This window comes from Tachysurus fulvidraco, chromosome 1 (assembly GCF_022655615.1).
Source record: "Tachysurus fulvidraco isolate hzauxx_2018 chromosome 1, HZAU_PFXX_2.0, whole genome shotgun sequence".
Lineage (NCBI taxonomy): Eukaryota > Metazoa > Chordata > Actinopteri > Siluriformes > Bagridae > Tachysurus > Tachysurus fulvidraco.
In genome coordinates this window covers 38,504,600-38,556,363 of record NC_062518.1, presented here as the reverse complement: position 1 = coordinate 38,556,363, position 51,764 = coordinate 38,504,600, and the positions used below count along the sequence as shown (strand labels likewise).

The 51,764-nt window shown below is 38.0% G+C and overlaps 5 protein-coding genes across 7 annotated transcripts in view; 2 read left to right on the top strand and 3 right to left on the bottom strand.

The window, feature by feature from the left end:
* The first annotated feature begins 3,886 nt into the window (after window positions 1-3,886).
* LOC113663170 (E3 ubiquitin-protein ligase TRIM39-like) lies at window positions 3,887-11,818 on the top strand. Its single transcript, XM_027178367.2, has 8 exons — window positions 3,887-4,010; window positions 6,599-7,179; window positions 7,417-7,512; window positions 7,626-7,859; window positions 7,947-8,097; window positions 8,214-8,234; window positions 8,666-8,761; window positions 8,895-11,818. The coding sequence occupies exons 2-8, from the start codon at window positions 6,601-6,603 to the stop codon at window positions 9,485-9,487; spliced, it is 1,770 nt and encodes a 589-aa protein (XP_027034168.2). The 5' UTR covers window positions 3,887-4,010; window positions 6,599-6,600; the 3' UTR covers window positions 9,488-11,818.
* LOC113663221 (leishmanolysin-like peptidase 2) lies at window positions 11,802-17,236 on the bottom strand. Its single transcript, XM_047812388.1, has 14 exons — window positions 17,086-17,236; window positions 16,487-16,580; window positions 15,871-15,922; window positions 15,638-15,787; window positions 14,762-14,887; window positions 14,585-14,669; window positions 14,313-14,455; window positions 13,958-14,141; window positions 13,273-13,339; window positions 12,922-13,018; window positions 12,710-12,817; window positions 12,431-12,559; window positions 12,208-12,335; window positions 11,802-12,118 (listed from the first exon to the last, which is right to left on the bottom strand). The coding sequence occupies exons 1-14, from the start codon at window positions 17,234-17,236 to the stop codon at window positions 11,935-11,937; spliced, it is 1,698 nt and encodes a 565-aa protein (XP_047668344.1). The 3' UTR covers window positions 11,802-11,934.
* A 1,328-nt stretch (window positions 17,237-18,564) lies between these two features.
* On the bottom strand, window positions 18,565-27,782 carry lrp10 (low density lipoprotein receptor-related protein 10). 2 transcript variants are annotated; one of them, XM_027178342.2, is made up of 10 exons: window positions 27,625-27,782; window positions 26,964-27,163; window positions 25,481-25,513; window positions 24,962-25,097; window positions 24,094-24,281; window positions 23,539-23,999; window positions 22,545-22,972; window positions 21,124-21,318; window positions 20,833-20,962; window positions 18,565-20,699 (listed from the first exon to the last, which is right to left on the bottom strand). In XM_027178342.2, exons 2-10 carry the CDS (start codon window positions 27,010-27,012, stop codon window positions 20,070-20,072), a joined length of 2,250 nt encoding a protein of 749 aa, XP_027034143.2. In that variant the 5' UTR covers window positions 27,013-27,163; window positions 27,625-27,782; the 3' UTR covers window positions 18,565-20,069. The 2 variants fall into 2 exon arrangements, with proteins under 2 accessions (XP_027034143.2, XP_027034144.2); XM_027178343.2 differs by lacking the exon at window positions 27,625-27,782 and adding an exon at window positions 27,244-27,386.
* A 1,404-nt stretch (window positions 27,783-29,186) lies between these two features.
* mmp14a (matrix metallopeptidase 14a (membrane-inserted)) lies at window positions 29,187-41,196 on the top strand. Of its 2 annotated transcripts, XM_027178369.2 has the most exons (10): window positions 29,187-29,638; window positions 35,022-35,170; window positions 36,503-36,625; window positions 36,816-37,123; window positions 37,222-37,383; window positions 37,767-37,906; window positions 38,089-38,227; window positions 38,312-38,462; window positions 38,664-38,779; window positions 39,378-41,196. In XM_027178369.2, the coding sequence occupies exons 1-10, from the start codon at window positions 29,561-29,563 to the stop codon at window positions 39,704-39,706; spliced, it is 1,695 nt and encodes a 564-aa protein (XP_027034170.1). In that variant the 5' UTR covers window positions 29,187-29,560; the 3' UTR covers window positions 39,707-41,196. The 2 variants fall into 2 exon arrangements, with proteins under 2 accessions (XP_027034170.1, XP_047672005.1); XM_047816049.1 differs by lacking the exons at window positions 29,187-29,638; window positions 35,022-35,170 and adding an exon at window positions 35,586-35,781.
* A 6,702-nt stretch (window positions 41,197-47,898) lies between these two features.
* The window catches only part of mrpl52 (mitochondrial ribosomal protein L52), a 4,954-nt gene continuing 1,088 nt past the window's right edge, over window positions 47,899-51,764 (bottom strand). The window contains exons 2-5 of the mRNA XM_027178429.2: window positions 50,703-50,772; window positions 50,511-50,578; window positions 50,163-50,227; window positions 47,899-48,079 (exon numbers count right to left, since the gene is read on the bottom strand). Coding sequence (XP_027034230.1) covers window positions 47,912-48,079; window positions 50,163-50,227; window positions 50,511-50,578; window positions 50,703-50,772 — 371 coding nt within the window. The 3' untranslated portion in view covers window positions 47,899-47,911. The remainder of the gene's footprint in view (window positions 48,080-50,162; window positions 50,228-50,510; window positions 50,579-50,702; window positions 50,773-51,764) is intronic.

Here is a 51,764-nt window from a genome sequence, read left to right as displayed (position 1 = left end):
CCTCCGGATACTATCCTGAACTTCCTCATTCCACCACCAAGTATCCTTATCTTCTTTCCTCCTTCCAGATGACACACCCAGCACCTTTCTCCCTGTCTCCCTGATCACCTCTGCCGTAGTCCCTGCTAAAAAAAAGTTTTTTAAAATGTTTATTAGACAATGACATTTGCCATCACACTGTAATTTACTCACGTGCACAAATAACGTTACACAATATAACCTTTACAACACACATTTTTGATCTTAGCTTCTGCTCTCTCTTTTAGTCAGTAACAAGTAGCATGTGGTGGCGATGACCATGTTTTTTAAGAGATGCTACCCGGAGTCGTTTGCCTTTAGACAACTCCTGCTCTATGTCTTCTTTATTCTCTGAAAAATTATAGAAACAAAATGAGAAACAAAACTATGTATCCCTCATTTTTTTATATTGTGCAGTGAACGAGTTACGATAAAACAGCTACTGCTTAAGTTACATACCTTTAAGCATTAGTATTTGTGCCCTGAAGAAGTCTTGCTTCCATCATAGCTACCCAGTAAAACCCATATCATAGTTAAAGTTCTTAATTTTGCTAGTTGAAACAACTGCTGTGCAGCCGTCATCCAGGTACCTCATGTATGCGAACTTTCTGATTCCCAGTGGTCAGCAGATTTGTTGTGTAGAAGCGGAAGCTTTTTATTTACCCCAAAACAAAATCCTAATCACGGTGGCAAAAACAAGATGATCTAGAACACGTGCACTTATACTAATTTCGATAAAAAGGTATATAATGTAGTCGAAAACATTGCGAAAAATATTTTTGGAAAGTGCAGGAACTACAGTACCTTTACCTTCGTGAACCAGAGGTGGCAAAAGTACACACATCCTTTACTCAAGTAGAAGTACAGATACTTATTTTTTAAAAGACTCCAAGTTGAAGTAGTGACTACACTCTATTACTCAAGTTAAAGTAAAGAAGTATGGGCTCTGACATGTACATGCCCATGTAAAGTCACCGTTAATACTACCTGTTTAATGTCATGCTGGTAACTGAACGTCATGTTTTATATTATATATATATATATATATATATATATATATATATATATATATATATATATATATATATATATATACACACACAAAAGTTGGGTCAGGTGACTATGTATGATGTATAACAAGTATATCACCAAGGCCATATCCCAAACGGTAGGCCTTGGTGAACTGTGATGTTTTACAAAAGACAAAATTAATGTTAATTAAATTAAGCACTTCGTGTTTTTTTGGGTTGACACAATCCTTTTTGACGCCGATTATTTCAAACATCCCATAGGTGTTCAGGTATGTTCTCGTTGTTAGTTATTTTAACATCGGTGACTCCCTCTGAATTAACATTAGCCATTCCTTTTGTAGGCGTGCTGCTCATTGTTAGCTCCGCTATCCTTGGTCTATGTCTGATAGCCAGTAAATAATACAGTACACCAGTCACATGGGGAAAAAGCCGCACAATGATAGGATGATAGGCTGGAAACAGCGATCAATAAGAAGAAATAATACTAAAAGTAACGAGTCTGTTTTGAAAATGTAAGAAGTAAAAAGTACAGATATTTGTGTAAAAATGTAATGAGTAAAAGTAAAAAGTTGTCCGAAAAATAAATAGTGGAGTAAAGTACTGATACCAGAAAAATTTACTTAAGTACAGTAACGAAGTATTTTTACTCCGTTACTTCCCACCTCTGTCGTGAACATATTTGCTTTAAAGGTTGCTATGGGATGCTGGGTAATATCTCTTCACATTACCGCTTTACTAAAAAAACAAACAAACAACTTAACTACTTATTAATTGAGACAAATGGATTATATATATATATCATTCTGTATGATTTATATGCTGCTTCCCTCATGGAGTCCGGGAAGTCACCATTGTTGGTATTACTATATTTAATTTGTGGAGACACTTTAATCCCTAACGAACAATTTTTAAATGTTTTTATTCTTTGTTATTCAAAGCTTTTTGAGCTTTTTTATTTCAGTTCTTTATTCAAAAGAGGGAGCAAAAGAAATAACACACTTATAATGAAATATATTCCAATATATTGTGTTTTAATCTTACATTAATGTGTTACATAGAAACATACACAAGCAAAAATAAAGGTTATTCCCATAAAGCTCATTCCAGAAAGCTTCACTTCGCCATCACTGTTTCAGCATCAGTTTTCTCATTGAGATTCTTGTTCTTTTCAGCAAAACTCCATCTAGCACCGACAGTTCATCTTTAAAATGCCGGAAAGTATTTTCCATTATTTCATCTCCGGGCTTGTGAATCATGTCCATTACTTTCTTTAACTGTTCATTTTTCAGTGTTTCTTTGGCTATTTTAACCCATTTTGTTGTTGACACTGGCATATGTGCTTTGATAGGGTCCGCCTGAATTTGCACATATTTCACTGTAGTGCTTACAATGTTATTCAAACTAGCTCAAACTAGCTCATTACTCTACTCAAGGTATCTTCAACAATTAAGTGTTTACCTGGTTTATACTCAAACGTCAGATCGTACTTTGCAATCTTAGCATCAATCTTGGTAAGCGTGGCGGAACTTCTCCCAGTGATTTCTTTGATATCTCTATGAGAGGCTTATGGTCTGTCTCTAGAATCACTGATATACTCGTGGAAACTCTCACAGCTGAACACTGCACACAGTGTTTCTGTTCCAGCAGCTCCTATAGCTGCTGATGGCTTGGATAAAACGTGCTTTATGCACACCGAAAGACCTTTGTAGTAGATTTTAACTTGACTACTTTAACTTGAACATAATGCAAGCATATATTTACAATCCTTGAAGAAAGAAAGTTGATATCCAGTGTGTTGCTCTTATAGTTTCTGTGTGGTTAAAAAACTGTACGTGTTCCCCTTCCACCAAGCCTACTTCCTCTACCTGTAAGAAACACCTGTTTTTAACCCCCTCTGTGCACACACTGCCCCAACCTGGTGACCAAAATGCATTTACAACATTGGCTCCTACAGTTTCCTTCTCTGTTTGGGCATAGTTTCTTTCTGCTGATGTCATCTTCTTTCCGCTGGGTACCCCTCCATGTCATGTCGCTGTCATGTAAAACAGCTCCTAAACCCACTTGTGATGCACCTGTAGAGACCTTTAGAGGCTTTTCCTGGTCATAAAATTTCAAAACAGGTTTTCTTGTTAAACTGATAACCATGACCACTCTTTTGCCTGCTCGTCGTTCCACTGCCACACGGTGTCTGTTTCTAACAAGCTTCTCAGTGACTTTGCATCATTTTCTTCTTCGACATTACTCTGTCTTTAGCACATCGAACTGTATACACTTCTGCTGTCACTTTTTCCTCGCTTAAAGTCTTTAACTGAGCCCTCGCACTTTCTGAGGCCTGGCAAATTTGTATTGCCCTTTCTACAGTGAGATCTGTCTCTTTTATCTTGTACTCCAATTACTATTTGACCATGTTTATCATGGAGTAACACAATGTTCCTTATCTGTTCGATGGATTCTGACTTTTTTGGAGCTTGTTTCTGAAGACAAACCTTTCATACGTCTCATTTTTCCTCGGTGTACAATATTGCTCACATTTCTCGATCACTGCATCATACTTGTGTTTTTCTTCTTCCGTGAAGACAAACATGTTATACACATCCAGTGTGCCACATGCAGCCACTGTTAGCAGCAATGCTATATTTCTTCTTTCGGTTCCATCCAACCCAATGGCGAGTGCAAAAGTTGTAAAAAAAAAAAAATGTAATCATTTATCCTGGTACCATGTATTGATGAGACTTACACAACGAGTATCACTTTCGGAACCCCTTTTATTAACTGCTGTATTGGTAGCATTATACTGCCCTCTAGTGACCATCATATACAATATTCACATCTCGGTACAGAAACAAAAGTGAAACTGATCTAATTTGTAAACAGCTCTGTTTGGTTTCTTTGCCTAAACGTTTATTTCAGTGCAGAAATGAATGCTGCATTTTAGGACCGCAAGCAAACAAATACACTGAGGTAAGTGATGGAAAAGGGAGAATTACAAAAGTATGTTACTTTTTGTACTGTTTAATAGATGAAATATTTCAACACATATGTCAAGTAAGCTAGGTTACAAGGCACAGCCGGTTTAGGGCCAGTTATCTTAGACACAAATCACAAATTGAGAAAAGTAGATACAATTTCAGTAAAAGTCAGTATTGACCTAGAGCCTGTAAGTGTATTGAACTGACAGTCGCATAGGTAAAAAAAATATTTTGTGCCATGGGGACAGGGCTGTTTGTGTGAACTGATCATTGTACATTGGCTGTAAGCTGCCCACCCACTCAAAGTTAGCAATCATACAGGTATTTTCTGTTATATTTTGCTATGTTGATGTAATTATACTGAAGTACTTGTCCCTTAGTGACACATGTTTTCGGACTGCGTAGGAAACCCTTCCACTCTCCCACTAAAAGATGTGTCCTAGTTTGTACGGGTTATTGTTGAAAACACAAGATCAACGAGTTGGTCTTACCTTGAACGCAGGTGTCCTTTGAAGTCCCCTCGGTCTTCTAACAAAGGATTCTCTTCGAGTTCTTCTACCTAATCTATTGTTTGAATCTTTAAATGAAGGAGGCAGACTTAGACCTTCTTGTCTTTTAAGGATCCTCACAATGGGAGGCCTTATTTTTATTAAAAGTAGTGTAATACAGATAGATGTGTGTAATATATGTAAAATAAAAAGAAAATTACAAATAAAATCTCCTTTAAATAATCAAACAGTATTAGAATAAGTAATGGTTATTAAGATGCAAAGATTATAATAAACCAAGACACACTCTCCAAGTGTAAGCTTGTGTTTGTTTTATGGTGCACTCAGAGTATCACATGGACTGAGCTTGTTTGCATTAGAATGCACACACAATGTAATTCAAGACAAGCTTTTATACAGACAGAATGTATAAAAGCTTGTCTTGAATTACATTGTGTGTGCATTCTAATGTCTTTTTGTGTGTGCATTCTAATGAAAACCCCCTTGGGCTTTCTCGACAGCCAACATCAAATCTCGTCCCTCAAACATTTCTCGTCGGCGACTCTGAGTGCTACTCATGTTTTTTCCCCATCTTCAAGGTTAACACATCTATATACTGTATGGTTGTATGGTTGCAGTTAACTCCCTGAAACTGCCAAGCTGTGATTATATATGACTGAAACTTTCTTTCGCCATCAAATTCAACAGCAACCTTTGAAACACTTTGCGTGCAGATTACTCCGCCTGAATGCACAGTGGGCTTTTAAGCTTTCACTACAAGAAAAAATAAGCATCTAAGTTTACTTTAAAAATAAGCAATATTAATCTTATCGATTCTATTATAGGAGAATACATGAACATAAGAAAAAGAAAAGGAATTCAGTGTTCTCCTGAATCTCTGAAAATAAAACTTCTGAAAAAATAATCTTCTTTTCTTTTCGAATCTTCTTCCAGCTGTCTAGGTACAGCGTCTGATCCCACAGTGTCTTCTTCTAGTCACTCATATTCAAATCTTTCAACTCTTCAACCTTTTGTATATTTACATCAATTTTCCTTTGTTTATTCACTTTACATTTCTCTTTTCTTTCCTTATTTTTCCTTCTCTTTGTATTATCTATGTCCCTCTGTCTACTGACGGATAAGTTAATAATTGGTTGTGGTGTATCTTTACATTTATTTAGGTTTATTGGCTGGGAAGCAGTATTACAGCATAGGAAAATTCCTGTAACTCCATCCTGTACCTGCCAGGGTCTCACAACAAAATAAAATGTCTAAAATAAAAAAAAATCTAACTTTGATTGGGACAGCAAGACTTAAATTGCCCTCTGCTATCACCTGCCCTGCTTCAAGGTCAGGTTTATTCTTGAAAATTTGGAGACAGTTATCTGCATAATAGTTACATAGAGAAAATTTAGTCATGTGGAGTAATTCTACATATTTCAAAAATTTGTGTAAGATGTGGTAACTTGTATAAGTTGTATAATAATTTAAGTTGTTTAAGTTGTATAAGTTGTTTGACACAATAAAACAGTGAAAACTATCGACGACTATCAATTTGTTATTTTCCTATAATTAAGTGTTTATTCTCGGTTACAGTATGTTTGATTGTGTATCATTTGGCAGGTTAATGGTGAAGGAACAGAAGAATTGTTTTTCTTTTGAGCAGGCTTTTTTCATAGCCAAAGTACCCTTTAAATGTTAAATAAAGTTCATGAAACCCTCCAAACATACGTATTCCAACTATTCAAATGTTTTACCTGTGACTTAATACTTTGGAAAATTTAAACTACTCTAATAGAACAAGTCAGATTGGTAATAAATGTGGCACTAATTTGGTACTAAATTAACTTTTTTCCCTTGTATCGAATGGGTTTAATGTAAAACAGGATAATATAAAAACTCAGTAACAAATACAGTCCTTTTGATAATAATAATAATAATAATAATAATAATAATAATAATAATAATAATAATAATAATAATAATAATTGAGGTAGAAGTAAAGAATATCAAATTGGCAAAGCTTCATACATGATAAAGATTACACAAATATAGACTGTCTAATGTTCTTTCTGTTTTTCTATCTTTCCAGTCATGGCTTCCTACAGCAGTCTCCTGTCTGAAGATCAGTTGCTGTGTTCGATCTGTCTGGATGTGTTCACTGATCCAGTCACCACTCCATGTGGACACAACTTCTGCAAAAATTGTCTTGCAGGATATTGGGATAGCAGTGACCACTATCAGTGTCCACTGTGTAACAAGGCTTTTAAGATGAGACCAGATATGTCCATTAACACTTTGATATCAGTAACAGCTGCTCAGTTTAAACAATCAGTTAAAATAAATACTGCAGATAAAAATGCCTGTACATCAAGTAAGATGTTATGTGATGCCTGCACTGGTGTCAAACTGAGTTCTGTGAAGTCATGCCTTAATTGTGGGGCATCCTACTGTAAGGCTCACCTACAGCCTCATAGGACTATACAAAATCTGAAGAAACACAAACTAATAAACCCTGTGGAGAACCTGGAGGACTACATATGCCAGAAACATGAGAGAGCTCTGGAGCTGTTCTGTAGAGATGATCAGACGTGTGTGTGTCAGTTCTGTACTGAGACAGACCACAAGAATCACAACACTGTTCCTATAGAGGAGGCAAATGATGAATTGAAGGTGATATTTTTAATGCTCAGTTACTGTATTACTATGTAAGATATTGTCATGGGGGGGAAGACACCCTTCTTTCCTGACTATATAATGGAACCTGATATGTTTCTTTGTTGTCACTTGAGCGATTTTGTTTGGAAAGGACTACACACTTGTTATTTAGTCCCTGATAAACAAGAAAATTATAGGACTATTCATTTGGGCTGAACACTAAAATGCCTATACAATTATTTCTGTTTACAGGCTTGCTTGATGAAAACACAAACGGAAGTACAACAAATGATCCAGAATAGGTTAGAGAAGACTGAAGAGATTGAGCGTTCGCTGCTGCTCAGCAAAGTGGGTTTTCAAAACCTTTTTTTTTGTTTGTTTGTTTTTATGCCTAACTTATTATTTTACTGAGAAAGCTGCTGCTAGAGAGAATAGCTATTCAACATGATCTCTTTCAGTAGAAAAGCACAGAGGAAGAGATTTCACAAGGTACTGAAGTCTTCACTGCTCTGATTCGCTCCATTGAGAGAAGTCAGGCTGAGCTGCTGGAGGTGATGGAGGAGAAGCAGAAAGCAGCAGAGAGGCAGGCTGAAGGACTCATTAAAGAGCTGAAGCAGGAAATCAGTGTGCTAAAGAGGAGAGACACTGAGCTGGAGCAGCTCTCACACACTGAGGAGCATCTCCACCTCCTACAGGTTCCTCTCTCTGCTCACTGACAATGCAGAACATCACAGAACAACAATCACCATGCTGAGGGATTTCTCCTCTCTCCTGTTCTGTAGATTTACTCCTCCATGTGCAGCCCTCCACACACCAAGAACTGGACTGGGATCAGTATTAACACTGATCTGAGTAGGAAGACCCTGAGAAAATCTCTGTCCGATCTTCGCAAAGAGCTCAACAATGAAATGGATAAAAAAAAGGAAAAATTAGGTAAGTTAATACTTCTGGCCCTTTTCCTCTAATCTCTCTTATCATCAGATCATTTCCATCCACAGAACTGTAACTCATTCTGTCTATTTTGTTTTTTGGGTAAACATTCTGGGTAGACCGGGAAAAAAAAGACTGTGGTGAGTGAATATCCCAGAAGATCAGCAGCATCTGGTACCAAACAGCTAACTCACAAAGTCACAGAGTTTACATTTTCTCTTTATTCTGATGTTTAATTTAAACATTAACCTACGCTCATGATCTGTTTTTACATGATGGATTGCACTGCTGTCACATAATTGGCTGATTAGATCCAGAAACGATCAGATGTGTTGATGTTCTTAATAAAGTCGATCTTTTAAATAAAAAAAAAAGTTTTAGTCTTTATTTAAAAAAATATTCCTGCTTTAGATTTAAAAATGAATACATATACATGTATATGACTACATTCTTTTGTGAAGTCAGCTAATTATATTACCTGATGTGATGTACTGCATTATATTGAAAAGTAGCTTAAGGTATCAGTTTATTAATGTTCTGATGTTAACTGAGACTTTTGTGATAATTGCAGATTTACACAGGATATGGCTGTTTCTTTACGTACTGCTACTGCTAGTGCCTTTCCTCATACCAGCGACTAAAGCATTCTGGATTCGGGTTTATGCAGGTATTTAATTACATGGAGAGATTTATGTACATACTGTATGAGCTAAACTATTAGAAGTACACTGTGGATCATTTTCATGCCTTATGTAAGTCTGTAACATATTTGTATCAGTATCTGTGTTTATAATTTACAGTGGATGTAACACTGGATCCTGATACAGCATATCCGTATCTCATCTTGTCTGAAGACGGAAAACAAGTGAGGATCGGACAACGCTCGTGGAAATTTGTCCCATACAGCCAAAAAAGATTTATGTACGATCCACATGTTTTAGCAAAACAGGGTTTTAACTCTGGGAGATTTTATTATGAGGTGCAGGTCAGGGGGAAAACTGAGTGGGATTTAGGAGTAGCCAGAATGTCTATTAGCAGGCAATGGAAGTTTTTTCCGAAGCACAATGATAGGACCTGGGCTATGATTAAAAGGAATGGCAAGGATTACCAGGCTTGTGCTGGCTCATGTGTCGGCCTGCCTCGGGGAGAGGAAATGGAGGTGGTGGGTGTGTTTGTGGATTATGAGGAGGGTTTGGTCTCCTTTTATGATGCTAAGGCCAGGTCTCTTATCTACTCTATAACTGGTCAGTCTTTCACTGAGAAACTTTATCCATTCTTCAGTCCAGGTTTAAATTTCAACTATGAAAACTCAGCACCAATGATCATCTCTGAAGTAAATGAGTACTTGATTTTACTGAGAAAATGTTTCTCCATGGGGGACACAGTGGCTTAGTGGTTAGCACGTTTGCCTCACACCTCCAGCGTTGGTGGTTTGATTCCCACCTCCGCCTTGTGTGTGTGGAGTTTGCATGTTCTCCCCGTGGCTCGGGGGTTTCCTCCGGGTACTCCAGTTTCCTCCCCCCGGTCCAAAGACATGCATGGTAGGTTGATTGGCATCTCTGGAAAATTGTCCATAGTGTGTGAGTGAATGAGAGTGTGTGTGTGTGTGTGTCCTGTGATGGGTTGGCACTCCGTCCAGGGTGTATCCTGCCTTGATGCCCGAAGACGCCTGAGATAGGCACAGGCTCCCCGTGACCCGAGAAGTTCGGATAAGATGAATGAATGATTTTTTCTCCAATGCAACAAAATGGCAATGGCTTCAAAGCCCATGTTTGTTCGGATTTTTGTTGTTAATTTTTTTTCTGCCTGTTCAGAAGCATGTGGAAGCTTTAGATAACAAAGGTTAACAGTTTCTCTCTCTCGCTGCATTGAAAAATTGATTGCAGTGCCTGTGCTGGAATCTGCTAGTACCAGAGAAGTGTATTTGGGGGAAAAACTCATTTTTACAAATAGTGTGTTAAAGGATTTTCTACAGATAACTAGCAGTATAGTGCTTTTGGAAAGAATTTACTTATTATTTGGGCCTTTTATTTTTACAGAAAGCAGCCAATTAGTTTTGTACCAGTTAGTAAACAGATATATGTGTCTTTGATATGCAGCAGGATCACAATAATGTTAGTCCATTTATGAATTCATAACCATGAGAGAGAGAGTTTATTATACATATGTGAAAAAGAACAGTTTCTATCAGTCCTTCATGTCAATAGCCAGATATTTTCAAAACTAATGTTTTTGAAAGAAACAAGAGCTCAGAGCAGGATAATCAAACACAGAATGTTGCAGTTACTTTATACCATCAACTCATGTTTCAGGCCCAATTATCCCAATTATAAAATACATCACAATCCTCTGTAACTGATAATATATTCTACCTGCTTATTCCATTTACCTGCCAACTACACAAACTTTAAACTGGACTGACTTGCTGCATTTTGTGTATTCAGGCCCAACCCTTGATAAGATGTTTTCATACCTGTAGTGATGGATCTCAGGGGCGCCCCCAAGGGGCCACCCCAAGTATGAATTTGAATTTGAATGCATAATGAATGCATTTTTTTTTTTTTTTTTTTTTTTTTTTTTGGTGCCAACTGAATATTTGCTGTGGCCTCCTCTGGCCTCCCCTATTAAAGGTTTCTGGGGGTACCACTGATGTATATGTGTGTGTATATATATATATTACTACTAAAAGCTAAAACTCCTTTACTCCAAAGGTCTGTTTCACACCTCGAACTCTGATGGTGTCCTGTAAGTCTGACTAGTAGCAAAAAAAAAGAGGACACGAGCGTTTTCCTCTCTAATTCCACAATTGCAGAAGTATATAGGAGACTACTGATATAAACTGTTAATGCTTTAAAGGTGTCCTGGTTACATAAATTACATGTTTAAGGTCATAGAGTAGTCAGCATTCCTGTAAGACAGTAACAAATATGTGAAAAGCTTTATCTAGTTAGTGACAGTAAGTAATATTACATCTACATTTACAGTCAGTAATTATAGCACAGTGCAGGTGAATACTCAACACTGATTGGTCAGAAGGTGTGTGTTATTCTCATATAACAGCACCGGTTGTTCCCAGTGTAACCAGAATGATAAGTTACTATTAATATGTTGTTGTTGTTGTTGTTGTTGTTGTTTTCTTCATATAACAGCACAATCTGTCGTGTTATACTTTACATATTACAAAAGTGAATGTTACTTGGAAATGCTTTACTGTAAAAACTGCAAAGATCCACAGTTCTAAATTGTTCTGTTTCTGTGTTTATTACTAGTTCTACTGTGTATATTGTAGAAATATCACATTATAATATATGATTATGATTAAGATATGATAAGATTTAAAAGAAACACTAAACCATAGGTTATGTTGTGAGAAAAATTGTTGATTTACTTCTTTTCATCCTTTTACTTACTTCTTTTCTTTATTTCCATTCTTTATTAAATTACTATTTTTGTGATTTCTATTTATTTACTTTTTCGGTAGTTGTAGTTGTAGTTAGTTCTATTAATTTGCGGGAAGAAATCATTTACTCAATTTTTAAATCACATTTTAATATACATTTGCAGTCAGTAAACAGATCTTTTGCATCTGTGCAAAGTTTGGAAATGATGTGTACTGTCCTGCTCATGTCAACTTTATTTTTTCTGTAAATTAGTTTGAGTTATTAGCTTGAATGTATTTAAATCATATCAATAAAAGGCAATGCATAAAGAGATTGTCCAAAAATGTCTACTGTATATCACTTAATTTACTAAATCTTGGACTTAAATATCTTGGATATTTACAGAATAAAATAGAAAATTTACAGCTGTGTAAGGAGCAGATCTCTGAGAAGCATTGAGCTACACCTGCAGTGGTGAATGTACGAGGGCGTGCACTCGGAGCCTGGATGGGCCACATTTCCTATAGACTGTCTTGAGCAAGCCCATGAAAAAGAGCACAGCACTGACACCCACCACTGTCTTTACTCTCATCTCTGAAAAGGGAAAAGCGGTGTCAAACCTCAGGCCAGTGAGAGACTGATCCCTGCAGATAAAATGATCATTTATATAGATAGAACTATAGGTATGTAGAGAAAATAAATTTAGGCCTGTTTTCGTGTGAACACTACTGACCTGGTTGGGGCTGCAGTGACTAGCAGAAGTGAGGGCAAGGGCTTGTGTAGTAAAGTGGGAGGAACTATATCATAGTAATGACATAATCGTTTGTCAGGGCAGAAAACTTCACCCCGATATCCAAACACCTTAAGACAAAACATACAAGAGCATAAGAATGAAAGGAAACATTGAGCTTGAAAAAAAGAGGCTTCCACTTCTGATAAAGATTCCATGAATATACCTGGATGCTCTTCCCAGGTGGACAGTCCAGCCAATCAGAACCCATCACCTGAATCTGGTACCTGTTCCTTTCAGTGCACCTGTGCCTGTAACAACGGCCTGATAAAGAGGCGTTGAAGGAGAAATTATCCTATAGAATGAATTAAATAAATTCAATTTAATGTAAGATACTAGTCTTAAATGTTGAAGTCACTTTAAAAAGATGAAAAAACAACCATGTCTGCTTTGCTTCCTAAAATAACACTGATAAATTTGCACAAAGGAACCTATGCCTTTCTACCTCTCTGATAATGTTTGAGAGAAAACAACGGCTGTCTGAGTGAAAAATCTCTCCAGTCCACACCTCTGGTCCACTTCCTGTCTCATTCTCTTCTTTCCAGCATTCACTCTAGAGGATTAAATGACAAAAAGGAAAACAGGGCAAGAGTCAAGAGTAAAATAAAATGGTGCTTTGAAAATGGTATCAAGGACAAAGAGGGTTAGAAGACTTACACCATTGGCTAAAGGCTTATAAATTCTACAGCCTTCCAGATAATCATCACTCTGGCACACCCCCTTGTGGAGGTGAAGATAATGACAACCAGATCCACTGGCAGCACAAGAAAGTTGTTAAATATCCATCAATTATATATATATATATATACATATATATATATATATATATATATATATATATATATATATATATATATATATATATATATATATATATATATATATATACATATATGATTACAGTGTGATTAAATAATTTAAACTCAGCCCAGCTGTAGTAAAGTCCCAGCAGGAATTTCTATATGAACAGATATGTTAAGTTAGAATAAGTGAAGAAAGTAAAAGTACCTGCCAGTACAGAAGAAGGATGAGGAACGCTTACAGGTGGAAACAGACCCAAAGAAAGTTCCTTCATCTACAAACCAAGCAAGATTTTGAAGTCATCTTTTTTACTTACATATATAAAGTGCTATTAAATGTTCACAATGTTAGCTAATTGCTAGATCTAGGAGAGGCTTGAGAGAGGGTTACATATGTTTCTTTTAATACACATAAAGCCACCCTATCTGCTGCTCATAAGACATCACAGGGAAGTTAAATGTAGTTATGGGAGACACTGTAAACACTATTCCAGCACATGGTGTACAAAATAGAACAATGACTAAAGATATTCATCACTGGAAAGTATTGTTCATTCAGAGACAGCTGTCTTCTGTGACATGCCAGATGGGCAACTATTACTAAACTCAAAAGCATGTTCTTTATTCTTACCCATATATTAAACATTGGACATAAAAAGACCTCATATTTGGCTTGTGGTTGCTGTATAACTCCCAAATGTAAATACCCACAAAATAAATCTGACAAAATCACATTGTCCTCATAGTGAATGAGCCCAGTGACAAAAGTATAAAATAAAATATATAAAAATAAAATATAAAATTCTGCTAATGTCCAGGTGCTTATAGATTTAATGCCTTATCATTTATTCTGGGCTGTTTAATGCCCATAGGAAATACTCAGCCAGTCTTACTCTCTCCCCAAAGCAAGGTCTGGGCTTGGCTAAGATTGACCGAGTACCAGCCCGTGTCCTGGAAAGCAGATAGAGTGATCACATCGATCCGGACCAAAGTCGGTTCTGCTAACATGGCTGTCATAATGGAGCCCTGTAGAACCCGAGCCTCCCAGTGTGAGGAAAAACCATGAGAATCAGCATCCTGAGAGAGAGAGAGAGAGAGAGAGAGAGAGAGAGAGAGAGAGAGAGAGAGAGAGAGAGAGAGAGAGAGAGAGAGATTTCACAACAATGAGAAGTTTTAAGTTGCCTTTTTCAATATGGTCATTCAATCTTGGTCAATATTTTAGCTTAAATGATATGTTAGTATGTCTACCTGATTTTCTAATGGAGCTCCTAGTTCAGTGTGTGTGCTGTTGAGGTGTGTTTGTAGAGCTTTATTCACATTAGGAGTGTAGAGCCTCATCTGTCCTGACTCATCAGTGTAAATCACCTGACCATGAGAGGAGTCCATGACCACTACACAACACCAAAACACTAGTACTGTTACACCACAGCATTCACTACTGCACAGTAGTAACAGTAACTACTAAAATACATTTACTAAATAATATTCACTGGCTTAATAATCAATATTTTAACACTTGCTCTGGGATGAGAGGGAGCGGCCTTTCCACTTGCTGAAGAGTTCTTTACTGAAACCCAGCACATGAAACAACTCATGGATCACGGTCTGTTAAACAATGATAAGCCAAACATTACACACAGATTCCTAATTTTTTTCAGATTGTCATTTATATCACACAGATTCACATACACAGCTACCTGCACCATGTATTCATGACTGAATCGCTCCATGCTGAGTGGCTCCCTGCAGATGACCAAAACACCAGCCACCGGTCGCCCCACTGAGTCGCTCTGACAATGAGCTGAATAGGCCAGCAGGCTAGACTAAAGACATATAACATGTTGATGTAATCACAACTCACAGTTTGCAAAATTTGACATAGAGTACCATATTTTGTAGCTGTTTATAATTTGTTATCCCTAATTCCCTGGTGGTCCAGTGGCAGGATCCCACACTCTCACCGCCCTTTAAAGGGAACCAACCCAGCCACTGAGGGGTTAACTCTCAGTCCAAGCCTAGATAAAAAGGGAAGGTTGCCTCGGGGAAAAAAGGGGGGAAAAAAAATCTTGATCCCCCAGACATAAATACACTTCAAGATACAGGGTTCTTGTCTATACCTGTGCTCTTAACCTTACCCCTACTTTCAGCCCACTGACCTGAGCTCCTAATATTCTCATTATAAACAATACAGATTTTAGGAGCAAAATGACCAGCTGTTAAACCACCAGTAGTCATTAGGATTTGACAGCAGATCATCTTTACAGGGTGCTTAGGGATAGAGTACAGCAAATAATGCTACATTTATATTGATACTTATGGCAGCAGCAGTGGGAAGGGATGGGCTTAGAACATCTAAATATGGGTCTTGCGCACCTAATGAAATTTAATTTTTTTTTTATTTCAGTCAAAGGCTAATAAAGTTCTTTCTTAGTAATTTGAATAATGACCCATTCCAGCCAATATTAGCTAATTACCCAAAGTGTGCTGCAGGTAATATATTCTGCTCATTTAATCATTCCAAGTAACACACAACTGGCTGGGACCTGCTCAGACCTATAGAAATATCTACTTACATCAGCTCTGCATTTATCAGAGTTTTGAGCTTTCACATAAAGTAGGACATCTGTGTCTGGAAGTCCCGCCCCATCTGCTTTTATCACCTTCAGGTCTGGTTCGTCAGGATGAGGGTAGACAACACAGCCACTCAGGTGGTCATCTGGGATCTGTCAGTCAACATGAAGCAAGATCTGAACACACAGAATGTATCAGCAAAATATCATATGTATGTATAAATTTGATGCCTTACAGTCACACCCAGACAGCTCTCAGTCTGATAGTTATCACTCGCTCTGCCACACCTGAGAAGTGTTGAAACAATGTGCTGGATAATTAGCATTTTATAAAATGAGGATGTGGTTTGCATTAATATGGAACTTTAATTTACATGGTAAACGTGCTGTTTACAGTCCTTAAATCACAATAAAATAATGACAATAATTTTTTTAATTGGTGTAGTTTTCAGCGTATCGAGTGATAAATCCTGAAACAGAGAAGGACAATCAATAGCAGAGGTTCTTTAAAACAAAACAATTTCCTACAACAAAACCAAACAGATTTCAAATTCAAATTAAATTTATTTGTATAGCGCTTTTAACAATACCCATTGTCTCGAAGCAGCTTTACAGAAGTATAGAAACAGAAGAGAGGGGTAAAAAAGAAATAAATATATATTCTAACAAGAAGAAAAAATAAGAATAAATAAGAATAAATAATAAAAAAATGTATACATATAATTAACATTTAAAGTTAATTTTAAAATATTAATTTATAATTTAAAACACTATTTATACAGTATCTATCCCTATCCATTATTAATTAACAGCCAATATTAATCCTGAGGCAGGAAAGAAGAAGAAACTGACTTGTTGAAGTTAGTAGAGGTGCGGTTCCTCCAGATAAAGCGGCAGAATTTGTTGATATCTCTGTTCAGCAGCAGCTTCCTGCTGACCCTCTGTACTGTAGACAAGTCAGTAACACTAATGTGAATAGGAATTAAAAGCTCTGTAATTGCACGTGTTTAAATGCTAAACAAGAACAACATAACTAAACAAGAACAACATAACAAGCAACGGTCAAACAGCACTAACGTGACAATTGTAAATTATATATACGTGCAGTATAGAGCAAACCGCATGCCTAATGTATCATATACTACTCAAAATTTGTTCATTATCTGATAATCTGAATTGTTTAAATCGTTTATAACATTGTTTTATCAGTATTTATACAGGAACACAAAAATATATTGTGTAAATATCAATATATAGTAGCAGCCAAAAATGTGTGTGTGTGTGTATATATATACATTAGAATTGTAGCTTGTGGGAAAATTTTTACAAAAGCAAACCTCAGATATAAAACATGTTTTGGTTGATTTGCTATGTTTTAAGTAAAGGTGGATTTGCTTTTGTTGTTGTGTAATCAACTGTTTTAAATCCAGTCACAGACACACAAACAATACCTGCGATTAATTTGGCCACAGCGCTGATTGCATCACTGACAGCTGCTTCCAGCCTCTCTGTTTCCCACTGTGAGAGGACGGGGCTTTCTGTAGGAGTCCATGTCTTAATCCTAATTGGCTGTGGTTTATCAATAACTTTAATCCTGTCCATGACTGCCCTTTTAGATCTTTGGGATGGAGAATATTGTGATATGTCATTTTGATGGTTCTGGATGTGATCATGTATCAACCAGTCTTCTTGTTCATGGACAGACACCTCACGCTTCACATCATCATCTCTGAAGGACCAATCAGAAGAGTGCGGTCGATTGTCTGGAGGAGACAGAACCCGGACTGAACTTTGCACCTCATCAAAGATGCACTTTCCCCACACATACGGTATTGACAGCAGAAGAGGAAGCAGGCCGTGGTATGGAAATGAAATCATCTTGAAGCTGTGTATGATGTTCAGAAGATTCAACTGTAAGATTGGTGTAGGGATTTTTTGTACTCATTAAACTGAGCATCCAGATTTTAAATGACTGACAAATAAACTAACCATAATGACATTTTCATCATTCTTTGTCATTCATTTATGGAAATAAATCAACAATGACAGAAACTGTGAAGATATACAGTATATACCCAGCATTTAACACATGACTGAATTAGTATTTTGCTTATTTACCACTAAAACATTTTTAACACAGTATGAAACTCTATTGCATCATCATTATTCAATTTAATTCAATTCTATTCATTTGATTAGTGCTTTTAACAATTTTCACAGCTTTACATAAGCATAGAAACTCAATGAAAATTTATCAATGAAAATTACAGTGTCAAATTGTTACTATTTATCTCCAACATCTATCCCTAATAAGCAAGTGAGAAAAAGAAAACTTCCTCAGATGATATGAAGAAGAAACCATGAGAGAAACTCGACTCAGAAGGGAACCCTTCCTCATTTGGGTGACACCGGACAGGAAAAAACGTCCATGTAAATACAACGGTTTGAACATTATGATTTACATTTACCTTGAATTGTAGAGCTGGAGCTTACCTGTGCTTTTCTTTCCCATAAACCAAATGCAGTGAGCATCACTCTTAACTCTGATGCTTCCTTATTAGTTGACAGACTCAGATAGAGCCTAAAAGCCTTTAAATGGCCTGGAGCTAACCTGTGTCAGATGTTCTGGCTTAAAATCACTGGAAACTCCACTACTGTATGTGTTCTTCCTCTTGTTTCCTCTCTCTTTAATGTAGTATACATTGCCTGGATGACTACTGTTCTGAACCAAGGTGTGAGAAATGGAAATCTGAAAGACAATAGAGGCTTTGATGTGTCAACAACACTGTATAACACCTCTTCACTAGTTTCAGTAGTACTGACCTCTCAGTGCTTTCTTAACTGAATGTCCTCCAATCGTGTCAGGAAAAAGTTCAAAAGCACAATAAAAACTAAATTCACTAAAACCTGTAATAATGACAACACACCCATAAAAGTGCAAATGATTTATTCATTGTGGTTTTTCTAGATCTTTCAGCATATATACAGTGAAACACATCCTACGAAAAGCATTTAAATTTTTTTTTTTTTTATTCCAAACCACAAATTTCTATTGCAATCACCACTGGCGAGAAACATGTTACACAGCTAGCCGCTTCAATACATTCAGTAATAAAAACAATATCGACATGGCAAAAAGAGAGGGAAAGATTCATTAGAGTAAGTGCAAAACAAGATTCTATTTATGGCACTCGTGTTTCTTTCACTGCTTATTGAGCCAAAAGCTGAAATTAGAAGAAGAAATAGAAGGAAATGTTTTAAGTGTCATTAAAAGTAATGTGAAGAAATTCAGAACGGTGGTGCGAATAACTGCCTCAGGCACAAAGATTGTCTCAACTGAATGACTACATTCACACAAACACACACACATGTTCTTGCCATGCAATATCTTGATCATGGCCTGGGTAAATTACGATTTAAACTGAGGTGTTAACTTTTACATGTGTGAGTTTGGCCTTCATGTGCAAGTACATAGAGTCACATAGTGTCTAGTGATCTATAGGAAGCTCTATCAAAGGCACTTCTAAAGAATACACACAGCCATGTGTATAGCAGTATCTCTCTCGCGCTCTCTCTCTTAGACACACACACACACACACACACACACACACACACACACACACACACGTTAACTAATTGTGAAAAAATAAACTATAAGATGAAAGTCTGGACATGTGTATCATGGTGCTGTATATTTTCTTGAGACACAGGACAGTTTCAATGTGTGTGTTTACATGTACAAAATAACCTTAAGTCATTTGATAATCTGTAAAAAAATAGCAGTGGGCCTGCAAATGTCAAGATTTACCAGTATTTAGATGCCTGGCTATAAGATGTGAAACTATTAGTTCCAATAACAAGCATTTGACAAGAACAAGTTCATATAATGTCTGTTCATGTGCAGTCTCCACTTTTAGTCGACCGAGGCCCAATTTATTTCCTTATTCAAGTTCTTTTTATGCATGCGCAAATGTTAAAAAACAAAAGGTGTCCGCTTAATGGCATACATGCTCCGAACAACATGAACACAGTCAAATAGGCTACAATCCAGGCATAACTGTCCTCTATAATCTAATTTCAGATACCGTAACGTGCTGTTCCTCGAACACTTGAATGTGCTGAAACAAGATGATGTTGTGTTGTACATGTAAACACGCTCATTAAAGAGAGGTCAAGGAAGATTGTCTGCTATCACACACAATCTCTGAGTAAGTGCACAACTAACAAGCACAAAGATTAAAGTCTTTGACACATTTGTCCAATACTGGATACAGGAGAATGACCCTATTCATGTGAAATAAGGCACCTTGCCAGAACAGACTGCAAACATGATGCCACTTACATGCTGAGATCATAATTTAGAGGTGAAAAACAGGAAGAAAAGTGAAAAGAAAAAAAGAAAAAACATTAAAAGTGAAAGGGAGTGCGGTTCGATTCAAGTCAGCATGGGCACATCATCCTCAGAGGTCGTGTCATCAGAAAGAGGGATCAGTAGCACTTCGTCTTCTGAGGAAGAGGAGAAAGACGGAGAAGCTGAGAGAGGAAGTGCAGTAGGGGAGGAAGACGAAGATCTGAAACGAGAAATACTTAGCCCCAGAGAATGGAAGAGAGAGGCCAGGGAGGGGCTGCTGGGTGCAGCAGTGACAGGGAGGCTGTGGCGTATTTGTGGAGCATCAGCTGGCTGAAGGGAATGTGTAGTTGTGGGAAGTGTTGTAGGAGGAGGAGGAGGCGAGGAAAGAGAAGGTTGTGTGTCTGTCTGTTGTTCTTGCTCTGTTTGCTGGGATAACCCCACTTTTTGTGGCAAAGGCTGGTCAGCATTTTCCCTGGGCACAGAGGAGCCTGGAGGGCCGGACTGTCTGGGCTCCTGGTCTGTAGGAGCAACTTCTGTCTGTTGAGTGGTGGAGCTTGTGGTCTGGGTAGATCTAGAGGTTGGTCTGGAAATCAGGCCCCATCTCCGCAAGCGGCGAACCGCTCTGCGGACAAACCGTGGCCTGCGTCTTCGCCGCGGGGAGATGTTGTCCTGTCTGATAAGCTGAAGCAGTCCTCTCAGAGAAAGGGAGGTGGGCTGAGTGAAGAAAAACAAAAAGAATGATATAAACAAAACAAAAAACAACCAGAAGCCACAAAGAACATATAAATAATGCTATTTACTCGAAAGAATGCATGTGGGGTTTTTTTTCTTTGACTTTAATGCGTACCTCATTGGGGTTCTCTGTAGGGAAATCCTCTACAGGAGGAATAATCCCCTGAGCAATCAGCTGACCGTAGGAGGGCGGGGCTTGTTGCTGGATAAACTCCGCCTCTTGGCGGCTGATTGGGGCAAACAGGCTAAAGCGGAAAAGCACAATGATACAGAGACAAATGTTACAATGAGCAAGTTATATTGATTAGGCATTTTCTATCTCCGACTAACACTTTAACCATTGAATACAGAGTGAAAAAACTAAGGAAAATCGATGAATATGAAAGTACTTGAACGTGGGGTTCACCTGTATTCTCGTGTGCGAAGCGAGTACAGTTTGCATGTGCAGCCCATTGCAATAACCAGCAGCAGACCGCACACCAGGCTGCCCACAGTCGCCGCGGTGATGACTTTTCGAGGCAACGTCACAGTGCAGTTTAGTTCATCAGTGCCGTCCTTACAATCAACCTGTCCGTCACATCGCCAGCTCTCAAACACACACCTGCACCGCAGGGTTGGAATATTAGACTCATACATAAACAAGCTTCTACTGAATCACGATGCATAACAGGATGTTATACTCAAATCAGCCAACATACAAATAGTCATGAATTGTTAATGAACCAGTTCATGCACCGCATTCAAAATAAACCCCATTTACACCCAGTTGTTTCAGGAATGTTAACACTTTACCCACAAGCACTTATACTTCAAAACAAATGCATCTCTGATGAGCCAGAACAAAATCCCATTGAATCCAATAAAAATAGTTCATTACACCACCTGCTTCTAGCTTTGTTCTATGCTGCATTAAAAAAAATACTATTTTGTGTGTTGTTTTTATTTCCTTGTCAGTCAAGACGATTTAAAACTGATTTAACGGTGTGCATAGTGATGGTGTAATAAATGCTGCTGTGTGTCAAAGATCAATTTGGCTTGTCCATTGGTGATAAATACAAACACATTTAAATCTATCTAATATTAATCTTGAATTTTGCATTCTATTAATCTTTATATTATTCTTTATAATAACCTTTTGTTCTGTGTTTATGTTCCATAAAGCTGTTTTGAGACAATGTCAATTGTAAAAAGAGAACAGAAATAAACTTCAATTGAAATGAATTGAATTTGGTCATAGTAGCGTAGTGCAGAAAAGTAGGAGTTTGTTGGTGTTTTTTAGATTATTTTCACATAATATTTTCACTATTTCATGGCAAATATGGGTTAGATTTTCAAACAAATTAGGCAATGTAATATCATACAATATAACAAATACAATATAATAATTGATGTTTTTGTACATACAAAATTCATAAAATTTTAATTTAGATTTAAATATACTTTTGATTTTGACATTAAAATTTGGGTAGATCAAAAAAAAATTGTTCTATAATTGTTCTCACAATTTTAACAATTTGGTGTATCCTCATCATTTAATAAATGCTCATGGGACAATCTAGTATGGCCTGTACAACACCTTGTACAGCTTGGTCATGTCTGGTTCTAAAAGAATGGATGCAAGACTTATTCACGAATAGTGTGTTAGGAAGACTCGTTTGAACGAATTAGTTTTTAACAAGGTTTCAGAGGACGGGTATTCTTAGACCGTAACATTTTTATACTAGCGTGAGAATGCGTTAATACTCAAATCCTCTGGTAATAAAAAGATGAAGTCTAAACAGGTCAAAGAACCTGAACATGTAGTTATTTACACACACACATACACACCTGTCACTGTCACAGTGGAACGTTCCAGGCTGACACACTTTGCACTCTCTCTCGTCACTCCCATCAGCGCAGTTCAGCTGGTAGTTACACCGCTCTTTGATGGAATAACAGGTAGGCCGGCTGAGATGCCCCGCCCTCGGCTGTGGCAGTGTCCCGCACGGGAAGTAGCCAGCCGAGCATCCGCCGCAGCCATCCTCATCCAGGCCTGTCTCTGCACAATCCCAGTGACCATCACAACGCTGCTTCGGTGTGTAGCAGCCTCCCTCTGATCCCTTACAAAGACCTTCCCAGGGCAGACAGTAGTCAGCGATGCGGTATGTGGCATTGAAGCCCCGTCCCTCAGACGCCTCCTGTACATGATATATTACTGACAGCAGACCAGTAGGAGACTCCACCTCCACTGTTTTGTAATTGTATATATATGTGACCTGTAATAAAAACAGAGAGAAAAAAAGTTGTTCTGTCACTAAAAAAAAACAAACACAAAAAAACACTAAAAAAAATCAACACCACAAATAAATAAAAATATTACATTTCCCAGCACTGGTATCCCCATGGAACAACAGCTACCAAGTAACCAAGCAATTTTTCCTCAGCTTCTGCAGACTGACATATTTGCGCTACATATACATTGTGTCCAGACTTTTTAGACACCTTGTACTGGTAACGGTGTTGTCTGAATTTAAAAGACAAACTATATTTCCTGGAATAGGGCACTATATTACTGCCTACAGGGCACCTTACATTCAGGGTGCACATCATGTACTGATCTACTTCTGCACCACCAGACATTTCTTTCAACCCGACATGAACAGGATGGATACCAGAGCAACTTACCACCACCAGGCCAACCAACAGGGACTTCTTAGTGGTGTATTTAATGCCAAAAACAAGTCACAATAAAGTGCATCCAGAGTACTCGCCCTACAATAATAATTACTGACTGATTTTAGTGCTTTGTATTGAACAGCATGCAGCTTATACATGTACTCACAGTTGTAATGACACTTCCACGCCCGGCAGGTTGGTCTGTGATGATGAGGCTGTCTCCAGAGCCAAGTGCCAGCTGTTGCAGCTCCAGCTTGAGAGGCCGGGAGTCCTGTGGGTCCACTGACCACACACACTCCATTGCTACACCCGTCAGCACAGGGGGCACAAAAGAGCCATAGAAAGCCTGCAGATACCCCCCACAAGGCCCACCCTGGGCTGGAGACAGAAGATCAGACAGATGTTCCGTCTCAGAGTTACTAGCTGTGCTTGCTGGGATTTCAGATGGGAATGGTGAGGGTTCATTGCCCAGGCGAGGTTTTGGTTTGACAGGGTCACAGTCCTCCTCGTCCGAGCCGAGCTCGTCACCTTCCCCGAGGCACTCCACCTGGCCGTTACAGTGCCAGGACATGGGAAGACAGCGCTCACTGTAACACTCAAACTCACCAGGGTAACACGGACCGGTGTCTGGACAGAGAAACACAATGATATGTTTATAATGCCATTCTAATGCATGTTGGGTGGAATAATACTACAAGTTGCCATGGGATATATACACAACCTTTAATGTATGACAGATGGAATCCTGAAACTGAGAAGTGCGGGACAAAGTGGTGCGTCACTGTAATGTTTCCCCCTCTGAACTCCATTGGCTTAGGCAGCTGGTATCCACAGAGCGACACAGGACGGCCTGTAACGGTGGTCAAGCTTAGCCAACTCCAGCCACATCTAATGGAAAACTCAGAGAAACTTAAAAAAAACAAAGAGAAGACAAAGAGAAGAATGAGGATTTGGGGCTTCAAACATATTTACAAATCACAAGAAATTTAAAAATACTTAAAATATTAGTAGGATGATTGTGTTCCAGGAACATGATTGTGTTCCAGGAACATGCGGGATAAAGCAGTTGATGAAGATGAATGAATAAATGATACACACGTGCTTTAATACACAGAAATTAGTTTTTAATACTCCTGAAAAGCAACATCAGGTTTTGTTTCTCTTTTCCCCTTTAAAGAAACTACCAGTATCAGCGGTCACAAGCATCACAACAATGTATTCAGATTCTCAAATGCAACTTGTAGAGACAAAAGTATTTACATTATTTACTGTAACATTTGAAGAAATAAAAAGCTCAGGTTTCCATGAAATGATTTAAATCTACTTCTGACTTAAATCTATTTTAACTTATTCTTTTTGCTTGCTTTGACATGTGACATCCGACTGCACACAATCCTGATATCCAAACAAATGACAGGATCAGGTGTAAACACTGACTTATTGGTTCACAAACTGAACGTTACCATTAGCTACTCTTTCTCTTCCTTTTTGTGAGGTTGCAAGAGTTTTAGAAAATCACCTTTTAAAAGTTATTGCCCATGTAAAGACATTGAATATTCTGAATATGAAATGTCTGTTTCTCACTGTACCTGAGAACCACACGCTCTCCCACTTGGGAAGTGATTACCCAGCTGCAGTTCACAGCCCCGGGAGCGCTGTGACGATTGGAACCACGAATTTCTCCTTGTCTCGCCTGCAGTATTTTGGATGATTTGAAACATTGTGCTACAAAAAAAACATAATGATAGTAGGTTTGAAATAGAGCATCAAAAGCATTCATTTCACATCTGTCCTACACTACAAAATTAAAAACTACACATCTGTACTGTATGAGATAGAAATCAGCCTATAAAATAATGCATATAAGTACAAGATCACAAATACTGATTTATTTATTGTCATAACAGGAAGGAGGAAGTCCAAGTCATGTTTATTTACTGTCAGAACTCTATGCTTATCTTCATGATCCTACCATAAACATACACTGGAGTATAAAACACATAAAACACTATGAGTTAGCTGCCTTAACAGAACACTCCTAACCAAATCAGGAACCGTACATCATGTCTGAATGAACTGATTTTCAGCAATGAAATCTTTTTCCTCACCTGAACTGGAGGCCAGCTCCAGACTGCAATGGACTGGAAAAAGACAAAAACAAAATCAACTAAGAGATTTTCATTAAAAATTCAAATAGGTCCTTGAGATTAATGTTTATAAACGATGACTACAGATGTGGGAATAAAATCTCATAAGAAATAAAATGGAAGAATAACTCTATCTGTGGTTATGAGTGTGTGACAGGTTGTGACAAGTACAGCTTTCTTCATATCTTTAACAAATTCTTTAACTACTGCACTGGTTCTGATGCCTGGTCCTGGAGCAACACTGCTCTAATACACCTGAGCAGCAGAACTTTAATCTTTTAATCCATCTCATAATCTCCATTCTCATTCCAAACAATCAAAACATTTCCAAAGCATCAAATATCATGCGATACCACGGTCAATGCCAGTGCGCTTGTCATGTAGATTGTTATCTAATTTAAACTACAACTACTGCATAGGGGTGCATTGTGTTATGAAACTTTGTGTCCAACATTTGCTGTCCCACTACTCCTGACATCAAACACTGCTGGAAAATGAAGAAAGTGTGCGAGTTAACAGCACTGTTATCACTTATGTTTGAGTTTTCTGCTTTTTTTCTCATGTTAAACACAATTGTAACCACTAACAAAGTCCCCATGTGATGTCAAAAAAAATACACACAAAGAAACTCCATGAAGAATAACAAAAATACAGAATGACTAATTTACTAAACATCAGAATACTAAACACACCACATATTCTTCTAAATAGATATATTTAATGTGTTTAAGGGTGGAGCTATTGTTTAGCATTCCCTTCCTGAATCTGTGTGTGTGTTTGAGCACCACTACATAACCTTAATAACTGAACTGAACTGTTCTGAACACAACATACACATGCACATCAGCTGTATGGACTGCACAGACCTACACCATATACACACACTTCCAATATACATCCATCAAACTGTTTACATGCTGTTTTCCACACTGTATTTTTTCTCTTTGCACATGCTGTCTCACAATTCAGTCGTTTACTGTTGTGCACAATCCTTTACAATATCACAGGTAACTGCTGCTATAATACTGTGTTCATTCCAGTATTTCTGCACACGTAATATAGTTTGAATATACAGTATTTACACTGGTCTGTGCTGTTTCTGTTTATTGTCTTTTGTGTATTGTCTTGTACTTTTTGTCCTGCACTGTCTTTCTGTCCTGCACTGTCTAGTTTCTCTTATCCTGCATTTTTTGCCCAGGTTGCACAGATGCACTTTATGTGGCTAGGAATAACTTACTAAGTCCTTAGCCCTGTCTTTGTTTTATGTAGCACCACAATCCTGGAGAAACGTTGTCTCATTTCACTGTTTATTGCAACAGCTATATATGGTTGAAATGACAATAAAAGCTTCTTGACTCTTGACTCGACCTGACTAATGGACCTACTACAGCTAATACAATACAATCAACACTGTGTTTAAAGGGAAAAGAAAACGAATCCTTACCTGTTAAAAGCAAAAGGCTAAAAATCCACAGGCCGTAATGGACATCCATGTTGATTCTCTCTCTCTCTTCCCACTGAAATCTGAGTGTTTTAATTACCGAACAATAAAAAATAAATCACTCTCCATGGTGTAAAAACTTCATGTCAGTAGATGTGCAGGATCTCTGAGACAAGTAGCTTCGTGTGGGAAGATGATTTTATCTGGAAACGATAAACATGAAGTCCCTCAGAAACAGAAACCAGACCCATAAAGACAGTAGAAACGTCACATAAACACAAACCTGTCGGTTTCCTTCATTTCCTGCCAATGACCTCATGTTAACGTTATATTAACAATGACGCAAATATTAACCTTAACAGTGAAAAAAACCGGAAGTAGTTTAACAAGCATTAAAACACCGTCTAAAACGATCACAGTACGGCGGATAAACATTCTGACCTTCACTAATGCTGGTATAAAAGTACCGTTTTCGACCTGACAAGCCGGAACAGCTGTTTATATCACAACTCTATCGACTTTGTTAGCAAACATGCTAATGCTAACCGACAGCTGCCTGTTCTACGCGATGGTGTGTTTTTAAAACACACCATCGTGTGTTATAGTCAGTGTTATTTAGAGAGGTTTATATACACTGTCCGGTACGACAACACCGTTATCGTACCTTTAATTCGTCCTTTTTGTTGTTGTTGTTGACATTCGCTCACCGCCACTTCCGTGTTGCTCCGCGACATCCGCCCACGCCAACGACAGTGACGTAAATCACGTAAAGTACTTGGCCACAGTCCAAAGGCGTAAGGAATTTACGTGATTTACGTCACTTCGAACTTTTCGCCAGCAGAGGGCGACACCGACCTTTATCACTTCCACTATAGCGTCCAGCTCAGTAGAAAATGATTCCAACGTAAACAGTCTACACTTTGATAGTGAATAAACAGCATACAAAATGTTATCATAAACCTATTATAGTAGCAGTTTCTGCCTCCCCATAAACTATATACTAACAAATAAAATGATATGAATTCCAAAAATAATATTATTTAACCTAACATTGCTCTTTACGACTTTAATAAAGTACCACTGCTTTTGTTCAGAAACTTTTGTTCAGAAACTGTCAGATTCTTTAAAAAAAAAAAAAAAAAAGGTTATGAATATTGCCCTAAGGGGAGTGTTAGACATCCTTAATCCCGCACAACAAAGAAGCACACGATTCCCCGGGCGACTCTCAAACGATTCACTCAATTTGAATCAAAAGAATCGATTCTTAAGCAAGAAGGCTGTGATCAAAACAGGCTGTGATTCTGTGCCTTGCCCTACCGGCCAACACAGTGTTATCAGGACATTCAGTAATAAATGATACAGGATGTAAAAAAAAAAGGTCCTTCTGTTGGATACACAGTGTTATTACAAAGTTACTGACAAAATGTTAAAAGGCAGTCAAAAACTAAACTTTTTATTATCCTCCCTAAGATTATTTTTAAGCAACATTTGATACAGAAAATTTTGAAAATCTTATATATCCTGTAGCTTTATGTATACATACAGCTAATCTCAGATTGTTAGCAAGGATATTGTTCAATTAATTTTTGTCAAAGTTGATAAATATGTCTTGAAATGTCCTAAAATGTAGGTGTGTTTCAGTGACCTTCTACATCAATGTCATTCAAAAGATCCATGTCGGTAATGGCCAACAATTAAAAAAATAGCAAACAAACAAACAAACAAACAAACAAACAAATAAATAAATAAATAAATAAATAAATAAATAAATAAATAAATTGGAAGCTGAGTTGACAGAGTGGTGTATTGCTGCAGCACAACTCCAGGTCCCAGGTTTAATACTGGGCTCAGGATACTGTACATTTATCACATCAATTCCCTTGCCATATGTGTATGACTTGAGTCCTTTTGCCATATAGGTCACAAGACATTATTTGATTTACATTGAACTCGAATAAACACAAACATGTGATCAAAATAAAAGAGTGAACTATTTTCAGAGCCAATACAAATAAGATAAAATAAAATGTCATGAAGACGTGGCACATCCTGTTATGTAGACATAAAAAGTTCTTTGCTCAGTATACATGAATGAGTATGAACTTCATACAGTTGTACAGAGCAGCCTGTTCAGTTGAGCTGATGTGGTTTTCAACAGTGAGTCAAATGTCCAAATGATTCACTCTGGAAAGAATCGGATCAGTAAGTCATTACATAGGACCACGTCTGCAGCTCCTCATACACAAGAGCGAGCGATGAGGGGACAAAAGGGAGAAATGCAGACAAGATGAGACACTATCACCTTTAGACTTCAGATCAACATGTTTTCGCAGATCTTCACTCTTGATACTGTGCTTTTCCTGAACGTGTTTTTGAACACAAGCTTTTAAGTGCTTGCATATTTTATTTCTTTTCCAGCCTTGAGGCATTTTACAGGGCTTTTGGACAAACGAGGACGAGTTACAAAACTTTTAGTCCCAAGTTTTGGAGTTATCTGACTCAGGAAAATCAGAAGTCGGAAAAAGAAAGTAAGCTTTAGGCGAGTGCACAAGGTGCTGGTGCGAGTGTTAGTTATATTATAGTGTTTGTGGAAGCTCGGGATGATGCTCACCTGGTCACTGCTCTGTCTGGTGCTCACAGCTGTAGGTGTGAACTGTGACAAAGAAGTTCGAGCTGAGGTGAGGATAATCTATCTCTCTCTCTCTCTCTCTCTCTCTCTCTCTCTCTCTCCGTCTGTCTGTCTCTGTCTGTCTGTCTGTCTCTCTCTCTCTCACACACACACACACACTTAAAATTGTTTATTTATTAAACTTTATTATTTTTGAGTAATGAACTACACTTAAATTGTAAATACTTTATTATCTATATATTTAAGTGTGTGTGTGTGTATATATATACACATATATATATACACACTTTTTTTTTTTTTTTTTTTTTTGAGCTACACACAACCTGTGATCGACCAGCTAATGTCTGCTGTAGAGTTGAACGTCTGGCAGAAACACAGAGGTTATAAATGAGCAGTGGGGAAAATAAGAGGGGAAAGAGATAGAGAGAATTTCAGTAAACAAGTAAGTAAAAGTTTTGGAACATATGACTTAAATGAAAGCCAGAGCATTAATTCAGCTAAAATAAACACTCAACAGATCAGAAGGATCACACCAGGATCTAAATCTCTGAGCATCCCTTTACCCTGCCTCCTCTTTCCATTCTTCACATTGTAATATTCAGCCAAGGCTAGCAGTGGAAAATTCAGCCTAGTTGGCTGAAACAAGGCTGTTCCAGGTTTCCACAGACGATAACAGTCTCTCTGCCTGGAGTCATGAGGGAGTCATGTGATCCAAATGAAAGGTCACAGTGGAGGTTAAGCTCCATATGGTAAAACCACATCTGCACCCCTTCTGGATTTAAATGTATATAGGATAAAAGGAATGTGCTGAACTGGTGTTGGCTGTAGTACAACAATCTGTAAACAGTTCTGTTGAAAATAACTACCAGGTATTTAATGGTATTATGTGGTTTGAAAAGTCAAGCTGGTATAATGTTGACATGTCAGCCAATCTTTCGTTTTTACTGCCTAGACTGTAAATAAAAACACTCCAACTCTGATTTTCTTTCTCATTATAACTCATTAAGCATCACACATGTTTGATCATGTATAGCTGAGTATATAAACCTGTTAGGCTCCCATAGTGCAACAGTGGTGTTGGTACTGTTGTTGTTAACATTTATCTAAAAAAAAGAGAGATATATATATCTTACAAAATGGCTAGATCTTTCTTTCTTTCTTTCTTTCTTTCTTTCTTTCTTTCTTTCTTTCTTTCTTTCTTTCTCCACCCCCTCAGTCTGCAGCACACAGAAAGATGATTCCCCTACTATTTATTCTAAGTGGTATTGCAGATGTAATGCAAGTGAAGAGGCTGCATGTGTCTGTAAATGCGTATGTGGTCTAGCACCCAAACACTGCTGCAAGTCAGTTCTATTAAATGGTAAAACATTTCAAATCTGCAGCCTACTGTATTCAACACACTGAAAGTTAGTCATGACTGTCAATCATGATAATCAAGCAGTTTTTAATGGGTGCAATCTGTAACCACCAGCTTTAGAATGGAGAGTGTACAGAGCGTGAACTTAAATTAACATCGTTTCCTAGACATCACTCGCTTTCACGTCACTGTGGTTTGTACCAGCGATCAGGTGAGCATGACATTAAATAAGTCAGTGATTTTGAGCCACCATGTGGCTGTATGAGATCAAATCTCAGGCGCTGATGACCACAATTCCCTGTTTTTTCCACTGGCAGAAGTCTGAGGGGAATAACTGAGTCGGTCTGTCTCCTTCCAAGTCAAATTCAGCAAACTTCTGCCCCAGCAGCCTCTTTTCCTCATTTGGTTGTAGGTTCTGTAGTCTGGTAGCTTTTAAAAGCTTTTGTTTTTGTTTATTTGCATCCGATTGCTTTTAATCACCTCCTATTTCTTTCTCTCTAATTTAAAAATCAAGTTTACTATACTTTATGTATAATACAACTATCTCTCTCTCTCTCTCTCTCTCTCTCTCTCTATTAATTCAAACGCCAACATTAAGTTAGTTTCAGGCTGTAAACACTTTCTGCAATGTTTTCTTCCCTCAAAGCACCCCATCAGCAGTTTGTTCTATTAAACAAGACACTTTTGTGGCTCATTTCCATATCATGTCATACAGACGGACAATTCCAATATGTTGCAACACAGCAAGACTGTTTTTGGGGAAAACAAACTTCTCAGAACTTCTTAGGACTCCACATGTGTGTTTTATTATGATTAGAGTGAGTGAAATGTAAATGTAATTTAAATGTTCATTTGGCTCATTTTAATGCATTAAGTTAGCAATCAGAGAGTGGCATAACACAGTAGGAGGTGGCTTTCAACTTAAGAGAAGGCATATGTTTACCGTCCTGGCGTGTCTGTAGGTGAGGTCATGAAATATGGTTGCGTTTAGCGTCAGAGGTGGCATTTACTGTAAGCTTGCTCCTTCAATTAGAACCAGATCTGCTCCTCATTATGGGGAGGCATCTTTATATTTATAGGACAATTAATTTAGTGTCCAATTTATCTATGAGATAATATAGTTAAAGGTGAATGTGTTTTTAATCGTATGATATACATTTATTTTTCTATATTTTTTTTCTCTTGGTTGAATTTATTTACTTGCTTTTCTACTTAGTCTGCAGATATTTCTCCAAAACTTAAATCTTCTTTTCTTTTCTTGATGTGTGGTCATTTAAGTATGAATAAGTTAAGCTCCATGTCTGAGCAATGCTCATATCCTGATGTGAGTGATGTTTATGTCATAAATAAAGACTCGCCAGACTGACTGGGGTGCAGGAGACTTAATAAAGGCTACCTGTCTGTGTCATAGAAGCCGACACGCTGACTCTTCCCCAGTCAGAGGAGTAAGGAAAGGCTTCTAAATAGAACCTTTGACGTTCACTGCTGGGTGTTCCAGAGGCCTGGTGCATGCTGGGATTGCTGGCAGCAGTAAGAGGAGAGATGAGGACTCGTGAGTCAGAAGTGAGAGAGGTCTTCTGACTGAAAGAGAGAGAGAGAGAGAGAGAGAGAGAGAGAGAGAGAGAGAGAGAGAGAGAGAGAGAGAGAGAGAGAGAGAGAGAGAGAAAACATGAATATAAGAAAGGGGAGAGAAAAAGAATGATGAAAGGTACATATAGAACAAAGAAATAAGAGGAAAGGAAGACAAAGAGAAGTCATGCAAGGGGTAGTTGGCTAAATGAGATGAAGAGAGAGGAGGAGGAGGAGGGGGAAGGCTTTTTATCCCTCTGAGCTGGATGGTGTTTTTCCCAGCATAGGGAAAAAAGACCACAGCATATAAGCAACACACAGGGAGCAGTCAGAGAGTGGGAGGAATGGAGCAAGAGAGAAAGAGAGAGAGAAAGAAAAACGAAGCATACTGCCCAGATTAAGGCTAAAATATAGTGCAGCACTCTGTGTTCAGTGATGTTTAGTCTTTCAAAGAGGATTTTGAGCAGAAGTGTGACTTTTTTCGTCGTTTTACGGGACAGAATAATGCAATCATTTACTAAATCCTTTAACATGAGTTCATTTCTAGACACATAACACAGCCAGGATGTGGTGAATCCTTCATTCTGTGTATGAGGTACTTTATGAGCTGGAAGCTGATTGTGCAAGCCATTCTAACAGGTCAAAATTACTTCAGTAGGTCTGGTATGTAGGATTTGGATATATGCAATTTTTGAGCTTAACTCTTCAACTAATTATGCGCTTGGAGTGACTACACATTGAGCTCATAGACATTGAAACAGTCTTAAGCTCTTGGAAATCTCTAGTCTCCTATTATATTACTGTCTCCCATGAACCTCGCCCTGACACCCTTTTGCTGAGCGTGTTAAGTACGCCCTACACACAACCATCACTGTGTTTATATATAATATCCTGTAGGTCCCCTTGTGCTAGCAAAAACAGCTCTGAGCCATCTAGCCTTCATGCCCCAAACACATCAATAAGCCTTGGGCACCCATGATGCTGCCAGATGTCCTTCCTTGGTACTAACCACTGCATACCAGGAACAGCTCACAAGGTCTGCTGTTTAGCTCTGACCCAGTCATCTAGCCACCACAATCTGTCCCTTGTCGCTCTGATACATATGCTTGCCCATTTTACCTGCTTCCAACCCATTAACGTTAAGAAATCAACTGTATATTCCTAATATATGCTGTTGTAACAAGCTAATCACTGTTATTCATTGGTTTTAATGCCATGTCCTACACTTTTACAAAATATAGAAGGAAGAAATAAAGTGGCAGTTTTGAGGTTTGGGGTCTGAATGATTACAGAGAAAAATTCTTTGTAATATTTCTGATTGATTTTGTGGTCAGAGTAACAAATGGCATCTGAAGCTATAAAGGAAGCTTCCACTTATGCATATTAATCCACAGTTACAGCTTCTCCAGCACCCTAATAGAAATAAAAATAAAAAACAATAACGCTTTTATGCTCATTAGCAAGTTTTGGATGCAGTCTCCACATCGCTTGACCTACATATGACCCAAGAGGACATTATGGGGATTTATTTGACCACACCCTGATTCTTGGTCTTTACGGCCTTTAAGGCTGAATCAGTGAATGCTCTGTGTGTTAAGGGTGTAGTGTTTCTCAGGCTACTGATTTTAAACAGAGCAGCCATTTTTGTCACGTTTCTCCTCAGTTTTACTGAAACATTTGCTCAATGCCAGTTTAAGTCCGTAGTATAGATAAAGCAGCTAGAATTAAGGATTCCGTTAGGCTGAGTGGCCTAAAACAGTTGTATGTGTGTATGATGGGCCATTAAAGGGATTGTGTATTTGAGTTAAGAGACTTGTTTAGCTTTTCTCTCGCCACACAAAAAGAATGGATGGTTATGAGGATGTGATCCTTTGAAGCTCTAAGAGCAGCCTCAGTGCAATGAGTCTATACTGCGTATACGCCGTAATTATTTTTTATGTGTTTTATTTTGTTAGGTTTTTCTTTGATCCCCTTTATTCTCTCTTCCCTTCACTGGAATGTTTATTTTTATAATTCGTTTCTTGCTAACACATGCTGTTTCTGCAGCAAAGTCAGCTTGGCTTTATTCTACACAAGTTCATTGAAGGCCACACACTCACACGAGAAACACACTCCTACACATACTGGTTCCTCTACAGTATGTTCAAAAGAAAACAAAAACAATTCTATTTAAGTTCATGTATAGTCATGAGCTGACACACACAGCTTTCACAACTTTTACATGATTTCTTTTTCACCACGAATTCTGGCTATTTGAATCAATTACCAGACATTTGTTCATGGAATTGTATGAGGTTAGGATGTTGGTGTAAACGGAAGAGTGGTTCAGCAGCTATAGATAGAATAATACAGGTTCTGACCTAATTATTTTAGATAACTGTAATTATATGAGGTCATCTCTTTCTCACTCTTTTTTTTTGTCCCTGCACTTTCTCTACTCTCTCTCTCTCTCTCTCTCTCTCTCTCTCTCTATCTATCTCTCTCTCTCTCTCTCTCTCTCTCTCAGGTATGGCTACAGCAGTATGGATACCTCCCTCCTGGTGATGTGCGTGCTCAGGCTATCCGCTCCCCCAAGACCATCGTCTCTGCTATTTCCGCCATGCAGAAGTTCTATGGCCTCACCATCACCGGAACCATGGACCCTGAAACACTCAGGTGAGTATTAGTCTAAAAGGAGCCTATCACAGAACAGGCTATTGGTGTATGTGCTGGTAAATAATAAATAATCAATTCAATTCAATTCAAGTTTATTTGTATAGCGCTTTTTACAATAGACATTGTCTCAAAGCAGCTTTACAGAACATAAACAGAGCAGAAGGTAAACATAATTAATGATAAAGGAATTAACGAATAATAAAAGAAATAAGAATTAACAGAATAAAAATTCTAGATTATTATTAGATATATATATATATAGTTCACAGTGTGTATGTATTTATTCCCCTATGAGCAAGTCTGAGGTGACTCAGGCAGCAGTGGCAAGGAAAAACTCCCTTAAATTGGTAAAGGAAGAAACCTCGAGAGGAACCGGACCCAAGGGGGAACCCATCCTCATATGGGTGACACTGGGGTGTGATTGTAATATACAGTCAGTTAAATGTTGTATTGGTGTGAGGTTCAAGGACTTCTGATCTCCTGAGTACCACAGAGTCTAACTGGAGATGTCTCAGGACTCTTAGAGTTGGCCTCGGCTCTTTGGACGTCCAAAGGCTTCGTCCCACAGAGGACGTTGGGAGCTGGTACAGTGTCTGGATGCCTCGGGATAGGTACAAAGAGAGAAGCAGTGGAAAGGGATTAACATATCTGCTGTTCATAAAAATGTGCTGGTCTGATGTACTGGTGCATGATATTATGGGATGTATTATGTGTACGCCTGACTAAAGAGATGAGTTTTTAATCTACATTTAAACTGGGAAAGTGTGTCTGCGCCCCGAACACTATCAGGAAGACTATTCCAAAGTTTGGGAGCTAAATAAGAAAATGCTCTACCACCTTTAGTAGACTTAGATATTCCGGGAACTACCAAAAGTCCTGAGTTTTGTGATCTCAGAGAGCATGAAGGATTGTAACGTGTTAGAAGACTAGTTAGATACATGGGAGCTAAACCATTAAGAGCCTTGTACGTAAGTAGCAGCAGTTTGTAGTCAATTCTAAACTTAACAGGTAGCCAGTGTAGAGATGATAAAATTGGGGTTATATGGTCATACTTTCTTGTCCTAGTGAGAACTCTGGCAGCTGCATTTTGGACTAACTGTAACCTATTTATTAAAGATGCAGGACAACCACCTAGTAATGCATTACAATAGTCCAGTCTAGAGGTCATGAACGCATGAACTAGCTTCTCAGCATCAGATACAGACAGGATGTTTCTCAGCAAACAAATCAACAAACAAATGAGAAAATTTCCAAAATCAGACGTTTCTTGCACATAGGGCTACAGTTTAAAGAAGGCAAATGGGATATTTAAAAGCATGATCCTGTTTTCAGTGCAATGCAGCGACCACGCTGTGGGGTTCCAGATACATTTGGCACTCAGCAGAAGAGCAACCTGAGGAAGAAACGTTACGTCATTCACGGTCAGAAGTGGGATACGGCAGAGGTCACCTTCAGGTGGGATGCAGCCTTTAAAGCAAAAGGCATTAAAATAACGAACAATTTGCAATTATCATTCACATTACATACAAGAACATAAAGAATAAGTAAATGAAACCTATATAAATATTCTGAGATTAATTTGCATGATTCAGTGTGTAAACAGGTCTGAACTGTATTTATATTGATACACTGGTGTATTTAACAGCATCCAGAACTTCACTCCTAAAGTTGGAGAGTATGCTACTTACGAGGCCATCCGGAAGGCCTTCAAGGTTTGGGAGTCAGTCACACCACTGAAGTTCCGGGAAATTCCATACAACCATATCAGAGAAAGGCCCGAAAAGTACGCTGACATCATGCTTTTCTTCGCTAATGGCTTCCATGGTGATAGCACACCATTTGATAATGAGGGAGGCTTCCTGGCCCATGCCTACTTTCCTGGTCCTGGGATTGGAGGTGACACACACTTTGATGCTGCAGAGCCTTGGACAACTGGCAATGTGGACCAAGGAGGTAAAACATGGGGGGTGCAGCGAAGGAAAGATTAACTCATCAGAATTGTCACTGATGTTCAACATTATCGTTGCTTCTCATTTCTTTCCCCTTTTCAGGGAATGATATTTTCCTGGTCGCACTGCATGAGCTGGGGCATGCGTTGGGTTTAGAGCACTCTGGAAATCCTTCTGCAATCATGGCCCCATTCTACCAGTGGATGGAGACTGAGAATTTTGTGCTTCCTGATGATGACAGAAATGGAATACAAAAGATTTACGGTTTGTCATTTTTTTAAGGGACCTGGTGAACTTTAACTCACATCTCCACTGAACAGAAATAAACAACAAGGCATTATTTCTGTATTCACTACTGATCTGTCAAGGAGGAATCATTGTATTTTCATCTTAATATTTGAACCAGATTGGCTCAGTGCCAGTAAATCTTAACTAAGTGACTCTTATGTAATGTAAATTCACTGAATTTAGAAAGAAAAGTGTAACATTATGTACAACTAACACAGACAGAACTTGCTACCATGATATTGTATGTAAGTTTAATACTTAATTAAGCAGATTTTGAAAAGAGAATATATCAAAATGTGGTTCTTTTGAATAAACCTTCTAAACGACTAAATTAGATATTTTAAATAATCCAATTGCAGGTCCTAAGTCAGGAGACGTACCTCAACCTCCCGCCCCGCGGCCCACACGTAAACCTGATCGACCCTCTTTCGGACCTGATATCTGCAAAGGCCAGTTTGACACCATCGCCATCCTACGGGGAGAGATGTTTGTCTTTAAAGTAAGTACTGACACAGTTGAATGGATTTTGGAGGTCATGAAGAACAGAGTTTGTGTGGAATTAACGTAATATTCAATAATTCAATTATTCAATTCAAGGTGTCGCTCTGAATGCTGTGTGTATAACTAAAGTGCATTTAGAAATCATTAGTCAGCTTCAATATTTTCTCTCTCTCCCTACAGGATAAGTGGTTCTGGCGAATGCATGATGGTAAACCTTTGCAGGATTACCCCATGCCCATTGGACACTTCTGGAAAGGCCTGCCACCTTCTATCAATTCAGCCTACGAGCGTACAGATGGGAAATTTGTCTTCTTTAAAGGTACAGCTGCAGTTCAGGTCTTGTAACATTCACTTCATATTTATATCAGTGGATACATTTCTCTCTGTCTCTCTCATCATGTAGGTGACAGGTACTGGGTGTATAGCGAGGCCACTGTGGATCAAGGATACCCTAAATCCTTTAAGGAGCTGGGCACAGGTCTTCCTAAAGACAGAATAGATGCTGCTCTCTTATACACCCCAAATGGAAACACCTACTTTTTCAGAGGAAGCAAGTAAGTTTATTGTTGCATGTGAGTGTGTTGTACGAGTATTGAGGAACTGACATTGTCTCTGGAGTCTTAAAATAAGTCAAATGTCTTAGTAATTGTAATGTGATGTTATTTATAGAATGGTATCATGTGCCCATAATGTTGATTCATCTTCTAAATCTGTCACACAGATTTTTGATCCTTCTTTTTCATTTCTGTTGTCAGGTATTACCGCTTCAATGAGAACACGCGCTCTGTGGATGCAGATTACCCCAAACCCATCAGTATGTGGAGTGGAGTGCCCAATGATATCAAAGGAGCCATTATGAATGAGGATAGAGGTACATAAGTGTGTGTGTGTGTGTGTGTGTGTGTGTGTGTGTGTGTGTGTGTGTGTGTGTGTGTGTGTGTGTGTGTGTGTGTGTTTGTGTGTTTGTGTGTTTGTGTGTGTGTTTGTGTGTGTGTGTGTGTGTGTGTGTGTGTGTGTGTGTGTGTGTGTGTGTGTGAGAAATAGTGCGGGTTTGGAGTGGGAGGGGTGTAGGGGGTTTTTAGAGCAGGTGCCACTCCAGATGTATCCAGCTGTATTGTGTGAAGTTCATAGGGAGGATATGACTAGGCAAAAAAAATCTGATTCAGCACTGTGGTTCCTTCCTTGTTTAGACTTAACCATAAGCACAGGAAATAAGTTTCTTTCTCTTTTGTTGAAAGGTGTGCATTAAATCCGTATATCAGGACATCTTGGGTTGTAACTATAATAACAATGGTGGTGTGATCTAGTAATAAACCCACAAGGATTATGCTACTGCCATATAATACCTTTGTGAGGAAGCAAATCATATCAACTTTATTGTTAGTATATTCTGGTACGTAGCCATGATATACACCCTCTGATATACACTGTGAAAATCTGACTCAATGTTCTGGTCTTGCTCTGTTCAGCCTACACCTACTTCTACAAAGCCAACAAATATTGGAAGTTCAACAATAAGCAGATGAAGGTGGAGTCTGGCTACCCCAAGTCTGTCCTGACTGACTGGATGGGCTGCAAGCGTGAGGATTCAACAAAGCCGGACGGAACTGACGAGGATGTCATCATCATCGAAGTGAACAACTCGGGCGGTTTTCCCGGAGGTGCGGCAATTATTGTGATCCCCCTCTTCCTGTTGGCCTGTGTGTTATTGGTTCTGGGAGCGTTGCTGTTCTTCCGGCGCTACGGCACCCCACGACGCCTCCTCTACTGCCACCGCTCTCTACTGGACAAGGTTTAAAGATGAAGGGATGGAAACCGAGAATAATGGGATGTAGGGGCAATAGCAGGGGCTAAGAGAAAGGGTGTGGGGAGGGGGATCAGATGGAGATGATAAGGACTTTCAAAAGCAAGGAGGAAAAGAAGGAGAAGGAGGGAAGGAAGGATGAAGAAGTAAAGCCACAGAAAAGGGAACAATGCATATTGTTTTGGTAGTTACTTGTACATCTCTGCCATAATGAATACACCCATGAAGAACAGAGAGAGTTACAGAGAAAAAGAGGGAGCTCATTTAAAAAAGAATAATAGTGATTGAATTTGTTGAAAGAAAGTAAAAGCACTTTTTATTGTATTGGTCCTCCCTCTTCCTCTCTTGTAGTCTGTCTCTCCCAAATCCAACGACTCCAGCCACAGTGCTGTATGATTAATGCCTTTGTTTCTGCTTTCATAATTTTCCATCTCACCTTTGATTTTAGCTCTTAAATTTAGCCACAGTGTTGTTGTTTTTTAAATTTCTCCCAAAACCCTTCTATCCTTATAACCCAATCAGTGCCTTCAACCTCTCAGGTAGCTTTCATTGCCTGGATTCGGGATGATTACCAAATTCATCTGTCTTTCTACAGATATGCTTGTATTTGGATTCAAAATATTAACCTCTAGTGAAAGATGTTTTCTAATCATACAGTATATCTCAACTGTTGAGACTGCTGTATTTGAGAGGGTTATGGTGAAAGGTTAGAGTTCAGGGAGGAAGTGTGGCTCCGGGTCCTGAAAGGAGGCCGGATTTTATTTACACCCAGAGAGAAGAGCTTGCAGGTACATCTCCAGATATGAATTTTATAAAGTGTTTGTTACCATGTATTGTTATTAATGTTATTAATGATTGCGCTTGTTATTATTATAACTATTGTTATTATTATTATTGTTCTCCATATTTAGTCCTTTTTTTAATTTTTTTTTTAGTCATGTCAAGTCCTGCTGGACAGAGGCAGAATGTGACTGATATTAAAATGACTCCCCGATTTATTTTAATGTTAAAAACATCAGGTTAGAAACGTTCTTGTACGAAAGATTCAAAGTAAGGTTGAGGAATTCTAGATATTGTTAGGGAGAAGATCAGAAAACTGCTTACAACAAACACCAGCCCTGTTGACAGGCCAAAGCTGCTGTGTGTTATTTTTGCAATAATGTGTATGACTTTGTATGACAAAAAAAAAAAACCTCACTGGATTTATTGCATTTGGATGGTTCTTTGTTTTTTTGGTGGAGCAAACGTTTTCAGAGAGGAATAAACCTGATTATGGAAAAAAAAATAATGGTGCTATGTATTTTCTTAAATACACACATCCACATCAAAAGGTTTAATTAATGTAGTCTTAACAATAATAATTATAATGATATTTATAATGATGATGATTTACTGTAAATGGAATCGAATGTGATTCTTGCTTGTTTCATTTTTTTTTGTACTGCGGGAATAAACAATGAAATAAAAGTATTTTGTGAATTGTTCTTTTGACTTTTCCTTGTTTTTTTTTTCTGTTTAATCTGCTTTAAACAGAAATGCTGATTATGTTAAAACAGCTGTGTGTGTGCGTGTGTGTGTGTGTGCGTGTGTGTGTGTGTGTGTGTGTGTGTGTGTGTGTGTGTGTGTGTGTGTGTGTGTGAGAGAGAGAGAGAGAGAGAGAAAGAGAGAAAGAGAGAGATTGAGCCTCATGTATTTTTCTCATGTTCCTGCACTGAACAGCACTAGAAGAAAACCGCTTGTGGTTTGTGAGGAATGGGGAGTGTTTCATGGATCTTGTGTATATGAAAGAATGCATGTATTTTGCCTTTCTGACTTTGCAAAGCTATGTTCTTTTGCTGAACTATTCTTTCAAAACGAAGAAGAGCGAGAGTTCCCTGAACAACATTTGTAAAAATCTCTGCCATTTTATTTCCTTTCCGCCTGCTCGTCTTTTCCCCCGCCTTCTCTCCTTGACTCTGACTCTCCTGTTTCTCCTCTTGCTGCAAAATTGTTCTCTTTTATGAGGCTCTTAACTAAAACCAGTCCTCCTCTCACCACAAATAATTCTCTATCTGTTTTTCCTCTCTTTTTCCTTCCTGCCGTTCCCTAAGGATCTCTTTCTCTTTCTACACACACAAACCATCTGTTCATTTACTTTCTTTTTGGTTTTCTGGTGAAGTTAAACTGATTAAATCATCAGCTTCCTGTACTTTTCTGTCCTTTATTTTTTGCATCACATTCCCACACTGACGTTTAATAATTACTGACACATTATGGAAACCTATAAACATTTTTACACTGTTGATTGTTCCACATCCCAGTTTCTTTACATTCACATAGTTCCAGTGGAGGCATGTAATGTGACGTGTACAGGAGGATTTACTGGTACAGACGGTGGTGAGGCTTGGACAGAATTGTTTGGCATCTTCAATCTGTGTAAAGCGGAAAGTCTCCACACTCATACTGCCTCTCTCTCTTTATTCCCCTCACACAAACACACACACACACACACGCACAGCTGGAGAGCAGAAAAAAAGGCCTAAACAGCTGTTTGCAGTTTCAACCTGTGATATTCTGTATCACATCACATACTCCTGCAGTATCTCTAAAAAACAAATGTGTGTGTGTGTGTGTGTGTGTGTGTGTGTGTGTGTGTGTGTGTGTGTGTGTTAGGCAGCACACATAGCTTTGTTTTTACATCTATAAATGTAGTAATAAAAAGGCCAGGGTTCAAGCAGGAAAGTGCATGATATATAATCGGATCTTACAATGATGGTCAAATGGTCCAACAGTCTTTGATTTAAAATTGAAAATGTAAAGCAGGTGTAGAATTTTGAAATAAAACAGCTTTACAGAAATATATTTCTGGATATATCACTCCTTATTCAGAGTGACTCTGAAGTTTCTGTCATTGAATACATTAACATTGGTTCACTAGGTTACAGTCTTAGAATACAATCAAATTAAAACTTAAAGCCTTTTTGCCAGAACAGAAAAGAGTCTTGCTGTATATCGACCTATTGCCCTGAGAGATGGTGGGACCACTCGAGTAGTGCTAAAACTTTGAGAGGAATCAGTCTTAAAAGGACACCATCCTTATCTATGTAACACGGTGAAGTGTGAAAAATTCCTTCAAAATGCAGAACCTAGAAATTCCATTTAGTTATAAGGTAAAGTCTGTCTTGTTGAAGTTCTCAACTGTTCACCGATGGAGACTTGAATGGAAAACTGTTCGTCTTGTCCAAAGCCATCTTCAGTTAAAACAAAGAAAGTAAATTTTCTAAAAAGTAAAAATCTGGAATGTGTGGATGTGTGATATTAATTATGTTAACTGCTTTGTACAAAATCTCAGATTTTTCTCATGTTTAACCTCTTCTATAGAAATATGTTTTAGATGGAACTCCAGAGGATTTGCTCTAAAATGGAAACTCTGAAATTCACGTAGATGTTTCAAAGACTAAATGAAGTTGTTGTCTCTAATATAATGTGTAATGAAAATTGTTGCACAAAGTTAGCTTAAAAGCTCTGTGTGTGTGTGTGTGTGTGTGTGTGTATGTGTGTGTGTGTTTCATGTTTACCTACTAGCACAAATAAATATTAATGGCATAAGTTATAGTGGACCTTTTTCCTTACTCTGAGAAAATGTGGACACTTAAATGGACAGTTGAATTATTAGTTGTAATTTTGTGAAAATGTGCCAGAATGATATATTTTTTATATTGTGTCACAACATGTTTTCAATATATTGAAAATACAACGATACATAAAAAAGTATAATACAAATAAATTGAAATGTTTTAATTTTAATAAAAAATATGATTTTGTATCTTACCTCCATGACTGATTTTAAATAGTAATTTAACTAGTAATAAACAGTAAACATGAGGCTGCATGTCTGAGTCTATATTTCAGTACATATTTGTTATTATTTATTTATTTATATGTATTTGCTCGGTTTTGACGTTTGTCAGCGGCAATATCAATCTTAGACTGAGCTTTTCACTCCACAACACACAGTCAGCCTGCGCTCAGAGTTTTACGTGTGAGTTTTTAACCTCAACATTGAGAGTCCAACTAACTTGTGATGATTGGCAATGCTGCCCTCCTGCACACCCACAGCCACACACACACACTCACACACACATATGGCAGAAAGCACTTTGCTGAATCAGACCTTTTAGCCTAAACCATGACACCATAACATGGCTGAGTCATATCCTCTCCATGCACTTGGTATAAGGGTATGAGGCACGGTGGGAGGTGAGTTTGAGGCAACAAGCTAGGAATCGCAAGTCTTAAAGTAAACAAAAAAAAGAAAGCCAGAACCTCTCATCAGAAATACAAGGGTCTCATGCTCTCTCTCTCTTATACAGAGACACACTTTTGGGTTTACGCTACACTCTGGCTTTACTCTCTCCTTTTTTCTTTCTTCCTGTAACCTCTTGCATGTGAGACTTAATGGACTGCTCTCTCTCTCTCTCTCTCTCTCTCTCTCTCTCTCTCTCTCTCTCTCTCTCTCTCCCATCACCCTCCTTCCCTTCTGCACAATAAGCAACATCTGGGCCTCATTGTGAACAGACCAAAACAACAGGAGGGCAAAGGAAAAGGGAAAAGAGATGACTGTAGTAGCCAAAATGTTTCAGTCCAGGAAACATAAAGAAGATAAATATAAATTTAGAACTACAGCTTCAAAGATCTTGTGTTTTCGTGTCTGGGTCACAGACCAACCAGATACTGAATGCTGAGTGAGTCTGAAGTTTTATTATAAAGTGTTGAATGGGTTTCGGTGGTCAGTTCAGCTTTTATGTGGCGGACATATGAGCAGGAGGAAAAACATTTTTTGTAGGTCTGTGTGAAGAGAGCATGAAAGATTGCATGTAGGTGAGCTGAGAGTGAGTTACATGTAACCTTTTGGGGGGAATTTTTCTTTTGTGTCAGTCCCACCCTCTAAAAGTAAACACTCCCATAGTGCTGACACAAAGTGGTGAAGCCAGATCCCGAGTCCAGTAAAACAGAGAAAAAATTCTGCGATTCAGCGACTAAAGCTATAATTATGGAGAGAGGCTGCTGAAATCAGCAGGAGGACGTCGGAGGTTGAAAGAGAGAGAGAGAGAGAGAGAGAGAGAGAGAGAGAGAGAGAGAGAGAGAGAGAGAGAGAGAGAGAGAGAGAGAGAGAGAGAGAGAGAGAGAGAGAGAGAGAGAGAGCTAGGCGAGACAATGAGACAATCACAGACAATGCTCATAGGCAAAACTGTATGTCTGAGAAGTTTACTGACAGTGCTGTCTATGGAGATGATGATAACTCATCACCTTCTCCAAATATAAACCCCAAGACTATAAAGACTTCAAAATTCCATGATGCTCAATTAAAAAAAGGAATCTCTCTCAGAAAACTAATCATAAATGTACATACAGTGACTGCTATTATACTGAATTATACTACTGTATTATACTGTAACACTTTTTCAGATTTAAAGTAAAGACACTCGTCTTGGGTTGCGGTTCTGAGATCGGTCCACAGATGATAAAAATCCTGTCACCACAGAAACATCTTAATGACTTTCTCAGGCAAGAATCAGTATAGCAGACTCTGAAAACATTCCTTTCCTTAGAGAGCACAGAAAAGAGCTAAATATATATCAAAATTTGTTGCAAACATTTTAACCAGTGAAGCAAAATCAAGTAATTAATCTCAGCATCTTGATGAGACATTCTTCAAACCCATGGACAAAAAAAAATAACCAGTGATGGAGTTTATTATTTTAAAAAATAATAAATCAGACCTGTAATAATGATGACAAAGAAAATAGAGTTTTACAAAACTGTTTACTCCGATGTTATTGTACAATAGATCTGGCTTTTATTTCTTTTCTTCATTTCAGGGTTCTGTTTAAAATTTTCTGAGCCAGAAAGTATGTTGGCGAGAACGGAAGGATTGTCAGTGTTGAAATTGCAAATGCAATTCACATTATAAGCAACAAATGGATCTAAAAACTCCTATCTAATGTTTTTTTTTTTTATTATTCAGCATATTTTAAAATTAGATTAGAGGTCTCATGACTGTTATTCATGAAGCTATGGTTGAACGGGTCCTGGCACACATTAAATAGACATAGTTGGCCAAATTGTTTTCATTCCTAATGAACCTAAAGCATCTGGATCCAGGAAAGGAGTTATTTATTTGTTTATTTTACAAAATACAGATATACTGAAACCTTTTTATATAGATAGATTTTGCAGGCTAGACAAATGTAATTCAACTGTAGCAGCAGTTCCTCAAAAAAAAAAAAAAATCATGTGAAAAGTGTCTGGACCAGAAGGAGATTTTTTTTCCTCACTGCTGGTGTTTTTTTCTTCTCTGTGAGGCAGAAGACAGGAAACTAAAATGGCGGCTTTAAGTGGATTTTTTTCTGCAGAGTGGTGAAACAGTGCCGCCTGCTGGATAAAATGTCCATCAGAAATAAACAGCAAACGTCGAATGTTTCAAATATACGGATAAAAAACGATTACATTAACAACTTTTTATCTATGATGTGTTCACATTAACTGTTATTTCCAGTGAAAAAGTGTTTGTAGAAACAGAAAAGACAGTCTTAAAGCTTGACTGCTGTAAAACACTGTGCTTTTCTGTAGGGGAGAGTGGGGTATGAGCCAGATTTTACTTATGTGGATCTCCAGGCAAGGGAAATTTAGACAGAAGTAAAACGAAAACACCTACTGTTAATTTGGGATGTTACCTATCAACTGAAAATATAAGAATGCACCTATGACATAGATCCTTGAAAATATGACCTCAGAAAAAAAGTGTTAAAAAAGTGTTACCCCAGGCTAGGGGTAAGTTGATCCCAGTCAGAGGGTAAATTGAGCCATTTGGGGGTAAATTGACCATCCTATTTTATGCAAGTATAATACAAAAAAAATTAAAAAAAAAAAAAAAAAAAAAAAAGTTTTTTTAACAATACACTTACCTTTCCAAACAAGGTCATTTATTAAAGCTACCTCAAACAACACAAAACAAACCAGTTAAAGTTGAAGTCCAACCTTTCAAGGTTTAGGAAGCTTCTTCAGCACATCATTCAGTGGGACAGATCCTACATAGAGGTGGGAGGTTGAAGCAATGGATTGATCTTCTACAGAAGTAGACAGCACATCAGGGTTTGGTCTGTCTGACACCATGGATGGTTCAAATTCTGCATCAGAGAAAATCTCTTTGTTGTAAGGAAAAATCCCTGTGGACCTGAATCAAGAACAGATATTCCATGGTGTCGTTGCTGACATGAAAGCCTTGTTCACACATACAGGGATGTGGTACAGTATATGCTGGCTGTAATTGGTCTTGAATGGACCATAGACACTCTTGTCCAGAAGCTGCAGGCAATGAGATGTGTGGGGTGGAATTGTGAGCATAACAATCCCCTTTCTCTTTGCTTAAATCAAGTAGTGGCACTGAGATGGTCAGAGGAGCACTTGGTATGGTGAACCAGATGTTCAAAGAACTCTGCAAAGGTGTCTTCATTGATCCAACCACTGGTTCAATTTACCCCACATCATCTGGCTCACTTTGCCCCATAGCCACCATTTTGGTAAAAAATGGCCTAGCTTAGCAATTCAGGCTAACTTCTAGCTTGATGATTCACATGGTTTTATATGTTGACAAATCACCAAAATGTACCATACACAACTTTACACCTAGATAAATTTGCTTTGGCACAACAGCGAGTATACCTGAAATGCAGAAAATCAACTTTAACAAGCAAATAAGTGTTTTTGTGAAGAAAAAAAAAAACTTCTCTTGTCCCATGTGCTTCTCCTCTTCACAAAAAAATACAAATGATGGAGTCCTTCAGCATGTATGGTCACATTACACCAAATTTGCATTTCCAGAAACAGGGGGTGGGTCAACTTACCCACTGGGTCAACTTACCCCACTCTCCCCTATATGAAGTTAATTACCAATCATTTAAGCATCACATGACGTTTACCAGAAATAGTATACTATATAAATACTATATTTCAACAACAACAAAAATTAACCAAAGATGACTTTTTCATGTACAAAAAGAGTTTTTGTCACCTCAGGACCTGATGGCTGGATACAGCAGGGTTACATGTTATAGTCAGATATGACCTTTAAAATATCTCACTTTCATATAGCAGAAATGTTAGCAACAATAAAACATTTAGCTTGACTAACAATGAAAGACGCATGTGTTTATATATTTATTTGTTTGTTTGTTTTTGTTTGTTTGTGTTATTTAATAACAGTTTTCCTTTAGGTTTTAGCATAGAGGATTTTAGCTGCTCTTTCGCTCTCTCCTGTGCTTCCTTTTCTGCCCCCCATCTCTTTATCGCCTGATCCACTTCTGCGTTCAGGTTCACTGCTCTCCTCTGTAAAATGTAGAAAGACACATCATTTACAATACCCCTGCAGTTATATCCTTCTAAAAAAAAGTGAGGAATATATATATATATATTAAAAAAAAACAGGTTCTGTTATAGAAAATAATCACCAGTGGTTTGTTGTGATGCTACAACAACATCAACATCAGCCTGAAGTGAATTATTTACCAAAAACAATAATTACTTTCTAACTGGAAGCCACCTTAGGATTTTGCCATAGTTTTTATTCATTAGTAAATGTTGTCATTTTTTTCACCACCCTATAGCTATGTTTCATGTTGTGGAACGTCCACAACATAAGTTAAAAGCAACGTATTTGCACAGTCACTCATTTTTGGGTGTCACTTCTAGCTTTATCTTGAACTTAATAAGACAGTTAAAGTTACAGTTAAATAAACATCTTATAGAAAATTTCACCGTATCAAAGAAAAATGTTCATTATTAGCCTTGAACTCACTTGAATCTATCAAACTTGATTCTATCATTTTACATCATCAGAAACATATGGTGAACACAACCATGTCGACTCAAGTTTTTGGTTATTCTTATTATTTTGGTGCTATGCGTGAGCTGTGGAAGTCACGTTCATATTCACAGGAATCGCAGCACAGTTTGAATGAACTCGCTCACACACTACCTCCTCCCGGTAGTCTCAGGTTTGGTGCCATGCTGTGCTTCCTGGTCCACATGAAAGCTCTGAAGTGCTCGATTTCAGACTAAACGGCCAATGTGAAAGTCCCTTACATTCAGTGCCGTATCTGCCATACAGTACAATCCCCTGTATATGAGCCGTTACCAAAAAAAAAAACAGTAACTGCGCTTTGCCTCGGAGTCAGCAATACTGTCGCAGCTGCAGTTACGGAACATTTGAGAACTGAAGAGTGCTGTGGTACAAACACGAAAATTATCAAGCTCAGCATTTATGTACTTTGTACACAGCGACATGAGGCATCCACTAAAGATGTCACATTAGATGAGAAACCCTGCTGCTGGCGTTTCACATTTGGGACAGTATTTATAGCAATAACTCGCTGTACTTCCTATTCTGTCCTCAGAATTTTATCAGAAAAATCATGAAACATTTCGAACTTTTGTCAAAGACATGCATGTCTACTGCTCTGATGTGATTCTGCTAGAAAGCATGAATCTTTTTAAATACTGTAAGAACTCAATTTAAAAGCCTTGAGGAAACTCATTATAATGCCTTATGGTGAGTTTGAGTCACTTTGGAAAGATTTACAAGTACAGGTGTCTGTATGAATACAGGTGTCTGTATGTTTGGGGGAAATTCAGGAATTCTGAATTGAAGGTCAGGAAGACAACATGGTGGAATCATGGATGCAGTTCCACTGGATACCATCTGTCACAGATGGTAAATCTGTTGAAATTAATGTTTAATCGTCTGAGAAGCCGATTAAAGTTATTATGCTTTATAAAACAGAAGCAAAACACACCAGATGTGCATTCTATTATCTTCATTTTTCATAAACAGAGTTGGCTGTGTTTTCTTTAATAGTCTTTAATAGTTAATTAAGAGATGTTTCACCTCCATCTAGTATTGCAGAACATAAGTAAATGCTCATGGTATTGTTATTACTTCCCAACTTATTAATATGAACTTCTTAAGAGGACTTAAATGCCGTATTTAAGTCTTCAAATCAGATTTTTAATACTAACTGAAACTAATTGAGAGGTACAGACTGGAGGATTCAGTGGTGTTGAAATATCACTTCTTATTATACATCAGTTATCTGATTTTCAATATCAATCAATATCTGATTTTGGCACAGGTTTTATACTGGATTCCCTTCCTGATGCAACCGTCCCATTATTCTTAGGCTTAGGACCAGCATTGGGAGTTAATCTCGAACCCTATTATAAAACAGACCCTGTTATATCCCTATGTAATTATTAATACAAGCATAAATGCATGTGTTTCACTGAATACAAATTGCATATCAGCTTTGGCTCTCACATACACCATTGGTCAGCTTACACTCGGCTCACTACACAAATCTATAATGAAAATGCAGCAAATTATTATTTTTGGAAACAGATCAAGAACACTTACTGCAAAATCCTCCCTCTGCTTCTGCCTCCTGACTTGTCCTTTCAGTGGAGGTGCAGGTCTGCCGTCTACAGAGAAATACAGAGACGAAGACACAAAGCAGAGGAATAAGTGCAAATGTACTGGTCAGTAAAACAACACAAGCTTATATGTGAGCACAGATACGGCTGCGCAAATAACACAAATTACACCTTTATTCTGAGTGACTTCCATTTATAACTGAACAGTTAATATTAAAGCCCTTGCTCAAGTATGTAATGGGAGACTGATGGGATTTAAATACACAGGCAGACGATCAGCCAGCGGTCACAGCATCATAACATGCAGCATATAAACAATATTTGTTCTCACCTGCGAATGACCAGTCAGGCAGATCTGTTAATGGTCCGTACTCTGATCCAGTCCATGCCAAGCCGTTCCTGTATATATACACACACACGACACAGGTAAAATCATTCACTGTAATTGTCCTCTAGGATTAATTCCTCAGATGAGGATGCAGAAAGCATCAGAAACAGATCACATGGACAATTGATGACTTACTCCAGTCTCCATTTCTTCCCTGCATGAACGGCACACGTGGATGAAAAGGGGCGAACAGTCTGCCTTAAGACTTTACACAGAAGAAAATAAAATAATATTAAATTCAAATATTAAAATAACAGGTCATAAAAATAATAAATAGACAACCTTATAGAAATATGGTCCAAAAGTCCAGTATCACACTTGTATCATTGCACTAAATATCATCACAATTACTAACTGCAATGTCAATTAAGCAGGATAATAAAATTCATGACATGGTACAAAATAAACATGAAGTTAAACTGCTAATGCTTTAAATCGAGTTTAACACATTGGAATTGCTTTGAGTTGTGCAGGTGAAAATTTCAGGAATTAAATCTCAATCTCAGGAATTAAAAAGCCCTAAAAGCTCCAGAGAATAGATATCAATACAACTGTACTATTTTTTATCCAATGTGATTTTAACATGAGAATATCTGGATTATTTTGTTCAGGTTTTCCTAATGTAATGTGAGCTGCAATCAGAAGAAGGATCCAGAGATAATTTCCCCCTCAACTGCAAAACCTTTGATAATCCTTAATTATATTTCATGTGTAAATTTAATTTAAAGTAATATTAGCAATTTAACTCATGCTAGCAAACCACTAACTAGTCATCAAACATCAGGGTAATTCCATAAAGGAAATTTCTTTGTTACACATCCATACAAAAAACAAAATACACTATAGAAGATGATACAATTTATAAAGCAGTTACAGAGTGGGAGCAAAAAAATATGTAGAAATATATGTAAACATTTTATGGGTAAGGTACAGATGAGGACATATCAATAGCTCAGGATAAGTTTCATGTACATAGTTGTTTATGGGATGAATACCAGAAGAAAAAATACAAACAAACAAAAACAGCTAGCACCTTTAATGACGTTAATGACAAAGTTTTAATGTGGTAAGTGTCTCACACTGATGCTGTAGCTACAGAACAAGCACCTAACTCCAAAAGCTGCATCTTGCTTCACTACACACATCAGAACATGGGAATAAGCAGCACACTGGCACTTACCAGCCTAAGACAACTTT

What these genes read in the sequence shown, in the direction of transcription:
- LOC113663170 (XM_027178367.2), top strand. Translation starts at nt 6,601, where the DNA reads ATGGCTTCCTACAGCAGTCTCCTGTCTGAAGATCAGTTGCTGTGTTCG. An exon ending in AGGCAAATGATGAATTGAAG is followed by an intron (nt 7,180 to 7,416) that starts GTGATATTTTTA and finishes TTCTGTTTACAG; the next exon opens with GCTTGCTTGATGAAAACACA. An exon ending in TAAAAAAAAGGAAAAATTAG is followed by an intron (nt 8,098 to 8,213) that starts GTAAGTTAATAC and finishes CATTCTGGGTAG; the next exon opens with ACCGGGAAAAAAAAGACTGT.
- LOC113663221 (XM_047812388.1), bottom strand. Translation starts at nt 17,236, where the DNA reads ATGGACAGGATTAAAGTTATTGATAAACCACAGCCAATTAGGATTAAG. An exon ending in GACCTTGCTTTGGGGAGAGA is followed by an intron (nt 13,340 to 13,957) that starts GTAAGACTGGCT and finishes CTTGGTTTGTAG; the next exon opens with ATGAAGGAACTTTCTTTGGG. An exon ending in ATAAGCCTTTAGCCAATGGT is followed by an intron (nt 12,818 to 12,921) that starts GTAAGTCTTCTA and finishes TTAATCCTCTAG; the next exon opens with AGTGAATGCTGGAAAGAAGA.
- lrp10 (XM_027178342.2), bottom strand. Translation starts at nt 27,012, where the DNA reads ATGGATGTCCATTACGGCCTGTGGATTTTTAGCCTTTTGCTTTTAACA. An exon ending in GGAGCTGGCCTCCAGTTCAG is followed by an intron (nt 25,098 to 25,480) that starts GTGAGGAAAAAG and finishes TTTTTTTTGTAG; the next exon opens with CACAATGTTTCAAATCATCC. An exon ending in TTCCACTGTGACAGTGACAG is followed by an intron (nt 21,319 to 22,544) that starts GTGTGTATGTGT and finishes CCTGCGGTGCAG; the next exon opens with GTGTGTGTTTGAGAGCTGGC.
- mmp14a (XM_027178369.2), top strand. Translation starts at nt 29,561, where the DNA reads ATGATGCTCACCTGGTCACTGCTCTGTCTGGTGCTCACAGCTGTAGGT. An exon ending in ACGGCAGAGGTCACCTTCAG is followed by an intron (nt 36,626 to 36,815) that starts GTGGGATGCAGC and finishes TGTATTTAACAG; the next exon opens with CATCCAGAACTTCACTCCTA. An exon ending in CATTATGAATGAGGATAGAG is followed by an intron (nt 38,780 to 39,377) that starts GTACATAAGTGT and finishes TGCTCTGTTCAG; the next exon opens with CCTACACCTACTTCTACAAA.